The sequence below is a fragment of the Corvus moneduloides genome, chromosome 5 (genome assembly GCF_009650955.1).
Source record: "Corvus moneduloides isolate bCorMon1 chromosome 5, bCorMon1.pri, whole genome shotgun sequence".
Classification (NCBI taxonomy): Eukaryota; Metazoa; Chordata; class Aves; order Passeriformes; family Corvidae; genus Corvus; species Corvus moneduloides.
The window spans coordinates 21,479,449-21,551,537 of NC_045480.1; the positions used below are offsets into that span (position 1 = coordinate 21,479,449).

Sequence of the window (72,089 nt, forward strand, 5' to 3'; positions counted from 1 at the left end):
CCTGTAGATTAATATTTGTTCTGCTTAAATATTGGAAATTTAAATAATCTCAATCGAAGTACATAATTCTGAGCAGAAGGGTCTGTAAATGATACTGCAAGTGGACCTGCAATTTTAGGCAGGGATCCATACAATCAACTTCAAATATCTACTCTATGATAAGTGGACTCATGCCTAGTGATATTTTTCTTTCCCCTACTGTAGCAGTAGTTTAGCTGATTAGATGAAATAAAACAATGCAAGAAATATATAGTTATTAAAATTAGTAGTTTAATTTACGCACAGTAAATTTCAAAGAATTAACACAGGATTAGGCAATGAGGAGCATGACCATCCAAGTTTATTCTTTTGAGGCTCCAGAATGGTTCTGAAAAAATGTTGATAAATGCTAAGTACTATTGTCGTAAAAGCTTCCAAATCTTTCTGCTTTGCAACCTAATGGAAAAGAAAAAAAAAAGAAAACACAGACAAATTTCTTCCCTTCCCCCCGGGATTATTAGTTTCTTCTAGAATCAAAACCCAAATTTTTAACTAGCTTTTCAGCATGTACAGTTTTCCAGACTGCTTTATTAACATAGCCAACTCAAAGGATCTTTTGTAATTGTCTTGCACAAATATGTCATTTAAAAGGCATTTAAAGTTCATGAAAAACATATGCTAAAAATGCTTTCAAGAAAAATTTGACTTCAACTCACAGAGTTAAACCTGCATGGTATCTGCTGCTTGTTTGCTCTCCCTGGTTGTTAGTTTTGTGAGAATACCAGTACTAGAGAATCCATTTACATCTTTCTAGTTTTGATTACAGTGGGACTTCCTGGCTTTGAAACCTGCTTGATTTTCTCTTGAGCAGAAGCTGTTGGGCTTTGATAATGCATTCTACTCCTAGGAAAGGAAATAAGGGCTAGTATCTTTAAAGGAAATTAGTTCTGCTACTTAATTGATAGTTATTACAATTACATAACTTAATGGGAAAAATGTACTGTATCAAGTCATATGTTCCAGCTTGGCAGCTTCCTGTGAATGCCACCTGCAGATTAATTATGGCACAGTGATCACCTTGGTTTAATATTCTGCTTCTTTTGCAGAAAATGAAAGAGAGGAACTGAATTTGAGAACAGTTGTAAGTTATTCAGAACAAAAGTACAGAAACTTGCTCTAGACCTGGCAGGGCTATATTAACTAATGACAAGAGTGAGAAAACTGTAAAAGAACAGATTAGCAAATCCCTTGTTGCAGACTACTTCATCAAAATCAAGGTAAGTTCTCAGGCAGTTTTTTCAAGGAGAATTCAAGGAGGGAGAGAAAGAAAGAGAATTAAGATATAGGCAGTAGATGCACTCAAGCAATACAGTTTCTGGGGTTTAGGGGATTTTTAGCTTTCTCCTTGTGGAAGCATTGTGGCAGCTGATTTGCCTGTGCAGATGTTTAGCAGTCACAAGAAATCACAGTATTTTCAAGAAGAAAGAAGAGAGTTTGCACAGAAGAAGGAATTGAGAGGTGAAAGAAATATGTTTGTGAACAAAAAGGGTTCAGGAATACACAGGGAAATAAGTTTGAAATCACAAATAACATTGATGAGATTTCAGTCCCTGAAGAAAGTATTCTGAAAGTATATCGATTGCATTAGAAAAAGGTACAGCATCTACACTGAGATTTTTTCATCTTCCCTAGTAATTACAAGCTACTGAAAAACCAGGGAAACTGTGGCGTAGGCATTAGAAGTAAGAAGGCATACTGACAGCCTGATATCCTGTTAAGAAAGGAGATGTAGTTTTTTAGAAAAGTATTTCTCTGTGACCTTTCCAACTTTCAACTCTGCAGACACCAGCCTGTGAAAAAATGCAGTGCTATTTTTGCATATATAAGAACCGGGACTATAACACTTCTGCTCTCTGACAACCTCATTGCTTCTTTCTTTAACTGAAAATTGTCAGTCTTTCTCTCAATACTTTTTCAATTCAAAATATATTTTCTTTGGAGAAGTAGTTTTTGGATGCTGATCTTGAAAATATTTCTCCATATTTTGTTCCTTAGGATCTGTGAAAGACTCTCTCAGGTACTCACAGGTAGGTTAAAAGATAAAGTATTTCTAGATATGCAAGAAGTGAATGTAAATTCCCTTTCTGACAGATGTTTATTTACTAGTGTGTCATCTTTGTTTCTACAGAAAATGTACTTCCTACAACAATCATGTAGAAAAAAATGGTGCACAGCAAATACCAGTCTTCCAAAGGCTGTATGAGAGGGAGAGAGGGAGAGAGGGAGAGAGGGAGAGAGGGAGAGAGGGAGAGAGGGAGAGAGGGAGAGAGGGAGAGAGGGAGAAATGCTCTAATTTTCAAATAATTATCTTAAGGTGGAAATTCTTATAAAGATATAAATTATACCAAATAAATCCTTGTTGCTCCCTTCTACACAGAGATGTGGCAAACAAAACCTTGTTTCTTGTGGTTTTGTTAGCAAAGCAAATAATTACAGTTTTGAATATTCTTAAGACATGCATAGCTAAAGTTATGTATGGTTATCAAGCACTGAGAGGAAGGGGAAAGATCAGTGTCAAAGAAGAAATGGTTTACCTCATCTTCTGAGATTACTATGCTGTTACATCTTAGAAAAGAAAATAACAAATGCATTCTCTCTAGCCCTTTCAAAATGCATAGCTCCTTTCAGCTCAACAAAGAAGGCTTTATCAGTGCTTTGTCATATATATTGTTTTCCTTTAGTCCATATACTGCGTTAAATTTCTGAGCTCACTTTCAAAAATAATTTTTTAAGGACTAAAATAAAATTATTTTTCATACGGGAAATTGGAACACAGAGTAGGTAGCCATTGTCCATATTTAGATACCCTTTATAAACAGCATTTGATTTCTTTTTCATTTCTACATGTTTTATTCTTTAAACATACCTTTCTTTCTCAGGTTGTCATGTCAAAAGGAACACAGAAATATCTACTTCAGATATACAGGCAGAGGAGCAGGTTGATTCACCTCTCTTTGACTCTGCTCCTGCAGTAACTTTCCAAATACATGAAAAATCTTCACATTGTCAATGCTATGCTCCTATGTATGTTCTTACTTTCCAGTGTAGCATCTACCACACATCATATCATTGTTTTCATAGTGGTAGAGGTCTGAAGGATACAGATAGTGAAATGATTTCTGAGCACTCACAGGTTTGCGTATTTTTGGAGTTTATGGGATGATTAAAATAACCACGGAGTGACAGTACATGTGCCATTATTAAAAGTGACAGAGAAACCCTAAAAAATCCAGACTACATTTTTTTTTCCAATTAAATTCCCCTGCAGTGAGAAAAGCTCTATAAACAGGAGGTCCAGATTTTAATCACCACTCTTCTTTTAACGAGGACACTAATAATTCAGTTTTGCCTTTCCTCACTGACCCCAGTAATGTATGTAATGGTTGCCCTTGTACACCAGAATTAAAGCTCTATGAACTGCGTTGTGCAACATAGGTAAGTCTTAAAGAATTTCCCCTAGATTTTTTTTTTTTTATCAGCAGCAGAGCATTCAGTTTTGCAGTCCTAAATCCATTTTATAATTCCAAGTGAAATAAATCCTATTCACTTGAACTTTTTCTCCTGCTGAGCATAACCGATGTGGAATTATGCTGAGAAGAGTGACATCAGATCAGAGGCTGTTATTCACTTTCTTGAGTTTCATCTCCTTCATTTAATAGTACAAAAAAAAATCCTTTTCAAAGATATGAGCAGTTACATGACTGCACTTAATTTTAATTTTGACTGATTTACAAAGAATCAGATTCACAGATTGAAAAACACATCCACCAGTCCACAAAAGTACAGCATGTTCAGACTACTGCAGAGAAAGAAGAGATGTTATTTCCTAAGCAAGAAGAATACAGGAGTACCAAACTCCTAAAGTCTTTGCTGTAAAACTGCATAGCTGTACTGAAATCAAGCACGCTAGAAATCATCAGCTGATGCATCTACAGAATTTGGATGATGTGAACTTTGCAAATAAAAAAAGTCTTCAAAAGCTTGTTTTCTAAATTGTTTCCTACCTCATAACTGAATAGACAGTATTAGAAGTATTCTTCAGAAAAAAACCCCAACCCACTAGAAGTTTTAGGTATGCAGAAAGCCTGAGTTTGTTCAGAAAACCTGTGGAAAATTGTCTTTCTGTTACTAAGAAAAATTAACTTCATATGTATGAGGACAGAATAGGATAAGAGTTGTTCACTTCCTGAATAGTTGACACTCAAGTCTACTCTTACCCACTTAGTAATTTGGTAACATTGCTGAAGAATATTTTTCAGCTGTTAGTCTTTTTTCCTTACCACTTTACATAATTTATCTCTTCTTTTGGGAATAAAATCTGAAATATCACAGATGTAAAATTCATTTAGGATTAAGAAGGAACAGAAACAAACAAGAACATAATTATAATATTTAAGAAATTAAAAATAAACACAAAATACTCTGCTAACTTCTAGAGTCAAAAAGAGGTTTGTTTAAGCTCCATTTCACATAGCCAGCTGGAGGTTACATTTCCTGGAAGAAATTAAACAACAGGTATAGATTCCATCCCAAATAGCCTGTCTCTTGCTGATAGTTTTATCATGACAGTAATTAATTTAAAAGCAATGAGAACTACTCATGTGTGTGAAATTTTACAGGACTAGATATTCATTGACATCACAGCTGGTAGAAAATGAAACAAGGAAAAAATCACTAAAGTGTTTGCAATAATGATGTCCTTTCCTTCTTCCTTCAACTGCCTCTAATGGAAATTAGTATTTTCTCTTCTTATTTAAAGAACTATCTCTATTCTTCTTGAAAAACATTCTAATGATTAGATGGCAGATGCAACACAGTCTGACAACAAAGTTGTAAAACCAGCACTTCCTCTCAAAAATGCCTGCTTAGATATACAAAATAGGAGGTTGAGATAAAAGATCTAACAGTTTTGAAAACCTGCCAGATTTTTTCACTGAATAAGGTTAGAAGACATATCTTTTCACTAATGCAACAGAAAACAAATTAAGACCCAGTTTAAAACTTTTAACATGCCATGAATCTTCTGGAGCATTCACAGTATAATTCACAGCTTTGGATTATGTGTTTCACTAGCATTATTAGCAACTATTATTTTATGTTCTCACTTCTAAGTTTATGTGGGGTTGACTTCTGATATCCGTATGCAAATCAGTCTGAATATTCTGTGATACAGAAAATACCTTTAGAATAAATATTACTAATAAAAATATCTTCTTATGTATAGATTAGACATAAGATTTCTAGAGATAGATTTAAAATATGTGCATATGTAAATCAGAGTATCATAGAAAAGCTTGGGTTGGAAGGGACCTTAAGATAATCTAGTTCCACCCCCACCTCCCACCACAGGGAAAGTGCTACCTGTTAGATCAGGTTGCTCATGACTGCATCCAATCCCAGTCTGGTCTTGGACACTTCCAGGGATGAGGAGTCCACAACCTTTCTGGACAACCTCTTCCAGTACCTAAATACTGTGCGTAAAAAGTTGCTCTCCCTCTTTTTTATAAACTTCCTTTAAGTACTAGAGGATCACAATGAGGTCTCCTCAGAGCCTTATTTTCTCCATGCAGAACAACCCCAACTCTCTCAGATTGTTTTCTTAGGAGAGTTGCTCCAGCCCTCTCATCATCTACATGGATGTCCTTCCTCTGGACTCACTCCAGGTCTGTGTCTTTCTTGTTGTCCAATCATCTCAGGTCCCAGGAGAAGTAAACAAGGCTTAGGGACAGGAATGTATCCATAAGGAAAGCCAAACCCAGCAGCTGTCCTGGAAATCGTCTCTGGTTGGCTTCAGCTGGGGGGGGGTCATAGCCCACAGGCTCATTTGCTGAGGCCATGTTTGCACATGCTTCCCCACAACTGAGGGGAAGGAGTTTTAGAGGGGGTGATGGTGAAACTAGAGGAGGTAACACCCAGCACTGGAGGCTACAAGTCAGATAAAGAACAGACTCTGCAGAGTCCTCCCCTACACAAACCAGCTCAGTTGTAAGACTAGGCCCCTCTCTCAAGAAGGTTATTCACACCAGACATTCACATGAGAGACATCTGTTGTGTCTCAGGAGTCATAAACCAAAGACCTGTGAAGGACATCCCAGACTCCTTTCTGAGGCCTTCCACCAGAGGACTGCATGTGGTCCACAAGTGTTGCAACAGATCCAGAGTCTGTTGAACTTCCCACATCCCTGCAGGGGAGGTGCTGGGGCATTCCCAGCTATACCTGATCATATAATAACCCATTGAACCCATTGAATTCTATGTTTAATGGGACCCTCACCACTGAGAAGACCAGAAGAGGACCAACAGGATGCACCTGGATCCACAGGAGGGGTGAGTGTGTTTCTACTTCATCTGTCTCTATGACTCTCTTTCTCTCTGCTCCCCTTCTCCTTTTCCTATTTCTTTCTCTCTACCTGATATTTACAGTTGAATGAAATCCGTACTACTGACTTCAGCATATGGTCTCATTTGCACCTTAATTCAGGTAGAGGCGTCTCTCTAATAATTGAATCTTAACATAAGGCTGCCTTGTACTTTGGCTCGACAAATTAGAAATACCATGTGTATTTGACTACAGATTTTGCTTGCTGCTTTTACTTCACCGAATTGAATGAAGAAAATGGAAGAATATTGTCCTGTGATTACTGGTTATGGATTTCCTATCTTGATTGTTGTTCAGGAGGTGTCCTTTGCTCTATCTTATCCCTGTTGTCCATTAACCTAGGCCACATTAAAGACAAGGGGTTTTTTTCTTTGTGAAGTAGAGTCTTTATAAAGAAAAGGAGCAAGTCCCTATTTTTGTGACCATTACTAGATTCCTCAAAATCTAGTAAATTAACAGTAAGACAGAGGGTATTATAAGCCCTCACATTTTATCAAACTGATAAACTGCAAACTGAAGTACTACAGATATTTGCTTTAACTCTGTTGAGCTGTGTTGATTTCTCTTCAAAATTATCAATTTAGTCAAAATAACCATTAGCTTGAGTAATTTAAATAATTTAAAAATAAAATAGGTCTTCCTATTTCAATTCTATGTATGTACACACACACACACACATTAACTGCTATATTGGCCCTGCTACTAAACTTTCTTAACATGAATGATAGACAGAAAATGTAGGAAGAGCTGCTGTATCAGCAACTCAAAGCCAAAATGTTTTTTTTATAAATAGGTGTCCTTCATTTTAGCTTTCACAATGACTTTCCACATTTAATGAACAGATTAATTGTGTGTGCACTGTAAAATTCTGTGTTCAGACCACTGACCCACATGACTAAAAAATTACAAACTTCAGGAATTACAATTGAAAGGTTCAGATGCTCTGAATTGCCTGTATTAAGGGTTTCAGATGGGACGATTGCATATTAATTATATGATCTAAACTCAGGTGAATTTTTTAATATTAAATATTTGAGAAGATAATTTTTTTTACCTTGAAACTTAAGACTGATTTCTAGTTCCTAAGACTTAAACAGAGAAAGAGGTATTTGTAACAAAAAAATCCCAAAACTCTGTGTTTTGTTTCTGTCATTAAAAAATAACGTGTATAAATACGGGACTATAGAACAGTACCTGCAGTAGACAATCGTTTTCCAAAGCTAGAAACCAGAATACTACCTGCAAAAACAATTTTCTCTTCTTTGGTTTTAAAGCAAGTAGAAATAAAATTTTCATAAATCCCAAACAGATCACTACTGGAATAAAATGTATGGTGTTCACCCGGACTACCATTTCTTGGAATATGGAAAAAATGAAACTTCTAAGACCTTCTAAGTACCTTCTTCCTGCTGCTCAAATTATGTTAATTATGATTGCGTATAAATGGAAAGATAATTTGCCAGGTTTGTTGGTTTTGCAGTTTTAGTTTATAAAAGTGCAAAGTGGAGCTAAAATATGCTGAAGTTGCTGAATACTGAAGAATAGAATCTTTATAACTTTTAGGTATCTAATCCTTAGGAAATGCAGCAGCCTGCTAACCAGGCCACACAGGCTAATAACCAAGAATCTTTATATTGCCTCCTTAGGACACCAGACTGTTTCCAACAACAGTTTACAGCTCATGACTAGATGTACAGGGGAATTTTTTACTGATTTCTGAATGAGTCAAAAACAAATAATGATTAGTGATTTTTCCCTGCCTCTCGTTGTTTTGGGCATTTGTGGGATTTTATACTCTCTTTTCTCACTTGTTTATCCCTTTGCTAAACTCTTTTATAATCATTATACATTTCTGGCTCACATTCCCTTACAGTGTTTCCATAATGTGTGTCTTTAAACCATATCTTTGTTCTGTTGTTGAAGCATGAAATCACAGTACTGAAACCAACTAAGTTATTCTAGATGTATGTTGATATATCTGTTTTCAGTCTTGTTTTCCTTAAACCACCACCACAGTAAGAAACATCTATTTTAGGAACTCCTTTAGAATGGCAAAATTTATCATTAATAGAAATGGAGTGAGCTGTTTTCCCAAAAGAGGTTCTTGTGAGATCAAACACAAACTAGTAAGGCAGTGTTAAGAAACTGCATTGCGGCTGTCTCAGTCTGTTGTCTACGTAAGAAATGACTTTACTTCAGCCAACAATTCAGAGCTTGTTATGAAGAGGGGTTTGGTGCTTTTTTTTAGATTATGTTTTGAAAAAGGAAAGGATAAAGAATCCTCTCATTTCTTAGTGATTTGGATTTTAAATGAATACAGCCAAATGTGTCAACTTAATTCTGTAATCTTTAAACTACTGTAGACAAAAAATGGTAGATGGAACATGAATGGGAAAACATATTTGGTTACGTTATAAATCCTTTCAAGTTTTTCAATTTTTAAAATTAGTTATTAGGACAAATATTTCTGGAACAGCTTCATGTGATTATCATCATCAAGCCCTGATATTATCATCCCCAGGTTTCAAAGAACTACAACAAAACCTGGTCAATAACCAGCTTTGTTTTAAACAATCTTCAAGAGACCTATTGCTGTTAAGTGACTAGAAAAGTATTTTTTATTTATATGGGGTCATTTATCTTTCTTCCTCTTTCTTCATGTAAGTCCTGTTTTCACTGCACATTATGCATAAGGGTACATTAATGACACTGAAAAGTAATACAAAATACTTCAGTATGTCTGAAGTTAAAAGGGAGGAGGTGTTTCTGAAAATACATGAAAAAAGAATATTATATCTTCTGATAAGAGGGTTTTCATTGCTTGATTATTTTTTTTCTTTTTATTTAGTATTTCCCCATGAGAGGCAGGGAAACTACTTAAAAAAATTAAACCAGGAAAGATAAGAGCTTTTAATCTGGTTTCAGATGCTAATGATCCCAGTCCTATCTAGCTCCTAATGGTAATAGAGCTCTTTTTCTAACAAATTGAGGGGAAATGATAAATTCATGTTGTGTGGAGAAAACAGATAGCATTATTTACATGGCAAATTTTTACTAAAGAAATGTCTGTATTTGCATTGTGTAACTGGTGTATTGTTAATGACACAAATCTTAAAAACGGTGTATTAAACAGCATGGCCTTTCTGCCCTACTTGATTTTACATAATTTTCAGATATAGATACAGCTATCTTAAGATGTTCCTTCTGTTGATGAAAATTTATTCTAGCACTAGGACTGAAAAGAACTACTACAACTGTGGGATGTTATTTAATGTTGGCAAAGGAAGAACTGACAGCTTGGGCAAAATGCAAATGACTGAGAAGTTTGCGATAGAAATGAGTGTAAACAGATGGTTTGGAGTGAGCTGAAGTATTGTTGACTTTCTATTTTGGGATAATTGAAGAGCTCCTATTTAAGAAATTTTTTTTAATGGAAAGAAGCAAAAATACTAACTTTAAAGTCTTCACTATGCAGGATCAAGGAAGCTGAATGAACCTTTTCATAATTCTTGCTTAAAATGTGTGGCTAAGATCCTGCAGCTGGCCATGAAAGGCTGAGTGCATCTGTATAAAGCACTGCTGGGTTCCATGGAGACCCGGAGAATAGGTACTAAGCTCCTGGAAGAGAGCAATAAAATTCACCTCATCTTCTCTACTACTGCCCTTAAACACATTACTTTTAAGTGTTTTCACTAAACACTCACTTGAACTTGCTTGGACTTTTTTTGCAATCCTAGCAAATTCTACAAAATTTATTTCACATAAACATTTGCACTCTTTCTAAAAATTCCTTTCAGTAAAACTGGATTTTACAAAGCATGATACATATCAAAAAAGTTTCTGTTGAAGATTATAATATTTAGTTAAAATTACATACAATAGAATATTGCTATAGTGATGTTCCAATTTTGTGTAATTTTGTAGAAAAATTGCTTAACATGCATGTACAGTCCATTCCACACAAATTATAATCAATTCAGCAACCCTTTTTTTTCAGGAGCTTGAGAGTACAGACCAATCTGAAAAATAATAGCCTTTCATTATTATATTGTAATGTACTGATGTTTCATAGAATTAGGAGAATTTCTTTGCGTTTTTCCCCTCTGAATCATAGTCTTGTAAATAAAATCTTGGGAAATAGAATGTTAACTGGTGCTGGGTGTCTAAAATGTAAGCTGATAATAATAATGCAACTTATCATTAACTCTAAAGAGATAGAGAAGGAAAAAAAATCAACATGTGATTATACTTAGGCCAACAATAAGTTTAATCAAAATGTAGCTACACAGTTGAATACATCTAAATTGCATTAAATTACTTTTAGCTTACTTAAGAGGTAATTAGAACTCTTCTGTTCTAAAGAAAATCAGTTTAGAAAAACCCTAAATGCTATCTAGATCTATATTAAATGTCACTGCTTAACGTGAGAGTTAGGTTCACCTCATTGGCATTTTGATGGGAAATTAATGTATGGTATGAAATTATTGTAGTATTTTTTCTCTTTTTACAGGACTTTTCAAGATTTGTTGAAAACTTTGAATAGTTGTTGCTTATTTATGACCTGACTAAGTGAAGAGAATATCAGAAGAAATCCAAGTAATAATATCTTAGTGATTTTTGGAAATTTTGCTCCACTACTTTTTAGGAGGATTTAACTTCTTAACTCACTAATGTCGTAGTGGAAAATATATTTTCATGGAAGGACACTGATATAATTTGTGTTTTAAATATTCATCTAAATATCCCCTGAATGTCTGAATTAGAGTAGTATAGGAAGGAAAAGAGTTGTAAGAGTAGTATAAAAATGTAAACTATAGTACCAACAGAGGTCCCTCAAACTATCAATTCCCTTTCAAAGCTAACACAAGGACTGGAATAGGAAAAACAGCACATACAGTATAGGAGTTCAGAACCTATTGGTTTCACAGCTTCTTGATATCTAGGTTTTTGGTTTTGGTAACCTGATTATTCTGTTTTATGAAATACGTCAGGAACCAGTCCCACAAACACTGAATTTAAGAAAGGCAAAATTGTCTTGTTTAGAGTTACTGATGCTTTCAGGAAAACAGCAGGTTTCTAATCAACTTAAACATTATGAATACTAATATTAAAGAACAACTCAAACATGGTCTTCATTTTCATCTTTCCGACTTATAATTCAATAGGAAATACCTAAAGTAATGTCACTAAAATATGAAATTATAAACTTTGCTTACATTTATTTTCTAGTTCATAGAAGAGTAAGTCTGGGGAGTTCATCATAAACATGTAGGTAGAAGAATTTAGCAGATTTTGAGAGAGACATTTCTAAACTCCACCCAAGGTAAAATAATACAATTATGTTAATGCTTTAAAAATAATTTCATATAGAAATTAATTTGAATAATTATTTCTATTATAATATTTTTCTCTGAAGTTTCTCATATTTAAACCTTTTGGTCCTCTGTATATACACTGGAATGTCATAAGGAATCACTAAAAGTATTATCTGTTCAGTCTTTTCAGTGAAGAGATGAAGTTTGAGAGATGGCAATAGAAAATAAAATTTCAGGGTACCAGATATCAGCAAGTCACAATATAAAAAAAGGTTGTACACTTATGCTTTGTTTAGATTCTACAGCAAATTATATGACGTTTCCAGACTGGTATATGTTTCTCAATTAGAGATGCGAAGCAGCAGACTCTATGGAATTAGACATTTTGGTTAGTAACAAAAGCTGCACCTTAGATTTTCCATATATAAACAACCATTTCATACTCACCATTACAACTGACAGTTACCTCTTTGTAATTCAAAGGTGCACTGTAAATTCTAAAACCCAGGAATTTGTGAGTCAAAATAAAAAGAATGCCTAGGAAAGCATAAAATTCAGAACCATGCTTCCCATATTTTTAATTTTTATTTCCTATTTTTTTTAGTATACAAGGCATATTTTTGTGAAAGTATTATTTCTCTTTTTCAAGTTAATCTTCATGCATGTCTTATTTCCTCTTCACTTATAAGTCTTTATTTGTGATATCATAGATGGTTGCTATGGGAATGTTGTACAGCTACAAAAGATTGAGTAAAGTATTATGAGGCAAGAAAATCTCTTAGATTATATATTGCTTCATTAATTTAGTAGCTATTTATCTATTTTGCATGTACCAATATATTTTTTCTCATTTCCTACTATTTTCTTGTGTGTTTTGTTGTGTTAATTATCCACTTGCTCTTAAGGAATTTGGATGGGTTTTGGTGGGATTTTAGTCCATCTACCTTAGACAATGGACTTGCAAAATAATTTTTTACAACAGTTAGCAAAACATCCTAAAATAAATGGCCCGGATATGTATATGATCAGACGATAAAGATAGTTGTCCTTAATATGGTAAGTTAGAAATTGGCTCTAAAAAACAGTAAATCCAGAAAAATATTGGTATTTGCTGATAAAAATATGGAAAAAAGATTGCATTTTTCTGTTCAAGTTCTGTACCAGGAAAGGACACTTATTGCACAAGGCACTAACTCTACTGGCACATAAACATATGAAGGCTTCGGAAAGATCTAATGGGGGAAGTAAGGAGAAAGTGGCAAAAGCTGATAAAAATATGTTGCTTTGAGAGTTGAAAACTATACTTGAATTTTATATTTTAACATTTAAAACTGTAGCTGTGAAATGTAAAGCATGCTTTCCTCTTCCTCTGAAACTATTCATTTTCTTGGGTACAGAATAATCAGGGACAGGAATTTGAGTCTCCATTTCACTTTATCCTCCCTATACTAAAACCAAATCCCCATCTGGAGGATGAAAGCAACCATTCTGAGTACTTTATAGTAGTTAGCCATTTTGCTATCTCATTTATTTCATCTCTAAAATCTTTAGGAACTTTATTTCTTGAGGAACAGTAATGGATTCTCTCTTGTAGTAATGGGTATGGTATGAATCTTGTGAGGATGACCATGGAGGCTTTGTGCCTGCAGTGATCCATGTGTTCTTCAGGTATCCTGAATGGATTCTGAAGGATTACACAGATGACTTCAAGAAATTTCCAGAATACGAAAGTAAAATTTATCATCAAAATGATCAAGGTATAATAATTTAATGTACCATTACAGACATGCTCTCTCAGCACCTGGGTTGACACTGGGTTCTGAGTAACCAGAAAATATTACTCTAGAGCAATTCAATTGTGATGAGAGCTGAATGTAGACACTTAGGAAAAAAAAAGGGAAATGTCAGATCAGGTTGGAAAAAATTTCTAATGGTATTTTTTTTTTAAATCTCTGAAGATGTTTTTCTAGTTAAATTTGAAATTTGTATGCCTTCTAAACAAGTGTAGACACATATTTCACTTTTTTTTCTGAAGTAGGAATGCCTGAAATTTTTAAATTATGGTTTTAACTGTTAAATAATATGTTGATAAATAACTGCATTATGTTATGTAAAACATTTGTGTTGCATGATTCATATTATGTAGAAGAACTACTGCAAAACAGAATAAATTTGCATCTGAAGTTTAGCCAGTCCTACTAGACAGGAAGAAATGAGCGCAATAGAAAAGTAAGGCAAAGAAATCAGGGTTTCAAACACTAAAAATAAAATCTTTTGATACTAATAGCTTTAATAGTGGCTACAACTTTTAGTGAATTGAAAAGTTGCCCTAAACTACTAACATATTTTGAGGGTGTTAAATTAGACTTTTCCAAAATATGTAGTCCTATGTCCCATAGAAATAAATTCATGGAAGCACTATCACCTGTATTATTTGAGTTATGGGTATGACTGTTTATGGTTTTATAGTCTCTGAATCTAAATAAAAATACATTTTAGAATAACTTGCAGGGATGACTGTTGTTCTGATATTACCTTACACAACCCTAGTAAGAAAGGAAATCTATGCGCACACACAAACAGAAATGTCTATAACCACTGCTGTCTGACAGCTTGGGTACATAAAATCCAAGTGATTTTATATATAAAAAAATACATATTTGCTCTTTTCCTATTTTAGATAACCCTTACATTTCATACCTTGACAGAGACAACCCAAAATATTGACTTACTCTCTCAACTACTTTTTTCAAGTGAAAAGTAGGCTGAGGGAAAATATGCAAGCAGCCACCAGCTCAGTGGGGAAAAGGAGGTCACTGCCAATCCATTACAGTTTACAGGTGTAGAGGAAATATTTACAGGAAGTAATTTTGTCTTTACCAAGATAATTTCTGTAAATCAGATCTCGCCCTTTTGTAGCTGAAACCAATAGGGTGCCTTTTTGCAGATGACTGAGTATTAGCAGGAGATTGTCATAAACGCAAACTTTTAAAGTATTGCTTCTTATGAGGCATACTTGGGAAATGTCAGGTCAGCAATGCCTTGATGGCCATGACCAACCTTACCCTGGACTGCCCCTCACCACTGGTGCTGTGTCTATCACTCTGTCTGTCTCTGGCCATGTCACAGTCTTGACACGCGCTTCTTGATATACCCAGGAATCTAAGCTCATCAAATGAAAAACAATTACTGCAGAATCTGATTTATACAATTGTTGGTTTCAGTGTCAAAATTATCTTCTTTTATGAAATTATGTCTCAACAGTCTAACTCAATACAATCTTTGCAAAAACATGGCAGTTTACTTGCCACATCTAACTCATAGGTTTTCAGAGATAAATGGTTGTTTTTCCATATAATTAATATGATTTTTATTTAATTTTACTATATTTGAAATTAAAAAAAATGATTCCCACCAAGAAAAAATATTACTATAAAAATGAGATTTAAACTACAAAACACATATTAAGTTGAAAGACATTTATCAGAGGAAAGACGTGTCTTGTGTTATTTTCTTCTCAGGTTTATAATCAGAAGAAAATGGTACAGACAAGAAGAGGGAGTATAAGATGGGATTGCAAGTTCTGTGCAGTGGCAATGAGAGGCCTGTGGTAGAACAGAATATATAATATTATGTAGCAGTGGGGATCTTCTTTCCACTGAGAGAATGAAAGAGTAAGAGAAAAGAAGTTCAGTGAAGGACAAGAAAAGAAGTTGACTCACTTTTCCTGTTATAGAGTTGTTAAGATCCAGTTATTGAGAGATGCCTCTGCCCAAATTAAGGTTCAAACAGGACCATATGCCGAAGTCAATAGTGCAGATTTTATTTAACAGCAAATGTGAGGTAGAGAGAGATAGAAAGAAATAGGAAAAAGAGAGGAGTAGGGAGAGGAAGAAAGTGAGAGAGAGACAGGTGAAGTAGAAAGATATCACCACCCATGGATCCAGATGACATCCCTTTGGTCCTCTTTACCCTGGTCTTCTCAGTGGTGAGTGTCCCAAAGTCATTCAAAACTTTTCACTATTCATACATTTTAGCAAACAAAGGAATTACTGCTCATTGTCTGCACAGTTCTCTCATTCCGTTGGTTACATGACTAAATTCCAGTGCTAATAAGTCCCATTCTAGTCTTTCTCTTCTTTTGAGTAGGTGAGTTATAGTTTCCCCTTGGCAGACCCAGCCAGAGCTGATTTTCAGCACAGGTGCTGAGATGGCTTTCCTTGTGGATTCTTTGCAGTGATACATTCTTCTCCCCTGGCCTTGCTTACCTCTCCTTAGGCCTTACATAACTGGACAATAGTACCACCTTTATCACATCTCAAGTTCCCATCAGGTGGCTTAATTTACAGTCCAAATCCACAAAGTCATATTCAGGAGGTTTGGTAGTGACACATGAGCAGTTTCTTCTTTACACAGCTTGCCAAAGCGGGCAAAGTCCTTTAGTGGTCTTAACAGTGTTTGAGACAACTGAGATCTTTAAGTCTCTTACACAAGTACTCTAATAAAACAAATTGAAAATCGAGATCAGTTTTTATCATTGCATGTAATACAGTTTACACACACTAAAATCTAAGCTATTATTGTGCCATACTAAGTGAACTAGCTTTTGTAGCTATATTAATACAGGAAGGTCTTTCAGGCTATTACCAAACCTTGTTAACAAATAATGGCCAACATAAACTAATATAATGGATCTCTGGCAAAAGGAAGAGAATTTAACTATACCTATAAAATATGTCAGTGTTTTGCAGTATTGTTTGTAGCAAATGTCAAGTAAAAATTAATAAATGCTACAAATTCTGGATCATAATGGTATGTATTTGGTACTTGTCAGTAGAAGAGGAAATTGATTTTTTGTAAGGATGAAATGACAGTGTGCACTGTGGTAGCTCATATATGAACTTGATAGAGTCCATCATAAATGCCACTTATTTATTTTTTCATAGTTTTCACCTATTTATAAATTTGGTGGTGAGGTAATGAAACATAATAGGAGCTGTGTGATGTGTCCACCCACAGACGCCCAATTTGCTATTTTGGCAGATCATATTTTCTTGTACTTCATTGTAATAAAACAACTCTCTAAAGTTCTGCTATTTCAAAGAAAGTTGGGAATGTTCAACACATGATATTTTTGTGAATGTCTGTGGGATGTAGAGTAAAAACAATGATCGTACACAACATCACAGTGTTACCCTGTACTCTTACAAGTCTCATTCTTGGCTTTTCACATCACTTCTCAATAACATGAGCAATAAGTGCTAGAAGGTAAGACAATAGATATTAAAAGAAAAAATATGATTAAATAGTTCTATGAAGTCTGGCAAAATGCATCTAAATCCATTGTTCTTGAACATATACAAAAGAGGATAATATCCAAACTCTACTCTGATTGATGTCATTAGAACAGTATTTCTTAGCAAAATTCTACAAATGCAGAAGAAAGGTAGTCTTACTGCAACCTAAAGGTAATAAATAATTATTACTTATTAGATTTTATTAAGCTTCTTTTTTTTTTTTCAAATAATGTGTTAATAGTTAAACAAATCCAAGCCTACTAGTAGTATTTCTGGGATAAGAAATGCTTTTTCATGGAATGCAATGTTTTTTCAAGAAAATATGAAGGAAATTATTTATAAATAAGATAATAGATCACACTTTTCTTGTACTTGTATTTCCCCTGCCATTACTGAATGATGGACAAGATCCTTGGGTGCAAATCTTTAAGCTGTATTCTTAGAAAAGGTTTAATCAAGGCCTATCCAGTTTATATCTTATTTCCTTTAGAAAACATTATGTCTCAGGAAAAGCAATTTGAATACAGAGACACAAACACATTCATAATATGTAAGACAGTATCACTGAGGTGTCCTAAATACAAGGAGCAAAAATTTATCCCAAATGGTGATTTTTATGATGCTCAAACAGACAGAGCTCACAAACACCTAATCCAAATTGAGGCAAGTATCACCTAGTTATCAATTATTTTTAGATTTGATTGTATCCTTTCTGAAGGCATTAGTAGCATTACTTTCATAGAACAGTAAAAAAAACCCAGAATGAATAGATTTATGCTGCTCAAATAAAGCAGAAATCAGTGTGCATCATGATGGCAGAATCAGGTCTTATGTGATCATCTGGATGGACTGAAACCTTGAAAAAACATAATTATTAGGCATCCTTCCTCCTTTTGTATTCTGAACTGTAAAAATAGGGATGCAATTAGACATTTATAATGCATCTCTCATCAAATATGCTATTTTTATTTTAGTGGATTGTGCTTTTTTTTACATTATGTGATTATTTAGATGTTTATTTGGTACCTCCATTACAATGGAAATATGCTTAGAGCTATACTGAATGATTTTGCTATCTTTTCTGTTTATCTTACTGGATCTTTAAAATTTTTTTTATATTTTTATGTGCAATATGAGTAAAACAATTTGAGAAAATTCTTACTATGTTGAGAATGGAGATGAGGATTTAACAATTTTATCAAACTATTTTGTGCAGCCAGTTTCACCTGTCTTCCTAGTCAATAAATGTCTTGATTATGGTTTGGGATAAGGAATTGAGCCAAATGTAAAGATTCTCCTTTACTTAGACACCATTTTTAAGGGAAAATATTCAACACTGCTTTTCATATTTTAGGTATTTTTATCAAAACCAAAAATCAAGATATTGAAAAAAAGTAAAGGACAAAATTTTCAAATAGCATTACATTAGCAGCCCAAAGTCCTATTGAAATTTATTTGTGTGAATTTTGTCCAACTGCTGGGTGTATCCACCTCTGCCACTAAATCCTGGAACGTTGTCTCTCTTTTTCTGATATTGTTCTTTATACCAGGATAAAACATACCTTAGTATAGCATAGCATATAGCATAACATAACATTACATAACATAACCTCTTCTCCAACATAGCTTCTTATCCAGGACTTTGCTAGAAGGTGCTATGCCTTCATTGGAGCAATGACACTTTGATAAAGCACTAGGGCAATACATCATCAAGGAGCTTCATAGGGTGATGTATTAGTGTAATACATCAAAATGCCACTGCTCTTGAGAGGTTTGATCCTGCTTCTGTTGAAGTCTGCAGATTATTAGCATTGTGTAAAATGAAAAGAAGGATCAGGACCATAAGCATACAAAAATATTTTTATATTCTCATCTTTCCATCTTTTCAAAATATTTTGAACTGCCACATTTAGTATCTTAATTTAGTATTTTAATCAAGGTTTGTATTATATGATCTAAGAAAGACATAGTAGACTATGAAATCTGTATTTCTTTTTCTTCCCCTCTATAATCACTGCAGATTTATAGGATAATAAAGGGAGAGGATTTTGAGTTTGTATGGCTTACACTGTGAGATTCAGTTTGTTGCAGTGGGAATAAAACCCTAAGCACTGGCAGTGTAAAACAGATTTGTTGGAAATGCCCTAACAATCTGAGACTATAACAACAGCAATAATGGCCTAGGCCAAAGAGCACATATACCAGCAGTATCCTGCCCCTGACAATGCCTAAATGCCCCTTTCTTAAACAAGAGAGTAAAAAACCCATAAAAAAACCCAGAACAATCATGTTGTTCTACCCAGTGTTTGGCACATTAAAAATTTTTCTATCCTCTTTGCCACTTTCATTCTCAGCCTCACAGAATGCTTTCTACCTACCTTTTTATAACCTCCTGAGACCTACCAAACCACCCTGAGGCAGCTCAGAGCATTGTATGCAAAGGTTTGAGATGAATGGGAAATCAAAATTATTACTGTTGCTGAATGACAGAGATTGTACTGCATAAATTTTCTGCCATTCTTATACCATCTTTCCCTGGACATGTCACTCTAAAAACTAGCTGCCAAATATGTTTGCATCATGATAGTTCCTAATAGTGAGTTCTGGAACTGCCTTCTTTCTGTAAAGGAAGTGTCATAAAAAGCCCCACGTATTCACATACATATTTTTCTTGATGTAAAATCTACTTCTGTATTGTTGTGTAATAATTTCTACCAAGTCAAATTCACCTACCCTAGTCAATAGAATTTGAAGGCTATCTGTGATTTAAGTCCTTGCCAAGACACTGAGCTATATTTCTAATATGATTTTAAAATGAGATGCATTATTTAAAATTATTTAAAAACAAAACAATATTTTAAAATATTTTAAAATGTACTATTTAAAAATGTAATATCTAAAAATCTTATGCATGAGGCAAAATAAATACATATATTATATTATTATGCAATATAATTATATATTATATAAGAGGCTGTGGCACATGACTCACCTCCGGTATGCTTTGTGCACCTGTACAATAAGTAGGAGACATAAAACAGACAACAAAAGTACAGACAGTAAGACACATAATTAAGACAGCATTTATCTGCTAAGCAATACTGTATAACATTTCAGGATGGACTTCATTTTTTTTTCTAGTTTATGCAGAAATTAAAGCCTAAGAAAACAAATATTTTGCAAAATGTTCCTCTGTTAGGATTTTGAAACCTGGAAGCTATTATGACATTATGAAAATCCTTACATTTTAATGTATTAACACCTGAAGTTTGGTGTTCAGTTTTTGTTTCTGTAGCAGTATATGTCTCTAAATAGTATAATTGCCATAGACATTATGCCAAAGGAAAAACAAACATGGAAATATGAAAGCCATTGAAGTGAAATTCAGAGAATTTTTGAAGCTTTTTGTCTGTAAGAGTTGCATTCGATCTTTAGTCTTCAAAAAAAGTCCTTGAAAATGTAGCCAGATATAAATGGGTAGAACATTTATTGAGCAGTTTTTTGAGAAACCAGTGTCTTAACTTTTGGTTTCCTGGGTACTTTCAAATGTCGAAGTTTAGCTTTTGCTTTTTTAATGACAAACTGCAATAAATATGCTTTAATATGCTTACTCTTTTTTTACTTTTTTTCTTTTTTTGAGACAAACTAAAGAAAATTAATTCACATTTATAAAGCTGTCTACTTTTTTTCCTCTTTGGATATTGAAACTGTAGAACTGAAAAACATGTTTTCCCCAAGTTTGTTTGGATACAAGATACCATAAAGTAAAAGGTTACTTGATAATTTCAGTATCTGAGTCACAACATTCTATAAATACTGTAAAGAGGAACTCTGGTTTATGGGAAGAATCAGTACATATGACAGTGCATTTTTCTTTCTAAACCAAATAGGCTCAACAACAACTGAAAAAGAAAATACTATGTTACAACCTCATGGTGCTTGTTAATTTCATAATGAGTCTTTGGAAGACTATGTATCAATGGAAATTATAGTAAAAAGTTAAGACATAGAGAAATTCCACTTACTGCCAACAAGTTGTAATGGAAATTTAGTAGAAATTGTGCAGTTTTGAGAGGGAATAAGAATTAGAGGAAAGATTAAGTAAGTCATCTTTCTTTAAGAATTCACATCCAATAAATGTATTTCTTAGGAGACTGGAAGAAAAATAACCTCTCAAATATCACTTAAAAAACCACAGCTGTCACATGGCTTACTTCTGGATTTTGAAAGACAGCAATGGAAATCGAATATAAAACTCAAAGACAGCATAGAGATTTTGAGGTTGTAAAACCAGAAACCTGTCTAACAAAAAGTGAACTTCTAAGCAGGTGTAGTAAAATCTGTAGATAACCTGAAGGTTATTCTGTCCAAATTAATTGGTGTAGTCACTCAAGTATCTTTATCAGTGTAGCTTCATCATTAAAATCTGAATATAGGACAAAATAATAGGGTTTTTAGCCTTAAATGTCATTTTAACATCCAAAATTCATGGCCAAAAATCAAAAATAATAGAAATTACAAGATGAAGACAAATTTACACACAGAGTTGGAGGGGAGCAAAACCTTCTGAAAATGAAAAACAAAATGAGTGCTGCAGGAGAAACGGGCAACACACAGCAGAGATGTTACCTAAGTAAAAGAGTAGCACAAGCTCTTTCTCCACTGTCTCTAGATAGTAGAATGCTGAAAAAGTAACCACTACAAAAGAAATCCATAAGGAAAAAGAAATGTCTACAGAGTGGTACATTCAAAAACTGTGAAGAAGAGCAGAGGAACTAGGGAAGTTTCACAATTTTTAACAATGACCTAGAGAAAAGAGATTCTCAAAAACTTTGAATCCATGCTAGTAGATGTAATCTATGACCTGTAGCAATTAGCTGAAATTTCTACTATATTGAAATAAGAGTTTTTTAATTAGATATTAACAATAAGTGAGGGATTTTTTAAGGGCAAGTGACTTTCGACCTAGCACTGAAGTCAGGGGGAGTTTTAGCATTGTTTGCAGTGAAAATACAGTAAGGCCACAATAAACACCTTTGAATAACCTAAAGTGTTATGGTCTACTCTGAGTTTAAAAATAATCAAATATAACTTTAACAGGAATAATTAAAGAAAAGTTTATACCAGACTACATAGATTATATATATATACACACTACTACATAACCAATGGGCAATGTTTATTTTTAAAAACTTTAGATATTATTTTAATATGAATTTATGTAGCATAGGGATGAATCTGCATGTTACATCAAATATAATTTATAACAATTTTACAGTTCAATATCAGAACATAGGAGTTATGTTATAGTAGATTCTCAACTGTAGTCTGGGCTGCGAAAAGCATAATGTGTTATTTGTTTCTGGTTTTTCACTTTGATTCAATAAGCTTCCTGTCTGATGTCAGTATCTATTCCTCAGCTTAACTGAGAGCATACAGTCCTGAAACAACTTAGAATGTTTCTTTATTCAGAGAGGCATGCTCAGTTATCAGATCCAAAACATAGCCACACAATAGCCACACTGTAGAAAGTTAACTCTATCACAGCCAAACCCAACACATTCAGTGAGCAGACTTTTCAGAAATGGTAAATTAATTTAGTGTTTCAGTTCAATGATACTGCACCAGGATCATGCAGAAGACATTTTATTCCAGGAGTCAATGAATTTGATCAGTCTATGTGTGCTCTGTTAGGGCTGTACTTAGGGCATGAGAAGTCTGTATCCGTACAGTAATACAGTTGCTAACTTATAAGGAGGAGTAAGCTCGAGGTCGAGGTATGTAATGCATTGATCCTGACTGGGAGACCATTGTACATGAGTTGCTGATGCTACAGCATTTAACCACAGTGATTAATTCCAGGCCTGTGCTGTGCTGCACATTCAGTATGGCCTTTTGCTACACAGATCACTTGACCACAGGACAACCTCACACAGTTTCTTGGAAAAAAGGAGCCTGAAGACAGGTCCCACTTGTTACTGACAATTATGCCACCTGTGTGGCCTTGCCTTTACCTAAAAGTGAGATCAACATTTAGGAATGGAATTCTTCTCTTTTAAGAAAATTATGTAATATCTGGAGTGATCAAAAAGAAGGACCTTTTCTCCCTGTGCCTGTTCTTGGAACACCTATTTAGGGTGCATCCAGAGTGGCAGAAAATGGGGTTTCCACCGTCTGAAGAAATATTTACCTGCTATCTATATTCCTCCTTTTATTCTATCTTATTAAAACAGCCATTTTATGAAACCATTTGTTGTTGAAACTTCCTTATCAGGATCCAGAAAGAACCCTGCACCATGTCTCTCCCTTGCTTCCCACCCCCTCTACAGAACTTCTCTTCCCAAAAAAAGCAAACTTAAAATCATAAATACCTTTCAAGACTCTTTTTAACAATAAGTCACATACTACATTATGATAATACAGCTTGTAGACCAAAAGTTCATTAAACAGTCAAAATCTTGATGATACTGCATGAAAGTATTCTGCAAGATATTTCTCTTTCTAGTCATAGCTGATAAATGTTAGGAACCATTTCTTCTCTCCTGAAAAAAGTCTTTTCATGTACCTGTGACCAAAGACCAGGAAGTAAACTCTCCAACTGGTTCATTAGGGTAGGAAGGCAACATTAGTTTATTGCAGCACTGGCTGCATGGAGAATTGCTCCACCTAGTATGCACACCCAGCAGCCTAAGAAACCAGGTTATGTTCAGGAAACTAATACATATTCATTACATTTCCTGAATACATACATATATGTTAATGATGTCTGGGGACTTCTTTGGATATGAGTAGGGGTCTTTTGAGGGTCAGTGGTTATCATTTGGGGAACATTCCCATTCCTCAAATTTTTCTTTTATGGTACTGAATCTTCTAATGAATCTTTTCTCTTTGAGAATATCCCAAATATGTGGTCAGATCACTATGTACTTCTCTTAACATCTTTGGTCTGGCACAAAATTTTAATTCTTAAAACTAAGTTATCTGCTTGTACATATTAAGCCCTGGTATAGGTAAACAGGAAAGTACTTGCTGGTACAGATGTAGGGAGTTAACACAAAATTACATTAAACTCTTGCATTTGTAGTAAGCACTTTATGGTACAAAACTAAGCATTAATCACAGACATAGGGATCAAACACTCTTGTACTAAAATTAAAAGAACTCTCCAATATCTTCCCCCAGTGCTGCACAGACTCCTTTCTTTTAAAAGAAATATTACTTGTTTGGTAAATGCCTTTCTTGTTATGCCATAACAAGATGTGTAGCCACACTAAGAAAACTCTTTCACTATAAACATCTGGAATTTACAAATAAAATTCTTCAAATGATGTCACATTTAATTGTTTTTTATCTGAGATTTATTCACACACCTTTTAAAAGCAGAGTAAATTTATTCTTAGCTTCTGTTAGGGGTCATGCTCTACAGAAAAATTTTTGAGAGGTTGGCATTGTTGGCAGATAACCTTATGAGGTCGATTTGAGATCTACATAATCTCAGAAGTGCACTGTTGCACTGTAAAATGTTGTAGCTGCAGTTACAGAAAGGCTTTATCCTGCCTGAAGCCGTGTTCTATGAGCAAAGGATAGGGTGTTCAAACAAGTCCCTAATATATACTGTTGTAAGTGCTTGTCATAGTTTTTTGTCTGAACAGAACTTAAAAAAAAATGTTGCGAAAGTCATGATGGAGATTTTTTTTCACAAACCACTCACTACTGGAAAATGGGTTTTTTTGCATAGCAGAGAAAATAGCAAATGGAAATGTGATATTTAAATACATTGATAAATTGTGAATACTGTGAGCACTTCCATTTATGTATGTTTCTCATGGCCAGCATGCTTTGATTAAACTGTGTACCAGAAAGAATAAATGTAAATAATATATGTTTGTAATTTAAAAGCAAAAACTTTTAAACACTACAGAATAGCAATGACTACTGTTGATTTTTTCCACCAGAATCTGTTTCTCACACTTTCCACATAAAACCCTTAAGACTTCTGAGGTTCTTTATTGACACTTCAGTATCATCTGCTTAACAATCCATCCAGTTTCTCCTAAATAGACCTCCAAGAATTAAACTCACATTTTTTTTTAAATGAATCGATAAAAAAGGATTATGCCGTCTTTTAAGCAAGTATCTATAACACAGTCTGAAATTATTTCCATAAAAAGAAGAAAAATATAGCTGAAGGTCCTAAATATCTTATTTCCTACATATAGAAATAATTTGTGTATCCAAAGATTTCAGCTCTGCCTCAGCTGACCCAATAAGCACATCATAATGGCAATCCAAGATGTCAGTACAGTCCTATTGTTTAGGGTTCCTGAAGGTTCTAAAACACCTCAAAACCAGTTTAAAAATATGTGATTCATAAAGCTTCCTGTAATATCAGACTCAGAACTGTTTACACTTAGACAGTGTGTCTGATATTGAGAATATATTTGAATCATTCAATAAGCATTAAATCTGAAAACTGCATAATCTTATCAGAAGACTGTACATGAATAACATTGCTCTAGGTTCTGCAACTAGTCAGAATAGTTTCCTGACTTTCTAGGGGGTTTTGTTTTTTCTTGTTTGTTCTGACACATAATAACTTCTAAGCTTGTTTTTATATTAAAAGAATAACAAGAACTAAAATGCAATATAATACTGTTTACACAAGAACACACAAGAAGTTACTAACCTAAACAAAATCATCAGCAACAAAAAAATCAATGAAAATTTACCTTGCATTTGTACTTGATTGGTAATGAACAATTTACCTTCATGACTACAATGTACAAATAATCTGTTTGATTTACTATTCAATTTAAATGATGCAGCTAGGCACAAAATCTTGTTTGGAATATTGATGTCAGAATGAATTAAGTGTAAGGTGAGGTAAAAAGACTGGGAATATATCTTCCTGCGTCTAAAAGCATTGTTAGTCTCTGACATCATGATTGGATCTGCAAAACCAAATCAAATATATGCATACACATTATTTTAGGGTGTTTGCACAATACAATAAATTGCTATGGTATGCCCCTGGAGATAACGAAAATGGCAAACTGACAAAACAGAGAATACAAGATTGACATTATACATAAAATTCTTATCCTGGAAAGCTGTAAAAAAGCCTGAGTAACTCTTTAAACCCAGTTACATCTTTTCAATAGTATCCACTACTAGGAAATACTGACCAATGATTCAATAACACAGAAGAGAAAATGATCAAAAATTCATTCATGTAAACCTAATTAATTTTGTTTTCAGGTTCTCATTTCATAAGCATAAGAAATGGAGATCCTTTGAGAAGCAAAAAACACTCACTTTCAGGTATGTGAGGTTTTGGCATTTAAGCATACTGACTTTTTAAAATCAGGTAAAGTACCTTTATATTTAGGTGATGTTGCAACTGAAATCATGAGACCACAGTTCATTGATTTTAGAACATAACCCTGAATTACAAGAACTGATAATTCAAGAAGCAGAATGAGCTAATGAATTAGTCTGTTTGGTTCTGCATAATCCCATACTTGGTATCACTCATCCTTTGAGAAGTGTTTCTACCACAGAAGTCAGTAGTAGAAATAGCATTTAGAGGGGCATACAAAATGTTGGTATTTCTTCCAGAAACAAACTCTATATAAAATTTCTCAAGCTATAAAGATATTTCGCTTGTGAGAATAAGTGCATACATATATCCCACGTCCACAGCCCTTTTGATAGGACGACTTTCCCCCGATATGAAAAATTACAGTACTCAGAAAATTTGTAAATATTTTGAGACTTCCTGTGGAGTGAGTGGCTCTGAATCAGGCATCAGACGTGGTTTGGAAACACATTCTCCCTGATGATTTTTCAGGCTAACAAGGTAAATAATATACTCTGTACAATTACTGCAGGTACTTTTCTTCCTTTTTTTGCATGATGAGAAACCAGGAATCTGGACTAAATCAGGAGACATTAATTAACTTGCACAATAAATTCAATGCATCAGCTAAAATGACTACTTACAGCTTTCACCTCCACTGTCATTTTGAATGGTATCAGAATGAACTTAATTTGAAGAGCAAAGATGCATATAATGAAAGATTTCCTTCTGTTTGAATTGATCATTAGTAATAATGTAGGGACCTTCATCTCATTTAACATTCTCCTATTTATGATCATGCCTGTGTGTATCTTTTGAGCTATGAAACAGTTTCCATTGTGTCAGTTGTAATGACTCAAAACTGTTAAGTTCTTAGTCAGCGGTATATCGCACATTCTAATTTTTGCAAACACAGTTGTGCTCAAATACATAAGGTAATCCAAGATACTTCTACCATAATGCCCAGAATCCTAAAACTATAGTTATGCAAGTTTTCATGTTCATATGTTTTTACCAGTTAAGTAACTGATAGAGGAATGGTTATTATAAAAGTGTGATCTCAGGACTATAGATGCCATGTTGCCCCAAACTACCATTCCTGTCTGAGATGGTGATATTTAGTAGTCTGAATAATACTCTAAGGCCTTTAAACTGAGGAAGATAAATTTCATAAATTAGTTGCACACAGAAATAAATAAAAACCAATGCTTCAGTAATTTATCCAATTTCAACAATATAAATGCAGTCTATCATGCAGTGACACATGTTGCCTCTGAAGAGCCTGTTGACTGTAATTCTTTGAATGACATAATCTACTTGGTCTGATGGGGAAAGCAGATGCCTGGAATCATAGTTCAAATTCCATCACAGTCAGTATATTTAGTTTGAAAATTATATTTCTCTAACAGTGAAGCTGTTTGATACTGGAATGCTATTGTGTCCCTCTTTCAAAATCTGTTGACTTTTGTTCATGAGAGTCTATGAATCTGAAGTAAGAGGGATCCTGATAAGAAGGGGAAAATGTAGATTTTAATATCCTTGTGGGTTTCACCATGAAACTTCTTAAAACATCTTAATGGAGGAAAACAAGATCTTATACATTAGGTGCATATGTCTATATGCACATTAATGATGTCCATAGGTGTTGACATGCCTGTTATTTTCAACAGACTGAAGTTTACATATATATTGCACATATATAGTGAGCTAAAATAGAATGATTTTTTCTAAGAATATTTTGTGCATGAAGAGTGTCCTTATATTTCCTTGTCACTAAGCAGACATTTTTTTATAAAACATAGATAAAACACATTAAAGAAACTAATTTTTCTGTGTCTTTAAGGGAAACATCTGATTCTTCAATTTAATAATTTCTTAACACTATGACTTTAATGCTATGGGTGAATACAGGTTGGAGGAAAAGTGGCTGGAAAGGGATCCAGCAGAAAAGGACCTAGAGATGCTGGTTGACAGCCAACTGAACATGAGCCAGCAGTGTGCCCAGGCGGCCAAGAAAACCAGTGGCATCCTGGCCTGTGTCAGCAATAGTGTGGCCAGCAGGGCCAGGGAAATGATTCTTCCCCTGTACTTGGCACTGGTGACACCACACCTCAAATCCTGTGTCCAGTTCTGGGCCCCTCATCAGGAAGGACATTGAGGTGCTGGAGTGTGTCCAGAGAAGCGCAAAGGAGCTGGTGAAGGGTCTCGAGCAAAAGCCCTATGAGGAGCAGCTGAGGGAGCTGGGGTTGCTTAGCCTGGAGAAAAGGAGGCTCAGGGGAGACCTTCTCACTCTCTAAAAATACCTGAAAGGAGGATGTAGCCCAGGGGGAGTTGGTCTTTTCTCACAGGTAACAAGTGACAGGAAGACAGATATAGTCTTTAAGCTGCACCAATGGAGGTTTAGATTGGACATTAGGAAGAAATTCTTCACAGAAAGGGTGGTTAGACATTGGAATGGACTTTCCAGGGAGGTGGTGGAGTCACCATCCCTGGAGGTGTTCAGGGAAAGACTAGACATAACACTTAGTACTGTGGTCTAGTTGACATAGTGGTGTTTGGTCATAGGCTGATCTTAGAGGTCTTTTCCAACCTAATTGATTCTGAGATTCTGTAAATAGAGAATGGCTACAAGAAATTTACTTATGTAGATATTGCTGTAGAAAAGATCAGTTGAACAAAGTCTGAGAAGTAGAAGATTACAAGGTGAGAAATATTTTAGAATAAAATATAAGTATTTTCTCAACTGCAATAGTATAAATCCCAGAAGACATCTATAAAGATAGAATAGGAGATACAATTTAATTCCTCTTAAAAATAATAGTCTGGTTACAAAGATCCCAGAAGACAGTGCTCTGTAACGACAGAATATACTAACAGCAAGAAATCCATGACAGATCTGGTGAAACTTGGAGAACTCTATTATTCTATGCCTTTGTGAAATATCTATTAATAAAAAACCAACAAAAACCCACAACATTAAATACTGTGCATCTGTTAAGTTATGCTGGCAAAATGATTCCTAAGAGTGATACAATGTAGACTCAAACCACACATCAGGAATCAACTGGCAGAATAACAAGTGGGGGTTTGTGCCAAGGAGATTTAAGCAGATGTTTATTCTATGACAACTAACTGAGAAATTACTTGAGCATAAAGATAAGGGAACTACATAATGTTGTTATTGATTTTTAAAAGGCACTTGGTAGAGTGTGGCAAGGGGATTATTCTGCACCTTGGAGTATTAGTCCTACAAATCCAAGAGCAATTACCCCTGAATTTAATAAGAATACATAAAGCACAAAGAAAATGAGCAACTTGTTCTCTGATTGTTTTCTCCTCAGATATTTCTTTTCACCTCATTTAGTCAACCATATTTTGGGTGCATCTGGGTAGACAGCTTAAGTAAAATTGCCAGGTCTGATCTCTGCTTTCTAGCTGTATTACCAAAATAGCTCAAGTTTTTAGAGCCATGTCATCAAATCCTTGAAGACAGTTTAAGGTTTAGATTTCAGACTAGGAAAAGGTCAGGAAATACTGTCTGGACAAAATGAAGCTAGGTAGAGAAAACAGTAAATTTGAACCAGATACAGATTAACTGCTTCAAATTAAAAATACTACATATAATAATGGCATAAGAAAACAAGAGCCTTGACTTAATTGACCCAGCAGTAGGGAAAAAAAATAGGGAGTCTGAAAGATATATCAAACCCACGATCTATAATGTAATGAAAAAAGTTATGCTAGTCATGTGTTAGAATTTTGTACCTCAATCCCTGAGAGAAGGCATTTTAGTAGACTAAAAGCTACATACAAAATGTGTGTTTTGGGACATTAAACCCTATGGCACCTAAAGAAGTCAATGTGCCTGAACCTTTTAGGATGATGAAAACTCAATTCTTTGTACACTTAATAGAGATTCAGAAAACAAGCACTATATTTGTTTTCACAGTTCTTTGTATTCAAGAAATAGTGTGAGTCAGTATTGCAGAAAAATATGAACATTTTATTCTACATGAGGATACATGCTGCTTGGAATACTACTGCAAGCATATTTTGCATATTATGAGAGTGCAGTTGGGATTGTAGGTATAAGCTGTTAATGATGCAGTTTTTCAGGTCCTCTAGTGTTCACAAGCATCACCCATCACTGTTCATGACTCCCTCCCAGGCTCAAACAGTGGAATTTATGCTTAATTAAATACAGGTTCACTAAAACAGAGTGAGAGAGACATGAGAAATTATCTTTTTTTAAAATTTTAACAGATATTTGGCTAACAAAAGACTCTCTATTACAATAAATGTAAGCTAAATACAAGGGAACAGGTGCAGCAAAGTGAGGTAAGTCTATAACCCAAACAGTTATAGTCTGCTTAAAATAGGACTTTATTTTCCAAATGGCAAAATGAAAAGCACTGCTTAAGGAATTAAATACTATTTTAGCTGAAGAAAAAAGAAAGTAAGAGAATAGCAAAAATACTTTCTGAAATTTGCACCAAGATAAAATGAGGAGGAATTAATCTAGGAGAAAACAATCCACAGACAAAAATAGAGAAATGGTCACAATTAGGAAGGATATTGGGAATCAGAAGAGAACTAACAAAGGAAAGGGAAATGGACTAACCTGCAACAAAAGCTGCACAGTACTTTGTAGCTCTGAAGATATGGGGCAGGGAGGGGACAGGGAGGAAAATAAGAACAAAATATACAAGGTATAGTTTCAAGACAATCAAGATGTAGCCCCTAAGCTAAACAAAATTATTGTTTCACTTTTCAGCAAGAAGAATCTTGTTAGCTGATTGAAATGTATCATTCTTGTGGGTCCCTTCCAATGCAGAATATTCAGTGGATCTGTAAATCTGTGACTAAAGATAATCCCACATGACACCAACAGTACACATGAATGAAGAAAAATATCATCTGAAGAAGCTTTGACACTAAGAATAGTTAAAAGAAGATAAAATGAAAGCACCCATACTGTAACAAGGATATGCTTACTGTAGGATTCATTCCTCTTGAGAGGGCATCAGTATTTAAACTGAGGTGTGGGAAGAAAAGTAAACATAAAATGAAAGGGCATATATTTAAGATATAATTGGGAAAATTTTCTAAGCTAAGACTACACAAAACTAAATTTTTGGGTTTCGAATATTTACAGGTTACCAGCCTCTGAAGGCTAGAAATATTACTGGTTTTCAGGAAGTAGCTCGAATGTTTTTAAAAAGGGACCATTTGATTGTAGCCTAAAGCACTAGTAAATGGCCCTTTGTTACCTTTGTTACTAATGTTATGTCCCTAAGGTAAGAACCATCATTAGAGACACCACCTCATTTTTATAATGAGAAATATTTCCTTACGTGCAGAGGCAAAATTGCTGTTAGTTATTTAGACTTTTCTATGATATTGTATATTGCTTATATTTATATATCATGCAAATGACATCATCAAGCAATATTTACTAATAGAAAATTGTCTGAAACTGAACTCAGACTTTCTTAATTGAATTCTTGACTTGTAGCCTTTTATTGCAACTTTGTAATCTGTAAAGTGAATGTAATGATTCCTCCAGTGTAACGTCTACGTACATTCCTTTTCCATTTGAGGTTACAGTGACATTATTAGTCTTATTTTTGTATTTATTTAACTTATTTTGTTTTTTCAGCTCAGGTACAGCAAGAAAATATACAGTAATTGCACAACAGAAAAGAAGGGAACTGGAGATACAGTAAATTTCAGTTAAACTGATTCATCTTGAAAAATTCTAGAGAAAAAAACTTATGGCTGTGTGATTAATGGTACAGTAAAGCAAGTTATAATAATGCATTTATAGTTTTACAGTTATTGAAAAGCTGAATTCTTTCTTGAGTTTGAAAAGGAAAGAGTTATTGAGATTATGTGAGCCATTTTTTTGCATTTATTATATAGATATTTCTTTGTTTACATCAAATGCAGAGAATTTTAAAATCTATAAACTGATCCAGAAAGGATAGGGTATGAAAACAAGTTAAACAAGTCCTTTTTCCTACTTTAAATAGAAACACTATGTATTAAAATAATTATGAATATTGCTGTTTTCTTTTTAATTTGCTGTTTCGTATAAACTAACTTCATTTACCAGTAATTAAATGAAGAAAATTAAGGGAAATGCAAACAGTAATGATTTTCCACAACAGAAATTGGTGTGATGTAGTATAAATTAAGCTCCTAGTACCACAAATGCCTTGCATGACAAAGCACCAAAAAAGAAATAGCGTTGTCACCAGGTAATTATGTTTGCTACTGGGAAAAAGGGAGAAAAAGCAAATATACACACACACACAAACTCCACCAAGAGAAAACATTTTTAGTGTAAATTTTCTCATAGGTAAAAAATTTTCATGGACTTCAAAGGTTCTTCATCCTGTTTTTAGGCAAGAATTAAAGATGTTCTTGAGACATCTGACCAAATACAACAATCCTCAGAGAAAGCAATTGTTTATATACATTTCTGACAAGGAAGACAAAGAAAGAAAATATGAATCTTCTGAATAACTTAATTGGAATACCAGTCTACTATTTTTTATCTTTTTTTTCCAGGAAGGTGTTACCTTTGTATCTATCATTACTGAGTAGTGAACAATATAGCTAAACTGATGGTTTGGAAAATAACTAAAAATAAAATACAACAGATTTTGTTTGCATCACTTTATGATTCTTTTGCGAAGGCCATAAAAACCATACCACTTAGGTAAGGAGAAGTTTACATTCAGATCTGTGCCAAGAAACACTGTAGATGGTAACTACAGTGTTTGTAATAAGAAATTTTAAGGATAAAAGCCGAAGAATAATTGGCAACTGTGAAATCTTTCAATACAGATGTTATGCGACAAGATTAAATCTAATTTCCTCTCATGTATTGTTATAATAAATAACAATATCATTCCCTTATTAGGTGTAAGCAGAGCACTCTGATATTTCTATCTGTTTCAACACACTGCTGAAGAAAGGTAGCAGATGTCATGATAGGGAATGTCACAAATCTATCAATAGGAAAGACACTGCCTTCACAGAAAGCTGTTTATCTATCTTACACCTCATAATAAATTTACGTCATCAGTAGATAAACATGATTTTGATACAAACACAACTAGAAATATATAAATAAAAATGAAAGAAAAGGATAATTCAGTTGTAATCCTTGGTTATTTCTTTACAGATTTTTTATCTTTTTTATGTGGCACTTCCCTATAGCCTATAGTTTTAACATTCTCAACAATAATGTCTTATTATGAAGGGATATGCTTACATGGGCTCAGCAGATTTTTTCTTTTTTCTTTTTTTTTAATTATATGAGAAGGTTCTAATGAGAGTAGAAACTATGATTACTGCAATCTAAAACTCCAAACACCAGTAAAATAATGTATCATAAGACTTATATGAATAGAAAATAATATGGGTTGTTTAAGAAAACACAGCTTGATTTAATATAGCCTTTAGGCAAATATATTCCCAGAGGAGAAGGTTGAATAGCAATGATTTTGGTACCTATGTTACAAATGGCCACTTTTGATCAATTTGAAAAATTGCAAAGGTACCTGGTAGTATAAATAGTTTCTGAATGACAAATTATTTGTCATTGTAACTATCTATTAATGCTGTACCCATGTGTAGAACAAATCTCTTTGGTGATATTTTCTGAACTTGGTAAGGTGATGCAATATCTTGTTAGCAGACATCAGTTTAACTAATTTTTGGTGCAGTATTTGTACGGTATAGTAAGACAAATTAATACTTGATTACTTGTTTTAAGAAGTATCTTTTGATTGAAACACTGGAATATGGCTGAAATTTTCCACAAAGAAATTATATTGAAGAATTATTGAAAACATACATTTCCATTAATTTTCATTATTGCTATTAAGACCAGCAGTCTTGTAATTATGTGGATAATACAAACTCTCAAATACTTTAGTATTTTACCTGTATTTATTTTATCTTGAGGATCAGGATTCAAGGAGATCTTAAAATTTTAATAATCCATACTCCTATGATATAAAATGTTTCTAATCAAGTTGTAATATTGAAAAGATATTGTATAAGAATGCAATGATCGAGAAGTTTTATGGAAGCTTGTTATACGATTCTTTTAATTACAATTTTTTGTTAAGCACAGTCTAGTTCTTATCTAGGACTCCAGTTTAAGTTTTTTATAAGGTGCATTTTTCTATATATACAGAAGAATTCTAATCCATGTTTTAATTATCTGCCAGGAACCTTATTTTCATTCTGATCTATGCATTCCTTTGGTCTCCTGGTGCTTGATTCAAAGGTGATTTCAATCATTATATCCTACCTTGTGTTCAGGTGGTACTAACTGTGTAATTATTTCCCCCTGCACAAAATACAAAGACATGAGGCCTTTTGTCTTCATGTGAATCTAGTTCTATCACTAAGCTTCTGGATCCTGTAAAATAAACATAATCTGAAATCAATCTTGTCTGCATCTAATCTTAACTTTTATTTTTAAACAGGCAACTTATGAAAAATATTGTGGAAAATTTTTTTACAACATATTCTTATCTCAGTTGAAATCATTAATTTTTAAGTTCTTGACTTTGGCATAGTTCTGCATGAATTATCTGAGATAACTCCAGCAATCTCATTTTTACTGAATATCATAATATCATCAAAGTTTTAACATTTCCACAATCCTAAAAGCCATTAAAAAATAAAACAAAACAAAACAAAAACGAAAACAAAACACCCAAAAAAAACAAAACAAAAAAAAACCTAACCACCACACTGAAAGGTAGACTTCTGGTATATACGTTGGGTGAATGAATCTGATTACCTGGAAATTGCAATACTCAAGAGGTTAATTAACACACACTAGAATTTCTCAATATACTGCAAGCTGAATAGACGGAATAGTAGATTAACACTGATAAAGCCTCATGAGTTGAGTTAGGAATTTCCTTACAACCACTAATGAATAAAGATATGAGTGACTGAACTTTGGTTGCTTAGACTTCTGGTTTCATCTATTTAACAGCACAAGCCAATAAACAAGACACTTGTGCTCTGAAGGCTTGTTTTAAATCAGTATTGGGACAATGTTGAAAAAATCTGACCTCTCTCACTGTAGATAATTTCATATGAAAAGTCAGTATATATAGGGCTCATTTTATGAACTAGACATAAATAGTCTTATAAATGCAGAAAAAACTTAAACAGATTTATCATGGAAAATATTTAGAAGAAATACTATTCTGTAAGTGTTCAAATATGATATCTGATATTTAACAACAATCTCATCAGGACCATACAGTCCTGAATTAAAAGAAATACTAGTGGGAAGGAAGTAAAATTTTAAATACCTAGAATTAAATTTCTGTTGTTCTTCACCTTTCTGTCTCTCCAACTTGTGTTGGTTTCAACGGGATTTTTAGACAGCCAAGGTGCCTCAAAATTAGGGAATGTACATTGAAGTGCTTAAAAATATACTTTAAAGCCTATATTTCCATTTATGCCTCAACTGGAACTACAGAGTACCTAATGCCAGAAAAAGTTTCAGAACAAAACTTTCAAAATAATTTAAGAGATTTATTAGCTTGACTTTGACCTTCAAACCCACTAACTATGCTTATTTTTCATATTTCTAAATCTGTTTTATGTACATTCAACAAGGTTATCTACAGTTCAGTATGTATTAATTCCAGGATAATAATAAAGTGGTGAAAGTTAATTTTACATCAACAGTGACTGAAATATAATTCTTAATCTTACAATAATCCAACTAATGATTATCTTGAGAACAAGCAAATTTTATGCTATATCAGATTAAAATCGATCTAAATATTTAAAGACGCATGATGGATCAAAATTTAAGTAAAGAAAAAAGAAAAGATAGAACGCGAACTGACTGGACTTTAAGGTAGTGAATACAAGAGCTTCAATTTTTAAATTTTTCTACCTGGAAGACATACAAAAGATGAGAATGGTTGGCATTGTAGCACATTTCCCTACATTTAGAGTATAGAAAATATCCCTAAGCATGACAATAAAGGGAAAAAAGGGTTTGCTACAGAACTTTAAATTTGTGGTTTTTTCTGTGAAAAGCCTACTAAAACTTTTGTGAATTATACTGGATACTGAAGGAATAAATGCCTACCTCTAAATTTTGAAAGTTTTCCATTTAAATTACCTTTGATTCTAGCATTATTTCACTAGCTGGTAGGAAAAAAGATAGTAGAAATCAGATTACTAAACCTCTCCTCACAGGTTTAAGCTTAAATCAATGACACCATATCACATCTGGATGCAGCAGTGTGAGATTTTTTAACTTCTGAGTAGTTGAAAAAAAACATGTACTTGTCAGTATCTCTGGAGGAATACATCAGTGTCATACAGCTTCTGTAAACTTAGCAAGAACAAATAAGACAAGAATGAAAAGGTGCTTGATAATGGCATGAATCCATAGTGAAAAGCACCATGACCTGTGCCGAATCCCAGTGTTAAAAATATTTCTCTCCGTTTTTGTATGCACTTTCCTTTTTACAGGCTGTGAATAATATATTCAGACCAAATAACAAAGTATAGGTGTGCTATGCAAATATATATACTTATCATTTAATAAGCAACTTATTCACTAAATAAAAATTAACAGATTATTGCATGACATAAATTATTATCTTATTTCAATTTGTCTTATTCAAGTGAACTGAAGCCAAGAGAAGCAATATCATGAACAACAGAGATCCCGCTTTCAAGAGGAGGAAAACATCGTAAGAATATAAAACATGATGCAATGGAGAAGAAAGAAGACAAGTCTTTTTCAGCTCCAATAATTTTAGCAAAGGAGCTATCAAATCTGATCACCTTGACCTCCATACCGAACATTATCAAGGACTACAGACATCAATACTAACCATATGTCAACAGTAGGTCACAGCTAAGTTACCATTTTTTGAATTTTTTTTGAAGACTGGCAGCTTTTTATTTGTAGTGACAGTGATTCATAATACATAAAAATCAAACATTATCATGAAGTGTGCCATTAATGAACGGAATTAGTAAAGCACCACTTTAAAGCAAAGACTGGCCTGTCTTACCAGTCTTCTAAACACTGTCATCACACTGATGTCTAAATCACTGATATAGATAAATATCAATACAGACCTAGATGATATAAAGAGATATAGACTTAACTGCAACACAGTTACTTGTGCCACTCAAGTGCTGAAATAGATGATTAAAAATTTAATCTATGAACCTAAATATTCTCATCAAGGCAAAAAGACATCTTTTCATCAGAGATAATATTGTTACATAGTTTTCTTATTAATATTTAGAAGACTCTTCTGTCAAATATACAAACATACTGAATTTTAAAACAATTAGTATACAGCCAGTTTTGCTGCAACATTCTCCAAGAAAAATATTCACAAGAACATTCCCCCACCTGATCAAAATATAAATTCCCCATAAACATGCATATGGAAGGACAATAATCATATACAATCTTCACTTCTATTCTTTACTAAGAGCAAGCTTTTTCCTCTGAATGACTGTTAAACAAAGAGCATTAGCTGAGAATGCAAAAACATTCACTTTCATTGAGTCTGCAGATGCATCAAGTGACACAGAACAGTGTGTCACTGTTTCTGCTGCAGCTGCAAACCAGAGGGACCTGGGCAAGATGGAGGAAGAATGAGCTGCCAGGAACCTCATGAAATTCATCAAGAACAAATGCCAGTTCTTGCTCTGGGCATGACATGGTCTGGGACCACACCACCTGGGGGGCAGCTTGGCAGAGAGGGCTCTAAGGGGATGGTGCTTGATAGCAGGTTGGGCATGAGCCAGCAGTGTGCCCTGAAAGCAAACCAGCCAAGAGCAACCTGGGCTGTGCTAGCACGGTCAGGATGTGCAGAAGAATAGTTATTCTCTTCTTCTCACTGGTCATTAGGCTGTCAGTTTTGTAACCCACTGATTAACTGGAGTATGTTCAGGAGGGAGCCAGTTAACTGGTGGTGGGGTGGAGCTGGTTCAACCTGGAGAAGAGCTGAGTTTGAAGGAACCTAACATTAACACACCTTGCTGAAGGAAAAATGGAGTCAACTCATCACAGTGATGCAGGGCAGGCGGATAAGACATAGTGACCGTAAGTTTAAACAATAGACGTCTTCCCTGCATAAAGGAGAAACATTTTTCTGCATGAAGACAGTCAGGAACTCAAACAGAGTCCTCCTGAGGTTCCTTCTAAGTTGAATGGTCCCGGAATGTCATGTTTCTCTGTGTGACATCAGAAAACTACAAAGAGGCTGAAGACTGATTCTGTGATAAAAGAAAAAGAAAAGAAATCCAGACAAATGGAAACTCAAATGACTTATAGGACTTTGATGAAATTTATTTTAATTCCATTCTATTAGAAGTGAGATTAGATCAATGCCAATTACTATAGGAGTAATGAGACCTCATATCCTCTATCTAAAAAATGTCATTATGAATTTATAATATGAACAGTTCTTTCTATCAATTATGCAATTCTCTTCAGCAAAAAAATATGCAGACAAGTGCTCTCTTAATTTTAAGTCCTTTATTTTGTAAACTTCTGGAGTGGCTCTTGCTGGCTTATGACAACAGCAAATGAAATGTTATGAGTTTTTCAACAAGGCATGTTGTGAGATGTTATCTTTTATTGTTCCACAGTCTTTTCTTGGTGTAAGGAGAAGTAACAGTGAGACATTCCTTTCTCTTTTTTTTTTTTTTTTATAATTCTCAGCATGAGACCTAATTAAAACTCTAAAAAGAAAACTGCAGTTATATGTGTATGTATATACATATTTGTATACAATGTATATATCTAAAAATACATCCTTATGAAAAATCAAAACAGTCAGGTGTTCTTAATATTTTGCCCGGTTCTGTTTGTCTCAGAAGCTCTTTGCTCTTTGCAAAATGTGTGTGTGTAAATACAAACATATGCATGAAGACATGAACAGTCTCATATCTTGACTTAATGTAATTATGGAAAACTATAGCACCAAGTTAATGCAAGTTTGCCCTGTATTCCACACCCTGTATTTAACAGTTGTAATGTGAACATTTTTTTGTTTCCTATCTCACAAAGTAAATTCCTTTCCTTTATTCATGCCCACATTATGCAATGATTATGAAAAAATTATTAATATTTTATAAAACTCTAATAGGATTACTCTTCATTAGTCTTCATTCATCAGTTGTGAGTTTAAATGAATTGTAGAGAATTTATAGAAGAATCTACAGGTAAATATACTTATTTATCTTGATAAAATTCAATCATTTTGGAATCCAGATTAAAGTTTAGTAAAAAAAAAGTGTTGTTTGGTTGGTTTTTATTAATCCCTATTAATATTAATTATATAGTATTATTATGCAATTAATAGTAATCATTACAGCAGAATTGCAATGTCTCTTTAATTTATTAGTTATATGCCTTTTAGGATAGTTCATCTACAGTGTTGCAAATATTGACTAAGCCCCATTATCAAAAACTTATTTAAAACTCACAAAAGCAGCCTAAGTGGTTGTTTCTAAAAGGAAAATGTAGAGCTGTAATAATACTTTCTCTATAAATGTCATGTAAGGGAGAGAAATATAAAAAGGAGTTGAAATCTTGTACAACATGCAACAATTTTTTAAAAGGGCTACCTGTTCCATATGCTAATAAATCAAGCATAAAATTAACGTGTAAGTACTTTTCATAACCATGCAACAAAAAATAAAAGTGAAATCATTGTATATCCAAGCATTGCTTTGAAAAATCAGTATTTGCTAATTTACTAAGTAATTAATAATTAAATTATTAAAATTAAATATTTAATTATTTCCCCTTTATCAATTGAAATCATAATTTCACTTGAACAGCTGAAATCATCACACGTGGCTTCCCATTTATTGAATCCTTGCAGTGCATGAACTTTACCAATTTCCTTTCATTTTGATAACAGTCACTGGTTTCTCTGAAGTTCCAGTCTGAGATACAACTCACAGCAAAGGAAAAATCCCAGATACTTATAGCTACTTGACTTTAATTAAATCCACACTTGTAACCAATTGAATTAATTCTTAATTACTTCATTCAGTTTTGCTGTGCTTCACTGACAATCTGATGTTATTGATATTTGAGAAAGATAAGGATCAATAGGATAATTTATAGTGGATTGTACTATGGATAAAAATTTCTGAGCAATTCTGAAAATGAGTTTGAAAAGAACAAAATAAATAGGTTTTTTTTTTTAATTGATCTAATTGTCTTAAACTAAATCTTTAGAGAATTTTTAGTAATATTCTCAATATTTGCATTGGCATTAAGAAATACAATTAGTATCTGCACTGAATCTTTAAAAAATGTTTATAAATAGATTTCAGGGAACTCTATCTGGGCATTATTTTTGGATTCAGAATTGTGAAGCTTTGTAGTAGCTGTGAGTGTCAAGTATGACAGCTGTCATAGAACTTCCAGACCATACAGGTGCAAAATATGCCATAATCAGGTTTGAAAGCCCAGTATAAGTGTTGAGAAAGTAGAATATTGCTTATGCCTTTGTGGCATAGTTTAGAAAGCTTGTCAGATTTACTCTTAACTAAATTGGGCTGAAATTCAGGTCAGTTCAACAAATAAAGTATTTCCTAACCCATGTTTTCAAATCTTATGAATATAAATCATTTCTACCTATGAATGTACTGGGATTATTTGGAACAAATCATAACTAGCCAGGCATTTTACCCCGTGGTAAGCTATTGTCAGTTTACAGTTCTGGGCAACAAAACTCTTGCAATATGGCAAAGGTAATTGAGCTTGCTTTCTTTCAAAAAAAATAAAATTCTAGAAGATGATTTTTGAAAGATTAACAGTTCTATAGTTTTCATACAATCTGAAAACTTTAAGGTAAAAGAAGAAATTTTCATCTATAAAAATCGGTTCCGTATAATTCAAAGCATTATTTCATTGCTCACCAGAAGTCAAAAAGAGATGTCTTGTGGTAGTACTCTCTAAAGGAGTTGATATGATGATGAGGTGAAGATCCTGTCATCAGTGAAAGATGTGTGTCACCTTTGAAGTAGATACTATATGCATATCTATACTGTGATTACATTGTCTTGAACAAGGTCATGTAATAAAGTCTAAGAAAGGGCTAGGAATGTTATCAACATCTGTTTATTCTTATCCCATTGTTTTAATCAAAGAATAAACCTTCCTATCATACTTAGTTGTTACAAAAACAGTGTAGTGCTGAATTGAGAGCATACCTACATAATCAATATTGAAAATAAGAAAGACATAAGGAACAATGCACTGCTATTTGGGATATTCCTTACTTTCAGACCTTAGCATTGCTGAATTGTGCTTTCTAAAATTTTTTCATTGACTGTTTTCAGGCTGAATGTCGTTAAGTATTTCAAAGGAGATGCAGAGGGCTGTTCTCTTTAACAGCTGTTTAAATGGTTTTCCAAGCAAGACATTTCTAGAATTGACCAAATACATTGAACATCTGAGATAAAGCTAAACCATCTTATTTTTATTCAATCTTTGGAATTTAAAAGATGTTAAAAAAGCAAAATTTAGATGATTACAACTGACTCTAGTTGCATCTATATATTTTTTACCTTTGAAAACCAAAGTGGTTAGAAAAAAAGAAAATCTTTATACTTTTGCTCAGCTGAAAAATGGGCGGAATGAAATCAAAACAAATATCCAAATTTAAAAGAAAAATTTGTTAGCTAATACTTGCCTTATGATAAATTTCATGGAAAATGTGAGATTTACTGAAAAAGAAATGGTTGTTAACACACCTGTTTACTTAAATTTAAGTTTTCAAAATTATTTTTCTCATTTTGAATACATACAGAACTCCCTCAGTATGATAAACACATTTGTTCAGAAAAAATCCAAACCAAAACAAAACCCCCAATTGTTTACAATGTGCTTTCAGAGAATGAACTTCAGTTTTAAAAATTTAGTAGAAATTTCACATTGTGAGAAATAATTGACAGTCTTCTGGAAACCTCAATAGTTATAAAAACTGTAACACCAGAACATCACATCACCAAGGCAGACTCTACCACCAAATGCATTTTGCATGTGTAAATTAAATGTGTTTCCATATGTCATAATTTTTAATAGCAATACAACTTGTGTGGACCATTTTGGAAGCCAAATACATTGTCAATATTATGTACTACTTTTAAGAATTACACCTAGGATCTTTCTGTTCTTCCTCTCTTTCTTCCTCATTTCCTTTCTTAGCCAACATCACCACAGTTACTAAATTTGCTTTGGAGAAATAGCCCACAGAAAATTATTTCATAAAAAAAGTCTGGTACTTTCTATCTTAATAAAATGGTTTTAAAATACCTACACATAAAAAAGATCTCTGTTCAGCATTTAGTGTCTTAGCACCAACTATAAATCACAGCTTTTAACATCAGGGTTACTGTTATAATTTCTATCTTTCTTCTTTCAGAAAGATTTTTAAGAAAAGACTACCAGTGATCCTCACCTCAGTCTGTCCACAGAATGTCATGATTGCAAAGGGGGCTAATTGATCTATCCTGTATGTGAGGCATCCTCTGTGCAATGTGTGAATCCAGAAATAAGAAAAATCCAGAGGTGCCTGAAAGGGAGTCTTAATTTTTTCTGATATTTCAAAATAGTGTAATCACATAGAAAACACTGCAATAAACTAGAATAGTATACAGGATTTCTTAATAGTTTCAGAGCAACCTCAAGCTCTTCATGAACACACTGTTGTACCTAGAGTTGCTTCCACTTGAAAGGGAATATCAGAAACTTGTAATTAGCTGGGAAATTATTTTCAGGAAAAAGAATTTAAAATGGCCTACTAATTTTTTAAGAGTTAAAGGAAAGTGTATGATTGAATTATTATTTTTCAAATGTAATTTTATTAGTTCTTTTGGGATTGAATTCTATCCATTGGTGACACTAAATTATCAGAGTTAGAAACAGGATATCTGCAAAAGACAGAATAGTAATGAAAATATCCTTATAATTATTCATACAGAAGCTTATTTTTATCCAGTCATGTTACAACATGATACAGTTCTCTCTTTTGGAAGCTGTATTTTAGGTCATCCATTTTACATTTAATATATATAATGTTGCAAAAAATTAGTATGTTGACTTTGCTATGTTCTGCTATTTTATTCAAAAAACACATGTCCGTTATAGAAGAGGTCAGTATTTTAAAAACAACACTATTTCTCTCCTTCGAAATTTTTCTATGCCATAATACCTGTCCACAGACCAAATCTATTTAGACTTCAACATATTATTTAAAAAGGACTACTCAAGTCTGTGTCTGTCCTCAGTATAACTCAAATTACATGAAGGTAAGACACACAGAAAATATTTCTCTAGGGAAATGAGTATTTTGAAAAATATCACCACTCTATTTTCCTCACTGATATTAAAAATTACTGGTCACTTAGACCTACTTGTAAATATACATAAGGCTAATTCTTGAATAATCACTGAAGATTATTGATAAACATCTGAAAAGTTTGCCTTGTTAGTCTCCAAGAAATTTTAATTCCACAAGAACAAGACAAGTTGCCCTAAAAGCCAGAAAACTCACTTCTGTATAAAATGTATTATTCCTTTTTCTAGCTTAGTTCATGTAGTGGTACCTTTCACAGCACCTTGGATGACTTGTAGTCAACCCTGCTGTTGTGGGGAGAGTTTTATTCTTAATTTGCCTTTTGAGCAAACTGTCTTGGCAGCAGCTTAGAAATGAACCCAACAGATATCTACTTGTTATTTATGCAAAGCGGAGCCAAAGAAGATGTTGGGAGAACTGTTTTACATCAGAGTCGATAGCTCCCTAATGAGACCAGACAAGAAATAAAGCTCATTAACTGAATCAGGAATAATCAGGGTTTGCATTTCTGGATAGTATACTAGCATTACAAGGAGAAATGCTCTATCTCTTGCATTAGCCAGGTACTCCATTTTACAAACCAAGAACAGCAATTTTCTTGCAAGCAGACTTGTTTTTCAGAAACTTGTATTTTTCAACGAACTTAAATCTTAAGCTTTAACCTGCCATGTGGCATTATTTTTAGCTCAAAACTAGTACTGAAAATTTGCTGAGTGCCTAGTAAGTCCTAAAACGCACTGCAGATGGGCTAAAACTCACATTTTTTAATAATGCCATACAATCATTCAGGCATAACAGCAACTATTCTCAATTCTGAGCCCTAGCTCCCATTTTAGCTTAATAGATACTGAGAAAAAGTAGGGATATCATCCACGGAATTGTCTATCCTTAAGATTAGTTTTGCTCAATATCAAATAGGATAAGCTTATGGGCAGGCTCATTAATTCCTTACAGGAATTAATTAATACTACATAATTGTTACCATAACCCTATTTTCTCCTATTGTCTTCTTGTGTTCAATAATCTGTCTAGAAATGTAATGTTGCAATACTTTGCCACAGGGTAAAAAACTTAGTCACCCTATAAGACAGGGAACCTGTCATAGTGAGAGTAATGTATGATTAACAAACTGTTATACCAATGCAGGTTACTGTGATTATTTTTTCCCCAAAAGGAGTTCAAAGCAAAATAATTATTATTATTTTTTTGCTAGTTTTAGCTAGAACTTTGACCTTTCTGATTTTGTTACTCAGTGCTCGAGTAGTTTTCATTTTCTTGCCTATTCACCCCATTTCTTGTAAAAGTCCTTCATTTTTTGCATTTTAAATCATCAGGAAGCTACTTGCTTAGGTTTCCTTCATCAATACTTGGCAGGGCATTCTGCCTAGCAATTCCCTGAATAAGCTAAAGTCTGTTCTCCACAAGTCCAGAGTCCCTGTTCTCCAGATTACCTTCTCAGACTTCGTGTGGATCTTGAGTTCTGTCATCTTTCAACTGTTGTAGCTCAGCCATTTGTGGCCACATTTACAGTCAGTTGCTCCTTATTTTGAGCAAACAGACCATTTTCCCTGGTCAACCTCTGTAGCATTTATATTAAGGAATCATCACCAATGGTATCCAGAGCACTATAGCTTCATTGCAGTTAACGTCACAGGAAAAGTACGTGCCAGCAAAATATCCCATGAAAATTAATTCCTTTGAGTGTAAGCCTTTTGCTACTTAGTTTTAAGAAAGCCTCATGTACTACCTCCTCCTACCTTCTCCTCCTCAGATGATCTGACTTCCCAAGTGTTTTTTCCCCTTCTGGTTATGATTTGGAGAGGTTCAAGGGACCATATCTCTGACTTTGTATTTTATTTTGCATAGTGAAGGAGTGCTGAGATCCATTCTCTGTCTTTCCTATTGTGCTGCTTTTGGCTGTGATAGAGTTAATTTTCTTCACAGTAGCTAGTATGGGGCTGTGTTCTAGGTTTGTGCAGAAAACAGTGTTGATAACACAGGGATGTTTTTGTTATTGCTCGTAAGTACTGAAACAGAGTCAAGACTTTTTTGCTCCACCCCACTCCAATACACCAGGGAGGAGGCTGGGGAGGCACAAGGGGCTGGAAGGGGATGCAGCCAGGACAGCTGACCGCAGCTGACCCAGGAGATATACCATACAGTGTGGGGTTGTGCTCAGCCTATAAAGCTGGAGAGAGAAGGAGGAAATGGGGCACCCCATTTCTTGTAAAAGCCCTTCAATTTTTGCATTTTAAATCATCAGGAAGCTAATTGCTTAGGTTTCCTTCCTCTTCATCAATTTTGCAGGGATAGTGTTTGTCTTCCAATGTACCCTTTCACACATGAAAGGGCACTTTTTTCCTGAAAGTAGCTGAGCATCTTCATGACAATGTGAAGTAGTGAATGAATTCCTTGCAAGAAATGTTTTGCATTGCTTGCACACATGGCTTTTACCTATCTACCTGTTAAACTGACTTTATCACAAACCACAAGTTTACTCCTTTTTACTCTTTTTGTTCTCTCCCCAGTCCTACCAGAGGAGTGTGAGCAAGTGGCCATATGGGACTCAGTTTCTGGGTGGGTTCAACCACAACACCTACTTAAATATCCCTGCCCCAAATACTTGTGTTGTCCCTCCAAGTCTTCATGACATCAATCATATCATATCCTGCAAACATGATTAGGCTCTTCATTCTAAACAAGGTACCATAATGGAAAAAACAAAAAGAGTTAATTGTGATATTAGATGCATAGTCAAGCACTTGCATACATCTGCCTTTTGTTTTATCTTGATCAGGAAGGCTGATGAAAACATTACTGGGGCCTCTGTACCCCTCCTCTCACTCACAAAGTCCCTGACACAACTATGGTCATGTTGGGACTTTCTCTGGCTGTATCATTTGTGCCATGGTTGAGAAGCAAGAGAGAGTAGTCAGAAGCACATGAAACTCAGTGTCTTATGCAATGGTACATGTCCTCATGGAGATACCTTGCTGCTTCAAGTGGTGCTAGACATATCTGGAAAATTAACACTTTTGTCCCAGGCAAGAGGTAGTCAGCAATCACTAGCACCTTTTACTTCCTTTTCTGTGGACTGATCTTAACTTGAAGTCTGGCCCAGAATCCTCACGTCTGAATTTACTTTTTGTGCCTTCTTGTCAAGACTATTGATTTAAACACTTGTAGGGGGAGATGACGCCTTGCTTCTACTGCCACAAATCCCAAGCTTCTCCATGCATTGGAAGTTCACGTCCTCTCCTTTCCAATTCAACAGCGACCATACCAAACTTCACGTCTGTGGTCCTAGACTCTTGCCACTACAGAGCCTGTGTGAATGTTCTTTTTCCTTTTCTTTTTTAACATTCCTGATGCAAAGAAGGCTGTTCCCTTTCTCATATATCTCCTTCACTTTCCACTATGCCATATCTACCAGATCATACCTTCCTGAGGATGAAACACCCTCATACCAATTTTCAACAAGAAGTATGAAGCTCTTTCTGCATTGTAATACCTAGATGGTGGAATCCATCCTCAGGAGTTACATCTAGACAGAGAATGCTACAATATTAGAACAGGTGATTACAACAGCTGAGGCAGAAAAGTTAATTCTGTGTTATCATGATTCATGATTAGTATTTTTTTGAAAACATCACTTCTGGGCCTCCAACATGCTGTTTGAAAACTACCATGTGCTTTGCTCCTCTTCAACAGCCCATTCAGAATGCTTCTCATTCTCTCCAGGCACCAGACAATTTTGGAAGTCAAATACAAGTCTCCTCACCTTCAAATAACTCAGGACCTCACGCTATCTGAGATTCTGGTCGTGGCTCACTTATCCTATAAATGCTGGGTCTTCTGTATATGATTTCCTCCCATGCCATGCCTTTTCCCCACCAATTCTCACAAATGCATATAAGCATAGTCCTGTAGCTCTCTTTTAGTACATTGCAGAAAAAAAAATGGTTAAAATTAAACCTTCTCTTCAGATCTGAACAAATGCAGTATTTGAAAAACTGTGTAAATACTATATATGAAATGTAAAATTACATGTATAATTAGTAATTTTCAAGATATAATATTGCATGCTTTTATTGGTTGTGGGAATAGTCTGAGGACATGAGCTGAGTAAAAACTGTTGCAAATTGAAAGGACAATCACTGTTAAAAAAATACCAAAGAGAATATATTCTGCATACCGCTACTGAAACTCTTGCAGAACTGTCGCAGTGACCGCTACTGTCCACTGCCCAGGCTAGCTCCAGCGGTGTGTGACAGGGTGCGGAGCAGCCGGAGGCACGGAGCTTTAGAGCTTTAAAGCTGCTCCTCTGAAGCCTCTGCTCTACCCTGCGGAGCACTGGCTTCAGGCACTGTAGCAGCCAGCAGCCCTTGATGAAGGGAGAGATAAAAAGTAGCGAGGAGCCTTGCCACAGGAGACAAACGGACTTTATCGAAAAGTCTCCTCTGAGGACAAGCAACAGCTGCAATGCGCCCATGCCTTATAAAGGAGGGCTGACCAAGGGGCGAAAACCAACTAGGGACCAATAAGCGGATTAGGAGGGAGGGACGCTGAAGGGATGGACTCGCATCTGGTCCAATGGTCTTGGTGGGTGGAGGGAGAGGGGTCACATTCCCCAATGGGGCGTCGAGGTTTAGGGGATTTCCAAGAGGGGAGGCACCCAAGGGGGCAGGGTCTCGGGGAACTGACGGGGGCCATATAAGGGTAATTAGGGAGGGCTTTGGTGACTAGCACAGAACTTTCGGGAACAACAGGAGGAGTTTGGGTGATTTATAGGGAAAGAGCCAGAACAAAGGGGAGGGGATAACCATATTGGGAGCACCGGGGGAGCGGCTTGGATATGGAGCAAACCAACTGGGAGAAGGAGTGGGGAAGGTAGGGAGAAGCCATCAGGGTACAAAGAACATATGAAAATAAAATAAAAACATCGCATTGCCACACAGAACTACAGAATATTTTAAAAGTATTTTGAAGATCTGAACCATTATATTAAAAGCTGAGATTCCCTGCTCCACTGCAGCTGCAAAAAGGTGTTACCTCACACCAAAGGATTTGTTTTGGTCCCAGCATATAATATATAAAAAAACCCCAAAGAGCTGTTTCCTAGAGCAATGTCTCTCTGGTAAATCTAGGAACATAGCTTCATACTTCTGTTATTCTGTTTATACGTGTATTTAAAAAAAAAAAATAAATGGATAAAAATATGAAACATTACATTTTCATCAGGTAAATGCAGATAAGCTTAGCATGCATTGTCATGTATCCAAATATCATCTGAGACTCCCTCAGTAGCCTGAATTATTTTCTAGATATAGATGTATTCTTTAGAATTTATCCTTTTTTGGATATGTGTGGTTCCTAGAACCATTGGTTATATTTGTTATTCATACCAAAACCTCATTTGTGAAGGACAATTTTTTTTCAAATGTAAGAATGAACAGCCATAAAGAAAATAAGCATTAATTAACATGTTCGCTCATTAATTTTCACATTTTATTTGTGCTAGGTGTACATACTAATGCGTACTTTCAGTGTTACTCGTTAGATTTAGGATTGCAGTCTTTTTTCTCAAATTGCCCAGAAAAGAGAACTATAAATAAAAACCATAGTCTGGTTTCTGTTGGGGTTTTTTTGGTTTTTTTTTTGGTTTTTGTTTGTTTGTTTGGAGTGATTTTTCAATGGTTAGGTTTGGGTTTTGCTTTTTTTTTTTTAATATGGTGGCAATGGATGCTTTGTTTTTTTAGCCAATGAACCTTTTTTCTCCAATTACTTTTTGGATGTGTACATACAGTTGTTTTTTTTTTTTTAATCTCCTCCATTTTTTTTTTTAAACTCCTCTATTTTTTTCTCTTTTTGTGTCTTTCTTTTCAGATAATTCTTTAAATATATTTTCTCATCCCAGTTTTGATGAACTAAGTGATTTCTAATTTAGTCCCCCTTAGGATCCTTGTTTTTTACTTGAGTCTGTCAAGTGACCTTTCAGCACCTCTTAGAGTGCATTTCAATCAGGCCGTTTTGAATAACCTTTCCACGCTTGACTTTTTTTCCCTAATTCAAAGTTCAAAATGAAAATTTACTGTCTTTAAGCTACAAACACTCTGCTTTGTCCTCTCAGGCCATTTTTATTGGTTCAGCCAGTGTAGTAATAGCATAGGTCAACTGTTCTTTGCCAGAAAACTCTCTTTTTGGGTGGATCATTTGGTTCATCTACTCTGAAGAGGTATTAGAATGATATGTTAATTATCTGGAGCTAAATGCTAGAAATGGATTCAAACAAAAGGTTGAAAAAACTCAACTTTTTATCTACTAATTCAATTACAATTTTAAATACTTTAAATTAGTTCAATATTATTTCTATCTTCTGAATATATACCCTATTAAAATTCTAGTATTAGCAAAGTCCTAATTATGACAGTATATATTGAAGAAATGCACATAAGAAAAGTAATAAAATGAGTGTTGGGGTATGAGTATGTCTATGCGCATATTTTAGGATAGGATATGCATAAGGAAGGTGATTTGTCTGCTGCGGAGTAGAAGTTACATTATTAATTTCCCTGTGGCTTTTGCGGGGTTTTGTTTTTATAATGCTAAAAATGTTTTCTTTCTGATTCAATAGTTGTAATTATTATTTAATTTTTTACCTTGTTAATTCAAGTTTTATTTCTCCTACATAAACCTAGTGAAGACTAGGGACTCATTATATCTGCATGTAAAACACAAAGAAACAAAACAGATGAAACATTACATTGAAAATGGCTTGAAGTATTGTAAAGTCTCAAGTTTCATTTGCAACTGTTTCTTAATATTATTTGAACTTAAAAACTAATAAAATCATTTAAGAAAAAAAAACAAACAAGCAAATAAAATACTTGAAGTCTCTTGAAGGCTGTTTTATTGTAAGAGAATCGGCTCTCATACTTCTTGATCTATTCAACACACCAAACAAACATACACAAAATTAAAAATAAAAATAAACAAGAACTCTTATTATAAGTTAACTCTAAATTTAAGTCAAACTTTAAACTCAATCATGTTGTAGGTAAAATTATCACTTTGGCTTTTGGAGAGAACTTCTACGTTAAATGTAAAGCGTGCAGAATTTTTTTTTTTTGTGCAAACCACAACAGTCTGTCACTGAGATTCTTTATAAAAATTATAGATGACCATAGCTTCTACTAGTGAGAGAGAGCATTTCTTGATATGTTTAAATAAGAGCCAAGTTGTTGAACATGGAATTTAGAAATTTTTTGTATGCACACCTGTTCAATTAGCATGAACTATTAAAGCATGCCTGTGCTGGTTTTATCATTCAAGGACAATAGACAATATTTCACTGCCTAAGTAAAACAGATTTAATTGGTAAACAAAATTTCAAGGAACCAAACTTCATTTTAATCACAAACAAGCTGCAAGGCAATTTTCAATTACAGCAAGCTTTTTATTTTTATCCAGCTGTGTATCCCTGCTGATTCTTAAAATTACATGTAAATTGTCCCAGATTTTGAAGTGCTATACCTACTGAGGTTTTTATTTTGTCAGCTGATGAAGTATCTGTGATTAGAAACTCACTAAATTGGCATTTTTAAGACTCATTACCCCACCCTGTATATTTTTGGACTGGATGATTGAATATGAAGAAGGTTTTCTTGTCCCAAGGGGTATCATTCATCCTAATTAGGCTGTTGGTAGTGCAAATCGCTCACCTATCCTTCAACAACTTCAAAAGGTAATATAGAAACTAAGCTTTAGAGAAGAGTCTATGGGGTATTGAAGAATCAGGTCAATAACTCTTGTCTTAAAAAAGTTTTAGATTAAATTTGCCGTGGACCAACTTGCATAATGATGCTGCCTTTCAACTTTTACCATTATTCTATTAACTGTTCAGACCTTAGACTTAGAGGTACACACCTGCCTGTATTATATTTAACTCAATGATTCATATTCCTGAGCTATGCATTTTAGTGTGAAGAGTCTCTGTTTAAACTCACAAGGTTGCCTTCTTTCCTACTATCATCATGCATGACATTAACAGAAAAACAGAAGGTCCATTTTCATTCACAGCTGACATGTTTATGTTCAAATACAAGTGAAGTGTTTTCAAATGGCAGAGTTTCTAAATATATTGTGATAGAATAAGAGTTTTGTGTAGTAAAATATTAAGGAGTATTAAAATAGGTTTGTAGGTTGCATCTGTTCAGCAGGAGTTCTGCACCTTTGACAGGTACAGCATAGCAGTCTTGGACACTGACAGTGTATCTCGCTGACAAGTCCAGAGAAGGGCAATGAAGCTGGTGAAGGCTCTAGAGCCTTCTTGCAAGTCCTATGAGGAACAGATGAAGGAGCTGGGGTTGATTCGTCTGGAAAAGAAAAGGGTCAGGTGAGACATTTTCACTCTCTACAACCACCTGAAAGGAGGTTGTAGCAAGGGGGGTCAGCCTCTTGTCCTAGGTAACAAGTAACAGGACAGGGACATAACCTCAAGCTGTGCCAGAGGAGGTTCAGGTTGGACATCAGGAAGAATTTCTTCACTAAAAGGATTGTTAAGCATTGGAATGGGCTGTCCAATAGCAGTGTTACAGTCAACATGCTTGGAGGTGTTCAAGAAATGAGTGGACATGGCACTTGATGCTACAGTCTGCTTGACAAGACCGTGATCAGTCAAAGCTTGAACTCGATCTTGGATACCTTTTCCAAGCTTAATGATTCTGTGATTCTATGATTAATAAATGAAATAAGAGTTTGCAGTATTTTGTAAATTAGATAGAGATTGGCAAAGTAATGAGTTAAAGATACTTGTATTTGCCTTTTCAGATATAACAGCATAGGTAAATTAAATCGAAAACTTGTAAAAATTTAACTGAAGGTTTAAATTCTTCCTTTATTTCCATGGCACTTAGGTGCAACCAAGGAAAGGGTTTATACTTAAGAGATGGTCTTTTTCAGGTTGACAAAGAATGAGTAAACTCAAAGAGTGGTCTCTCATCAGGTATCAAACAACTCAAAAATGCCAAGATTGTGAATTATTGGCTAATCATTTTCTGGGATATAGATCATAGATTAAAATTATTATGAGATTTTTGTATTTTACTAATAGCTTCAGACTTAATTTTTCTTAACACAGCTCACTTACTTGACCAAAATGTTACCAAGTGGTAAAATTATGCTAAGTAACGCTGAACAAATAAATAAATGAGAAAAGTAACATAATCTATGAATACATTGGTTTTTGCTAACTTCATTAAACTGATAGTCAGTGCACTTACAGACACCTCCCTACATATGTAGGAACACCTTTTTTTTTTCTCTATGCAAAAAACCACTTCTGAAATTCAAAATTTCATTACATGTAGACCTCTCTTGTAAGGTAAAACCTAACTGTCAAGAAAGAAAATGATGTATGGAACTGCATAAAATCCACAAGAAGTCCTGTTTATCACAGCTATTTCCATCAGAGCTATTCTCAAAGCTACCACAACTGCTGGGATACACCAGACGCAAGCTAGCTCCTTGTGAGAGAGGTGGGGGTGTGGGCATATGCCTGCTAGGCAAACACGAAGGAAAGAAATGTAGACATGAAGTCTGAAAATACAACAAGTGAGTCAACAAAGATGTTAGACAGTGAGAGACTGAATGCTCAAAGGTTTTTAAAAACCTAAAGATTTTTCTTGGTGTGAATGACACTGGAAAGAACACTGATTTAAGCAAGGTTTTTTTGCTGTTGCTCTTTTTTTGTGGCGTAGTTAGACAAAATGTAAGACTGCATAAGAACCTGTAAGCAGTTTAGATCTCAATCAAGTTGCCTTTCCGTAAGACTGCAAGGTTATTTCAATATCTGTAAGACTGTAAGGGTATATATCCTATTTCCATTTTAAAATGTTAACTCTACATTTTCCTGTAGCATTATCTATATGGATTAAGTATTATACAGATGTGTGGAGATTGGAATTAAGAAAGGGATCATGAAATAACGTCATACTAATTTAGTAAAGAAGCATGTTGCTAATGCAGTGTTGAATGTGTGCACATGAAAGAAGAGGAATTCTCTTTTTTTAATTTTTAAGCAATGTAAGAGATCCTCATTGGGCCAGAAGCATTAATTTAGGTAGTAATCCAGAAACTAAATTAGTCTAAACTAAGCTTAGAAAAGTGTTATACTGAAACAAATCTTTGACGGATTTCTAATCATAAATACAAGAGCATGACTATATTACCAGCTGAAAAGTAGTAACATCTCCCCCTCGACTTGCACTGAACTTTACTGCCAGTGAAACAAAAAAAAGAGCTCTTATGAATCTAAAGGGCAAAGTTCTGAAGTGGGAAATGTTATCCTTTGCTTCTTATCCTGAAATGCCAAACCTGTGGCCTGGCCTTTTGTTGCTTAAGAAGTTCTTTCACTGCTTTGTCACAATAGACTAAATGGCTTTATGCCCCAAAGCTTGTCTCTTACACTCAGCTCAGCACTTCTTAAAAAAATTGACCTTTTTTGCAGCAAACTCTTTGCATAGTAAATCCTTCTCTATTTCTAGCCCTATTCAAAACTTCTCTGCTTTTAGGATTAAAAAAATCTTTAAGGTACATATTCAAATGTATATGTTTTTGTAGTATTTTTTATATTAGCTTTTTAGTAGTATAACTTTTCACCAGGTAAGGGCCAGAGCTGTCAGAAACACCATCATCCAACCACTGACAATACTGGAAGTTCTGGCAATATTTTTCCAGTTTTCACACACTGTATCTGCTGCATGAATGCTAAGAGAATAACAAAGCTGATTAATACTTTATCTGAACCAAAATAATGAGATGATAGACTCTAGACTTTGTGAGCCACAGATACAATATACACATAATATAATGGACATATAATCCGTCTGTAGAAAAAGTAACATAATGAACTACTCAGCAGCTTATTTGCATCAACAAATAGAACCAACAAATTAGAACTGTCCAGAGAAGTGGATTTAGAAACTTCCTAGAAAAAATATTTTCTGTTTAAAGGCTGGGAATTAAATACAACTCATGAACTAAAATGTAGATTAAGTCTTAGTAAAGCCCTTGTTTACTTCAGTAAAAAAAAAAAAAAAAAAACAAAAAAACAAAAACCCCCCCCAAAAAAAGCACCCCAAAAAGCAGTCAATGGAAAGTCATTATAAAAATTTTGGGGGAAAAAATTAGATATTTGATTAGTTGTTTAAAAGCAGCTTTTGTTCAATGTGGTCTGCCAGAAATGTCAAAAACATTGTAAATCAACAGTTTTCATTAGCAATGCCCAATGCAACTCAAATAGTATCTCTAATAGCTACTTACAATAGTTGGCCTTTTACAAATGGCAGAAAAACAGGATAAGGGGAATGCACGCTCCGTATATTACCCTAGTGTCAAGAAATAAACAAAAACCATGCACAAATAAAAGCAATACATTAACTGTTTTTCAAAATGGAAAACAACAGAGCGTGAGAGGTCTTTTCCACTGCCAAGGCACTTTGCTAAATGCCCTCTGGAAAGACATTTTCTTCTGAACTATATTAAGTCAAAAATGGATTTGGAAGAAAATGAAAGAGGTTTCAAAGTGCTTCTGATATTTATTTATTTATCCATTTATTTATTTAATTCCTGGTTTTTAAGCTGGTGAAACTGTATAGCTGTATGTGCTTGCCTCAGAGTTGATGGTCTGACAGGACAGTGAAGATATTGAGACACATAAGCTGCTAAAAGCCTTGATAAAAAAATACATCTGTTTTAAATTCCAAAAGTCCCAGCTCAGTTAACAGCTTTTATATGTATACATGCAAATATTAGAACAATTAAAATGAGATAAAACATCTTACTCTCCTACCCACTGCTTCCTAATGTATTATCAGTTTATGCAGTCTTTTCCTATGCTTGATATTTTTATTAAGCAATTAAGTAATTTTATTAAGATACTCACAGGCTTCAGATCAGATTATACTTTCTGGCTTTGGGGGTTTTTTTTTCCCCTTTTCATACTTCAGTGCTGCTCTCCCTGTTACTCTTGAAAATGTGTCCCTTTGTGTCCACTTTTTATCTGTTGAATTTTTTCCTTGATAACAATAAGAAGCATCCTTGAGGATACAGAGGGTCAAAACAAGGATATGAGCAAATTTCACATGATTTTAGCCCTCAACTTGAACTCTTCTTGCATACATGTCCAAAATTAATTTCATCCATCTGTAAAAGTGATACCACAAGTATATTTTAAAAAACTTGTAATTATATTTTCTCAGTTCAGAAAATATCACAGTGGAAGATCATTCAGCTTAATGATGGTATGAAATAACAACAAAATACAAAGGCCACATAAAGGGCTAAGAGCAATATTTCTAAATTGTTCACACTTGAAAGGCAGATATTTAATGTGTCCAATCTGACCACTAGCAACCAATCTTTCTTTCATTCATACCCACCTAATCTCAAATATAGATCAAATAGATCTCTTCCCTTCTTCCATTCTTCTCCATTCTTACAACCTAAAAAAATTTAAAAAAAAAAGGAAAAAAAAGTGAAAATAGAAAATGATCCAGTAGACTTTTGAGACCAGTAAACCTAAAGAAATATGTATCTTGGAAACATTTAAACATTAACCAGTTTATTTCTTTTGGGTGATAACAATCATCCCTCCTGTTTACTTTTGAGTGTTTTCAAGGTCATTCAACCATGAAACAAATTTTAACAGGTCTTCAAATTATAGTACATGCCTATAAGTTATTCAGCTCACATCCTGTTAAAATGACAGGATTGTACTGCTGCTGACATTATGGCTCAAGATGCCTTTAACTCTGGATGCTTCCAGAGAGCATAACATGCTTTGTTATTTTATACAGTCTAGGAATATAGATTCTATTAACCATGTTTTCTGAATCTCAAAAGATCTTATTGCCCAGCTGATCTGTCAGTGACTGTCATGCCCAGAAAAATAAGCTGAAGAAATTTCTCAAATGGAGGTACCAGAAATAAGTGGATATAAAGCAACACTGGTTTTTTTTGTATTATGATTTTGAATTTATACAATAAAAGTTTGCATATATAGACCCTATTTACCTCTTATGATTTACGGAGTTTTTTCATATAGGAGGAATGTGTTTTATTGTTATTTCACATGTGTGTGTTTTGTATGTATGGAGCAGGTTATTAACTTAAAAATAAAAGACTAGTGATGGGATAGCTGAAAAAAGTAAGCAAACATTATAATATACTTAAAAATTTTAATATTTTTAGGACTTTTTTCCAGCTCAATTGGGTCATTTTTCTGCTACCTTCTGCAAAAAACATTTAGACTCAACAGGATAATAGGATGAGCAATTATATATCACATCTAGTGGGTTTCTTGCACATTCCTACAATAACATGGGAGACTGTATGTGTACACTCTCAGCTCTATACAGATTTCGTATAATTAGAACAAAGTACAGGATTTCAATACCTATAAAAGGTCATCTACAACAACCACTTGATGCATTTATCATTTTGATCTTTGGTAAAGATCTAGCTGAGTCACAAACAGGATGAAAATAGATATGCCTTACTTTAGTAATAGAAGAAGGGCTTTTCACTCTAGTGTTGGAAAAACTGTAAAGCAGTGTTTGGTCTGTTATGGATATCATATAATAAGTGTAACTGAATCTAAATTGAAAATCTTAAGTTTTTGTACTAAATTAAACATTATTTTAATTTCCTTACCCTCTATATCTTGACAACTTTTCTAAAAAAACTTCTACAATTTCTTCCCTAAGAAAATCCAAGTAATGAAAGAGTAGCTGTCACAGTTAGTCTAACTTGGTAGATATCCCATAATGCTTTATGAAGTTTTTCTGACTAGGTTACAATAGTTTTTTCAGAGTAACACACCAGAGTAAATAGTGTTTATTTTAACAGCGGGCTTCTGTCATTGCTGACGTTCTTAGACATCTCGTAAGTCCTAAAGAGTTAATGGATATCCCATTATACACAATTGTTCTGGTTACCTGTTTGTCTAAAAGCTTCCTTATGCCTCATATCTGTGAACTTTATATACACACTGCAGATAGCTATTATTGTAGTGAAGTACTGTCACAAGTCCCACAATAGAATCTGAGGATTATAATAAATTATACAACTAAGAAATAAAGAAGATGTATTTTCCTATAAACCTCATAAAAAGACCAACATCAGAGATTTAGAAATGCAACTGTTGCAATTGTTTACCATTTTTCAGTAACATTGATACAAAATTTGATGGATTGGCAAAATTTGGGAATTACAGCAATTCTGAAATGAAACCAGTTTTTGTTTTTTAAAATTTCCCTATGGATTGGGCATGAAATACAATGTGACATATGATAAATATGCAATGATATGTAGGAGGGATAACAACTGAACTGTTGGTGACCGTGGTAGTCCAAAACTGGAAAAGACTTGAGAACAGCTTTACATATGGTGAGAAAGTACTGAAAAAATTATATTCATGTCTGACACATTTATCATTTTCTTGGTTTTATTTGCATTTCTTCTAAAAAGAAAAGAAATATATCCATTATGTTAAGTCTCAACACTGAGTGCAGACTGCAATGACATTTGTGCCACAGAACAGCAACCTGCAGCATATATGATTATGTGGTGTGAGTCTGCACAAGAACTACAGCTCTCTGCTGGTATCTGCTCATGATAAATGATGTAATCCATTACATGTAGGAAAATAATTCTGATTTTTAAGGAAATCCAAAATGTACTTTTTTGCCTTAGTGTACTAGTTTGAAAACAAACCAGTGGGAGGCACCAAGTCAAAATAACAATTTAATGGAAATTAAAGAAAAGGAAAAAAAAAAAAGTAAAAGAAAACCCTGTCAAACTGACAGGGTCAAGGTACAACCTGACGCTCTGTTAGGCAGGGTGGTGGTAGCAGTCTGGTAGAATGGTGGCTGCAGTCCTCTGAAGCAGTGATCCTGTAATAAAAGGGTCTGCTCTTCCTCAGGAAGTCCAATGGTGGCTGTGTAGCTCCTGTCCTCTGGAAATCCAGTGGGAAGGGTTGTCTCTGGTGGTCAGAGTCCCAGATTATATCCACGCTGGGATGCTTGGTTCCTCCCTCTGGGTGGAGCATCTCACAATGGGGTAACGAGTCATGAGGCAAAGTGTTGATTAGGCTCATTAACAGAAGATAGTCCGGAGGGAGTTATCTCTGAGTCAGGCGGCAGGACAATGATGGGCCATTAACAGCAAGATAGTCTGGGGGGAGGAGGCAAGGAAACACTGCCCCACCTGGTTTCAACGGCTCCTGAGGATGGTAATAGAATACACTGCAACCCAGGATACTTAGGTATGCATAACTTATTTGGGCATGCTTGGGAAGCTGCCACCTCTCCCTGACTCCCTGAAGAAAAAAAACCCCAAACCACACAAAGTTACATATAGGTTTCCTCTATAAGGCAAGTTTTTAAAAGATCTTGAAAATATTATTCTATCCCCCACCCCCTCAAAAAAAATCCCCAAACAAATAAGCTTCTTATTTGTTTAAACTGAGTTTTTCATATTACAAGTTGAAGGATCTTGGCATTAACCTGAAGACTGCAGAAGGGGGTTATATGGAAATTAGTAAATTAGATAACTACCACTTTGAATTCAGTTTTCCAAATTATACAGATAATATTTTTGTCTTTTTGTTGTGGTTTGATGCTGGCTGGATGCCCAAAAAAGCCACTTTACAACTCCTCAGATGGACAGGAGAGAGAAAATACAATGAAAGTTTCATGGGTTGAGATAAGGAGAGGAAGAGACACTCAAAAATTGTCATCACGGGTAAGACAGGGTAATTACTTGAATTTGTTGCCAACCATAATGGTAACGAGAAGTAAACCGAAATATTAATAATACCTTTCTCCCACTCCTCTCTGCTTTGCAGCTTAAATTTATTTCTGATTCTCTACCTCCTTCCCCTCAGTGGTGCCAGGAGATGGAAACAGGGGTTACAATCATATTGTCACACATTGTTTCTGCCACTTCTTCGTCCTCAGGGGGAGGACTCCTTCCCATGCTCCAGCCCAAGGTCCCTCCCACAGGAGATAGTTCTCCATGAATTTCTTCAATCTGAATCCTTCCCATGCACTGCAATTCTTCATGAACTGCTACAACATGGGTTTCTTCCATAGAGTGCTCTGGAGTGGGTCCCCTACAGGGTTACAGGTCCTGCCAGCAAACCTGCTCCAGTGTGGGCTCCTCTTTCCATAGGGCCACAGGTCTGGCCAGGAGCCTGCTCCAACATTGGAGCCATTTAAATCTCCCACACTGATTCCAGCTGCACCCACCCCTCGCCTGATCAGTTCTCGAGAGCCTCTAGGTCCAGGCAGGGCTCAGGGTTGCTGCTTGGTTGTCCCTAAGCTCGGGGACTCCCCTGCACAGCTCATTCTCACCCTTACCCCTGGACTTACCTCAGTCGCCACCTCACTAAGAGACTATTTTGGTCTTAGTGCATTTAAAGCTCCTGTAGTGCTCCTGGTTTGTTGGTGTTTTTTTGGTTTTCTTTTTTTTTTTTTTTGTGGGGTTTTTTTGGGATATTTTTGGGGTTTTTAAATTTATTTTCCCTTTTAATTTCCTTAATTTCCTTTTAAATTCTACTTGTGTTTGACTGCACCTGGACATTGAGGTGTGGATTTCAATGATTTATCTGCAATTATTTAATAATATTATGCTTGAGAAGAAATACCTAATTTCATGCCAGCTGCTGTATGCACACAGCAAGGACTGGCTTTTTTCCCCCCCACTTTACTTCAGAATATTGAATTTCATCTACTGCTTCACTGAGCAATTACTCCTGTGTGACATCTTGCTCTAATTCATCGCTATTCATTTTATTTTTGTAGATCCCCAAATACTTTATACTGGTAGCAAAGTTCACTATTCACACCCCTTACAGATAGTTTATGAATTTCTACAGCAATTCTAATTCTGTGAGTGATTCGTAAGAGGTTCCATTGGTGGCCATCAGCCCTTTTGAAACCTGATCCATATGGTTACCCTTCACTTACTACATTTCACTGATATTAGTAATTTATAAGGCTATCTTATAAGGCTATTCTTTTTACCCTATACAACTTAAATAAATTAACCAAAGTCTTTGAAGAAGGATGGGATGTCTGGATACCTGTATCAATTAATTGACTCCTTTGAAAAACTTCAAGAGATTTTTGAGGCACAATATACGTATCTCTGACTTGCTTACATGTTCCTTTTCATTTTGTTATCACTGTTGGCACTTTTCTTGTTTCTGGTGAGGAGGCTGATTCAGACAATATATTACACACAAAAACTTATTCAGGAATTCTATATCTGAATTCTAGAATCTTATTTTTTCTCACCGTAGCAAACTATTCTAAAGCTTTATCATGTCACTTCAAACCGATGTCTTATGAAGATTTTGATGCAGGAATATACCTTAGCTTTTCCACATTATACATCCATATGAAGAATTAAATTAATATTTCTGGTATCTTGTCTTTTTTTCAGTATGACTTTGACATGAAAAAAGACTGCAGTTATATTTCTCTCCATGGATGGTTCTCTGAAAGACACTAATTTAACGATGATTTTTAAAATCTTATTATTTATTGATATTAATCATTATTTAATGCCTCCAACAAGTTCCTCAATGTATTCGTCTATGTTCCCCAATATTTTCATCATCCTGCTTTATTAAGGATATGTATATAATTTCTGAGTCACATTAAAAAAAAGCTGAATTTTTAACATTTGTTTTCCTTACATTACTAGACTGATATTAAATTGGAATATATCATGCAAACTACAGAGAAGACTTTTCAGCCTACCATACAAATATCAGTCAGAATCACTAGATACTCACTGATTTTTTATTTATTTCCTAACAGTCAACACATTGAGATGAAAAGTAAACTTTCTTTCACCAAAAGTACTTCTGCTATGCTAAGCTAATGCAAACACTGCTAGAAATTAGGGTGTTTATTGAGATAAAAATTAGTGACTCTAGTCAAATGTAAAATGAAAATTTCCTTTAAGCCTCTGTTGAGGTTTCTTTTAATAATGAAATAAACTGTGGAGATCTAGAAGTAAAATAAAGTACATCCCATTGATAGGCATATGTTTGTATTGATAATTACAAACCCTTCCAAACCAGAACAAATTTTAGTTGCCTGTTTATTGCAGTTTTAAGTGCACTTAGTGAGACAAAAGTACATAGGAGACAATCCTCAATGTTAGTGTCTTTAGCTCTATAAAAGTTAATGGAGTAAAACATTAAGGCTATAATTCTTAAAGTCCACAGTAGCTGCACAATTAAGGAAGGAGCTTAAGACAAAAAATGCTGTTTAAACATATAAGCAAGACTCTGACAAAAACAATTTCTATTAATCTAAACTGTATAATTGCTGAGATGCCTTTCTTATGGATGAAGTACCATTAGTGTAAAAATTCCTTGTTCTGTTTAGTATAATTACTTAGATAAAACTGGGATTCCCTTCTTACTAACTAGAGATTTGCTTAGGAAAAATATTATTTTATAGTAGAGCAATAAAAATAACTGTTTTCAGCTAAAGAGTATGAAGAGAGAAATGTATCAAATACATTAAAAATGTTTATGATCAAAAAGTACCAACCTGCTTCCTGATACACATTGTTTTGCAAATAATAATGATCTTGTGATGGCAGGGTGAAAAATAATGGGCTTAAAAGTTACAATTCCTGTAAGTTCTTTCATTGCATTTTCTGTTTGGTAGCTAATTGTGTGTGAAAAATCAGAGGTCACCCTGAAACAATCTTTCTAAGGCCAGTTTATTGAACTATGAATCATTAATATATAAATTTTCTTTTTGTTATTGTTCAAAACCAATCAATTTGAAGTGCCTGTCCAAACTGAAGGTTCAGAATGATGAAAACAGAAATATAAAACATAATTTTCAAAGGCAAACAGTATTTGTTGCCCAGTTTTAACCAAAATCAATCTTATCACGCAGTATTTATATGACGTTACTTGAAATGTCATTAGTAGAAACAAAGAGATGCAGTCTTAATGAAGGCATTAATCTCTATCAATATCTAAGAAACACGCAGGTAGGTCTGACAGTCAGGTAACATGACAAATAAAGAGAGAAAAAGAAAAAAAGGAAAGAAATGTTTGAGAGGACAAAATGTATGGGGTAGTACATGTGTCTATACAGGTGCAGGGGAAAAGGAAAATAAGATAGGTGAAGGTAAAGGAAAAAAGGAATAGAAAAATGAACTGCAAGAGACTGAGCAACAACCATTTTAATTAAAGTAACAGCTTGTTTATACTTTGTCTAGCAAATCAGTAACATTGATATTCTAATAAGCAGAGAGATGTTTGCATATTTAGACATTTGTAGTATTTCCAAATATGTGAGGCTATACAATGTGTATGAATACACACAGGCACACACAGTCATACACCTGATTCCACAGGTAGTTAGTTACATGCAACAAAAGTCCATTGGAAAAGAAATCTAACCCAGAACAGTAGTCAAGGTAGAGGTATTATTATGAGAAGATAGAAATGAAGGTAAATGCAGGTCTAAAATACAGGTTACAAAATATATTATATGAAAAAAGATAAGACTGGTTTTCAGTCAAAGGTTGGACTTGATGATCTTGGAAGTCTTTTCCAAGCTTAACAATTCTGTGATTCTATAATCATGAAAATAATGAATCTCTTTTATATTATGTCATGTCAACCTGATATCTCATGATGCCTATTCACCCATATTTTGCCATACTCTTCAATCTTAACTCTATCCTGTGTTCACACTATGTAGATTGTTTGGGTGCTGTTCAATACTGTGAAGAGAAGCTGAGAAATATTCCCTTCCAGAAAGTAAATTACTGGGATTGAAATAATTTTCTTTTCATAACTGGAGTAGATTTGTTACAACTTCTATCCACCACTTTCTCAGAAGAAACGTCATAATGGTCAAATGGATGCAACAGCCAACTTTCTGCTCTTAGTCAGCAGTTTCACAGAGCTATGGGATGACCTGTAATAAAGCTGAACTTTCTCTCCATCAGGACATTGATGTCACATAAAGTGTTTATCCAAACTGTGAGATTAGGATTCCCAAGTTATGAAACCTAAGAGAGTTCATATGGAAATGAAAAGAATGCCTGATGCTTTGTGCTATTTCTGGGCTTCAAGGTAACTTAGGAAAGGGAAGAGCTGATATCCGTTTCCCTTCTTTCAATTTCTTCTATTCCCATTTTTGTTATTTCAGACAGAAAATTTGTACCCCCATTTTTCCAAAGGAAAAGAAAGCATGAAAAGGAACATCATACGGTTTTTGTCCCAAAATGCTGTCGAGATACAGGTATGAGACATCAGAATATTTAAGCATTTGCTTAAGAGAGAGAGAAAATATTCCAAAGTTTTCACCCTTCTACAGTTTTTATAGGTTGATCTAAATTTAATTCCACTGTTAATTTTCATTTGGTACTTCTGTCTTCAAAAAATCTTTTCTTCCTATCAGTTGCTAATGCTAACAACATACTAGCAAAAGCTTTCTTTTAATGTGCTGGGCTTCTTGAGAGTTTTATTGAATCAAAGAATTTTGATTTGTCCTCTTAGTCCTCTTCACAGTTCAGTTCTTGTTTCTTTTTCTGGGCTTTTTCTTGCTTATGCAACCTTTAAAATTTGAGATGGTCTACAGAGCGGGCCAGATAAAAAGCTGTGAGGTAACTGTATTCATTGAGCTAAGTGTTAGACATTTCTTCTGATCTTGACGGCAGACAGCATACATTGACTGAAGAGAAGTCTGAGGCATTAAGCAGTTTTTCTAGGCAGCTGTGACAGCACAACTTTTACTGCAGCAAAGATGTAAGGTTAAATTCAAAGCAAGTTTCAGCACTATTAGTTTTTATACTAGAGTAATTTAGGTCAAAGTAGGGAAGATTATTATCACAAGATTAAACAAAAGAATCCACCTTGCAGTCTGATGAAGAACAGATACATAAGTGACATGATAGCCCTTGACCATGGCATCTAGTCTTTGCACCATCTTTGTTTTTACATCTTTTTTTTAACTCAGATAAAAGGTGAAAAAGGTCTGAGAATTTCAGAAATGTGAAAATATTGAATTTACATAGAATTTTGTGTGTGTTGCATAAACTTCACAATCTGCCAATATCACTCATCAAGTAGGATGTAATTTTCAGTTACAAGCGAGGCTTCCAAGTTCACTGGTTACAAGGATGGCTCATAAGATTCAGGGCACACTGACAACTTCTTTACAGACATTCTTTAATGGAATATAAAATCTGTGTGAAGTAGAAAAAATTCAAGCATTACGAGTGTTTGTGGGTAGAAAAGCTTTGTAAAGTAGAAGACAAAAAAGTTTTACTTCTCTTAATCAAATATAAAACAACCACTATCAAATGAGCTGCAAATCATCAAAAATGTATTTCTTATATCTGATGCAAATTGACTGTGGAAGTTTAATCTGTATTTTTCCATGCTGTAGGGATTAAAATTAGTCTCTTTTAATGAAAAAAAATACAGATGAATGACTGAAATCCTCATAAACATAAAATACTTTTTCTCTCTGAGAAGGTCATCCCTGTTTCCTTGACAACATGACTTAACTAAGTAAAATTCAGATCTTTTTCTTATGAATTAAAGTAGTTTCACTTATATTATTGCAGGTACAACAAACACTGAAAAGCCTGTTTAATAATGTTATATACTTATTTATTGTTATTTATCAAGAGTGTATAAATTAAACGGCAAAGCCATGGAACAGAAGGTTTGCTGAAAGAAGCAGAACTTACACAACCTAATGTGTAAACAATTTCCAGAAGTGAACTGGGATGGGACTAATAGAGCTGGACAGAGTAAAGGAAGAATTATGGGAGACAATATAGGGATGCTTTGGGAGGTTGAACATGGGTCTTTGTTATGAATGACTCATGCATGAAATTAAGTTGAAAAGAAGAGGAATTTCCATGCCTAAGGAAAGATTTTTCATAAATTCACCACAGAGCACTGAGTAGTATTCCAAAAAAGTTAATGTTTTCTACGGGATTTTTCAGTATCTACTGGCTTCCAAATATTACATCATACATGTCTCAAAAATACCTCCTAGATATATAGAAATGGACAGCAAAAATAAGTTACAATAGTGATAAACACCCCTTGGACCGTACCCTGCATCGTCAAAATAATACAAGACCAAGAGACATCTCTCTGAGTCTTCTTACTTATCCCTACACTGCTAAAGGATGACTCTGTGCTGCAAATTTTATGGCATTAATAGAACTATGCAGTACCTGAAAACTGTCATTTATTTTATATTAGATATGTATTTCATTAATTTTTAATTTTTTTTTCTCCTATTACGTGGTCAAACACTTTTGCTGATATTTCTGGAAGATTATAGCTGACCAAAGTTGGGGGTTTTTTTCTTATTCCTGGGAAGGACAATATGAACTAAAGAAAGTACTGGTATTCTTGGATATGTTTGAAAAAATAATGAAGATCTGAATGCAAATAAAAAAATTTTCTAAGTTTAAAAACTGGCTCCCAAAAATGCTTCCATCTTTCAATATTGATCAAAGCAAGTGATTTCAATCTGTCCTAAGTTATTTTGTAATAGTTTCAAGAAAATAATAAAATCACATTCTACACAAATTCTATACAAAAGAATGTCTGCTTAAATAAAATTGTAAAAACACATTTTCAATTTTAATTTTATCATATTTCCCTCTATCCTTATTTTTCTTGTTATTATATATGACTGATTAGCTTTCATTATCATATCTCAAAAATATAAACATCAGTTGAATATTTGTTCATTTCATTCACATAGTTAAATCAGTGTTAACCTAGTATAGACAATTTTCTTAGCATTTGTCTCTTTATCTGGAAGCTGACATCTTTTCAACAGCAGATTAAAATATATTCAATTGTGAGTCTCAATACGAATCTTATGCACCTTTATTTATTAAACACAAGAAAAACTTTAAAGTTATTAATTTTGCAAAGCTGAATAACCAAAAGGAATAATATTGTGGGATTAATCTCACTGTATTATGCAGATGCATTGAAAGAGTCTTCAGTATTACATTAGAATCACATTGTAAATACTATTCTACTATGTGGAATGCATGGTGCTCATAGAGTTTACAATTTTTTCCTCTATCACTGTGTTTCTACAATATTCTAAACCTTCTCTGAGTACAAAATGCCTGTTCACCAACTTCTGTATGGCATTCATTTCAACAACATTGCTAATATGTGATGTAGCAACACTACTACACATAGACATTCATCTGTGACAGGCCATATACCCAAACAGCTTTAGGGACAAGGTCAGGATGTTGTAGGGAGAAACACAACTTCCTGAGATCTTTTAGAAAGGGGAATCCCTAAAATGAGGTAGCATAAGTAATACCTGTTGTATTAGAAAATGAAGGATAAGAAAAGATATGTGAAGAATGCTCCTACAATATTTTATTCCATCACAAAATGTTTTATTTTCATATCAGTAACACAAAAGACTTAATAGTAACACTGGCAGCTTCCCCAACAAAAACTGATTTTTGTAGGACCATTATGTAAGGAAGGATATCATTATTATTTATGTCCTATTTCATTAATAAAACATAGGTTGAAAATAAAGACATTGAGATAATAAGGTCAAAAAGAGTCACTAATTTTATGTGTCTAATTTCACATAACCTGGACGTGGTTTTTAGAGAACATAATTGTATCTTACAATTTATGTATGCAAAGCACAACTCTAACTAGCTTATGCTGCAGTTATGAGTAGCCAGTTGTTTTGCAAATCAGACCATAGGGAATAAAGTCAGTCACCCAGAAAATGAAGAATACATAATCATTGTCCACCTGTGAAAATGTGCTTTAAGTGACTGATCCAGATTTACATGGGAAAGCTGAGCAGAGACTTGAAAGCAGATCATTTCTCTGGGCATTTCTCAGCTGCCTTCTCCATGACTCCTGCAGGCCTCTGCCTCATTTACTTAATGCCTTCCAATCTTTAGAAGAATTGAAGCAGGGGTCCTGCAGAGAGCAGTCTCCCTTATATGTCCAGGTTTAGGATATGGAGTTAAAGGGAGAACAGAGAGAAAATGGCAGGCTGTGGGTTAGACCAGGCAAATCATGCCCTGCCTAGCCGCTCCCATCACACCACAGCAGAGCCGCCAGCCCACCAAAGGCCCATCTCCACACCACCAGATGAGCACAGGGAGAGATACCAGCAACTGGGGATACTGGGATCCAGGCACAGCCTCTGGATGTCTGAATCCAGCAGGGATAAACATATTTCATAGGTATATCTATTTCCACTAATGAACTCTGTTCCTGCTCAACCAGAAGGGGCAGCAGGATGAGCTTGCTGATGCTGTGTTCATGTGAATGCTCTGTGTGTGTGTGTCTCTGGGATCTGTGTGGACAGCCCTGCATATAAGTGTGTATGTATGTGGCATATAAATGTTCTCTATGTTCTATGTGTCCACTGGGAACATATTTTCAGCCTCACTTCGAGTTGGACATGGGGCGAAGGAGCTCTAGCAGCCTTGCCTCTCTCAGGCTGTCAAATCCAGCATGAAATATTTTCCTCTATCAACTGGGATTTATTCTCAGAATCATGTGTTTTGTAAACTTAATGGAATCTATAGTATAAAAGGTGGGTCATAAGTAAAACTGTAACAGAAGGTATGCACATAAACAAGTCGTATTAATGTTATGATTAATTATATTAGTCATAGCTTTTCCTAATGTTTTAATGTTTTGGCTCTGTAACTCAATATCCTTCTGCTAGGACTCTGAAATGTTTTGTAAGCAATTAAAGCAAAATTGCTGTTTTTCTGTGTAGGTGCTGTTCTTATTAATGTCCTATTTTTATTATTTTGAAATAATTCTAATGTTAACTTCCATAACCTCATAGAATCTCTGACGTCACGTGACCATTACACGCTGTTAGGATAATAATGTATGTAAACCTGGGACAACAGTTCATGCTATGACTCTGAAAAAGTTTCTCAACTACAATTACAATGTTTCCTGGCAAATTCCATGTTTAACTTTTATTTATGCACTAAACAGATTGCCACACAACTTTTATCATAAGTATTTTTAAATACTACAGACATCCTTTAAAGGAAAAAGAAGTTAGCTACTTAATATTCATTGACTATGTTTTAACCATTATTAAAGTGTATGAGTTAATAAAGGTCATGAATTGCATGTTTCTACCCACATTTTCTTCTCTGTCAGATACCCAGCAATTCTAATATGCTCAAAATAAGTTTGCTTACTGATAATGCACCATACAGAGGTACTCTGCATGCAGAATAGGCTGACAGTGTTAATGCAGCATTAGTCCAATGTATCAAAACCAGACAAAACTACTTCCTGCTTATTTTGCAAAATGTGAAACAGTTCTCATGAGCACAGAATTTCCCAGGATTTACTATTACCTTGGATCAACCAACCCACTGCAATAGCTAAAAAATAAAAAACACAGGTAGGATCATCAAATTTAGAGAATAATTTAGAGAACTTGCAGAGCCAATAAAATTTCTACTGAATTGCACAGTGTTCTACATGCTTTAACTTTTATTATATTGAGGACCTTTCAGTTCTGTAGCCTGCTGCTCATTTATCCTCTTGCAACCTTTCATTACACATCTTGAAGCTGCTCTGACAGTGTCTTTACCCAGTACCTCAGGTGCTGCTATCCTCACAATATTAATGTCAGACTCTGAAACATAGTTATGTCTGTTAGATCAGGTTTCTTGGAGAAAGTGAATGTCATTATTGTTAAAAAACACTCTTTTCTTCATCAGCCTACTCACTCTTGCCTTATAGATATTATTTTCTTACTCCATATGTTTCAGTTTGTAACTTGAAGACCTAGTAGGTAACATAACAGACAACTGTTATTAATACACCAAAAAAGTATACATGAATTTGGGAGAGAGAGCCCCACCATCTTTTAAATTTTTTTTCTAAAGTAACTTTTAAGTCAGAGCATGCCATCAGCTATAGACCCCACTAATAAAGCTTTGTGCGTGTAAATTTGCCTCAATTTTATTTGTACCCTCTAGAATAATAGGGTAATTATGTTTGTTTGTAATTTTTTTCACTATGTTTGTGACTGTCTTTATGATGCATACAGCATTGAATGAGGTTCTGTTCTTAAAATTTCTTCCTGACTCTTCTTATTTATTCTAGAAGTAAGGCAATATATACTGAAAAATAACAGTCCAGGAGCAAATCCATAAGAATTCTTTACTTGTCCTTATCAAGACACACAAATAAATTGTGATATATCTCAGGAAGAGCACTAGGAGAAAAGCTGCACTTTACATGTTCTACTGAAGCACATTCTTTAGCTCCCTCTACTTTGATTATGATTTAATCCTATGTTAATTATTTTGTGATCATTTTGCTTTGGCTCTGATCCCTATATTTTTAATCACCATTTATTTCTATCATAGATATGTGTTGTTTCTAGAGGCAGGTCACTGCATCCAAATCAATTGAGATTTTGCACCTTTTTTTTTTTTTTTTTTCCCCCCAATATCTGGTCGTGGGGTTTTTCTTTATCTAAAACATATGATCCTACTTTTACCACTATTAGAGAATGATGGTAGAACACTAATTCCTGGTAAATAATTTTTGCAATTGAGTTCAGCTCAGTAATGTCAAAAATCTAATTTTCAGATAATGAAAGGCCAGTGCATTCTCAAAGTTGTAAATATAACTGGAAGCAGCACTTTCAAATCTAAATCCAAACTCAGTAGGAGTTTTTATTTATCCAGTTATCATGTTTAGCAGAGAGTAATGTTTAACAGGGTTACTTACTTAGCTTTCTTTTTATTTTTCATATCAGTAACTATACCTCTGTTTTGAGCAGATGTTAGGTTTCTGCAAAATCCTTATTTTATAGTACTGTGCACTCAAATAAATTTAGGCCTGGTCTTTGACTTTTCAGTAATAATCTTGATTATTCCATTGAAAATTTAGCTGTTTAGTTAACATTATTTACCAGCATTCTCTAGATACACATCATAAAATGTGGGAAAAGAAATAAGAAATGCAGTTAATTACCTAAATAAGCAAGCTTGACTGTTAGTCTTTTTTTTTCTCTAGCATTGACTACAAGTATTTTCTTTTCTCCATTTTTATTTAGGTGGCTGTCTAGCATATGCAATTTTAATCTGATGTGGTGGGATTTTAACTTAATAAATTCAAAATACATTATGAATTATTATTTCTGGTTTTTTGGTGTTTTCTTTGTTTGTTCTTTGGGTTTTTTGGGGTTTTTTTTGTTGTTTTTATTTTAAATTCTGAGGTGGATTTTTTGTTTGTTTGTTTCACTTCAAAATAATGAGTAAAGTTTTTTACGCTTAAAAAGATCTGCATCCAGGCTTACTGGTTCTTCTTCAAGACTTAAGTAAAAAGAGTAATCATCAAAATTGTGAATAAATATTTTTTCCTTTAAATAATTATGTCAGCTAGACCATCTGAAAGAGACAGTATTCTCTTTGAATTTAGATAAGAAAATATAGCATTATATATGGGAAAGAGAAAAAGTAGAAGGTAATCTATTATCTTGTTGAATAAGAATGATGTAAGGCAGTGCATCATATTTTCATAGCTATTCTACTGTATTAACTAAAAATTGTTGAGAAATGTTTTAGAATCTGCTATTAAAGAAATGGTATCTACTCTGTGATTCCTATTTCTATGGAGCTCTCAAATACAGTGTGAATTGTTATTTATTATTCCTTACATGTCTTTCATGTTTATAGAGAAAGCTGCCTCTAATTTTCCCTCTCTTTTTCAGCCAGGTTATTTTTTTCAAAATTCTACTGAAATGAGGAATTCTTGCTGGTGGTGATACTTTTTGAATGTAACAAGAAACGTCTTTTAAAATAATAATCTGTATTTCAGTATTCTAGTAACTCTAGTCTTCTGGCCAAATTGATGTTGGGACATCTACCTTTTGAACTTTTAAAGATCTCTTGATGTTTCTGTTGGAGAAGTTATTTATCTTTATTACCGGCCTAAGGCAGGACTGATGTGATTTGTTGAACTGTTGCATTTCAGTAGCAGTAAATTGATCAGGCTTCCTCAGAACTCTTGAAAAATTTGTGAACACTGAAAGCATCTGAATGAACTGCTCTTTGCTCACACATATGGCTATATATTTGAGTCATAATTATCTGAATTTTCTTTATGTTCCATACAAAGGGTTTGTTACATTCTAAATATGATTTCTG

The 72,089-nt window shown here is 34.3% G+C and overlaps 1 long non-coding RNA gene across 1 annotated transcript; it reads left to right on the top strand.

The window, feature by feature from the left end:
- Window positions 1-5,084: 5,084 nt before the first annotated feature.
- LOC116444772 lies at window positions 5,085-39,696 on the top strand. Its single transcript, XR_004240482.1, has 4 exons — window positions 5,085-6,366; window positions 11,648-11,741; window positions 26,289-26,351; window positions 37,081-39,696. It is a non-coding gene; the product is annotated as an uncharacterized LOC116444772 (long non-coding RNA).
- The last annotated feature ends 32,393 nt before the right edge of the window (window positions 39,697-72,089 follow it).